A 72,089-nucleotide genomic window follows, 5' to 3' on the forward strand; every position below is an offset into this window, starting at 1 on the left:
AGGGCACCGGAAGGTAAGTAGGACTTTATTTTTTTAAGCAGCCCTCTCCCGGCCACCTTTAGTTTTTTTTCCAGAACACGGACAACCCCTTTAATATTTTGATGACCTTGTAGTGGGTTTACACAGTCAAATTTCAGTATTTGTGGATGATACTAAGCTGTGAAAAGTACTTAAGATTATTAGGGGAATGGGGGACTAAAATACAATGACAGATTACAAAATATGTTGGTATTCAGTTTAGAAAAAAGACGGCTGAGGGAGACCTCATTACAATGTACAGAAACCTGAACTGCATCCTCTACACCTAGAGTAGAGGAGTTTCTACCATCACCATAGACAGGGGGCATCCTTTACACCTAGAGGAGAGGGGGTTCTATCATCACCATAGACAAGGGGCATCCTCCACACCTAGAGGAGAAGAGGTTCTATCATCACCATAGACAGGGGGCATTCTCTGCACCTAGAGGAGAGGAGGTTCTACCATCACCATAGACAGGGGGATCCTCTACTCCTAGAGGAGAGGAGGTTCTACCATCACCATAGACAGGGGGATCCTCTACACCTAGAGGAGAGGAGGTTCTACCATCACCATAGACAGGGGGATCCTCTACTCCTAGAGGAGAGGAGGTTGTACCATCACCATAGACAGGGGGCATCCTCTACACCTAGAGGAGAGGAGGTTCTATCATCACCCTAGACAGGGAGCATCCTCTACACCTAGAGGAGAGGAGGTTCTACCATCACCATAGACAGGGGGCATCCTCTACACCTAGAGGAGAGGAGGTTCTACCATCACCATAGACAGGGGGCATCCTCTACACCTAGAGGAGAGGAGATTCTACCATCACCATAGACAGGGGACATCCTCTACTCCTAGAGGAGAGGAGGTTCTACCATCACCATAGACAGGGGGCATCCTCTACACCTAGAGGAGAGGAGGTTCTATCATCACCCTAGACAGGAGGCATCCTCTACACCTAGAGGAGACGGGGTTCTACCATCACCATAGACAGGGGGCATCCTCTACACCTAGAGGAGAGGAGCATTTATCATCACCATAGACAGGGGCATCGTCTACACCTAGAGGAGAGGAGGTTGTACCATCACCATAGACAGGGGACATCCTCTACACCTAGAGGAGAGAAGGTTCTATCATCGCCATAGACAGGGGGCATCCTCTACACCAAGAGGAGAGGAGGTTCTACCATCACCATAGACAGGGGACATCCTCTACACCTAGAGGAGAGGAGGTTCTACCATCACCATAGACAGGGGGCATCCTCTACACCTACAGGAGAGGAGGTTCTACCATCACCATAGACAGGGGGCATCCTCTACACCTAGAGGAGAGGAGGTTCTATCATCACCATAGACAGAGGGCATCCTCTACACCTAGAGGAGAGGAGGTTCTACCATCACCATAGACAGGGGGCATCCTCTACACCTAGAGGAGAGGAGGTTCTATCATCACCATAGACAGGGGGCATCCTCTACACCTAGAGGAGAGGGGGTTCTACCATCACCATAGACAGGGGGCATCCTCTACACCTAGAGGAGAGGGGGTTCTACCATCACCATAGACAGGGGGCATCCTCTACACCTAGAGGAGAGGGGGTTCTACCATCACCATAGACAGGGGGCATCCTCTACACCTAGAGGAGAGGGGGTTCTACCATCACCATAGACAGGGGGCATCCTCTACACCTAGAGGAGAGGAGGTTTTACCATCACCATAGACAGGGGGCATCCTCTACACCTAGAGGAGAGGAGGTTCTACCATCACCATAGACAGGGGGCATCCTCTACACCTAGAGGAGAGGAGGTTCTACCATCACCATAGACAGGGGGCATCCTCTACACCTAGAGGAGAGGAGGTTCTATCATCACCATAGACAGGGGGCATCCTCTACACCTAGAGGAGAGGAGGTTCTATCATCACCATAGACGGGGCATCCTCTATACCTAGAGGAGAGGGGGTTCTACCATCACCATAGACAGGGGGCATCCTCTACACCTACAGGAGAGGAGGTTCTACCATCACCATAGACAGGGGGCATCCTCTACACCTACAGGAGAGGAGGTTCTACCATCACCATAGACAGGGGGCATCCTCTACACCTAGAGGAGAGGGGGTTCTACCATCAACATAGACAGGGGGCATCCTCTACACCTAGAGGAGAGGGGGTTCTACCATCACCATAGACAGGGGGCATCCTCTACACCTAGAGGAGAGGAGGTTCTACCATCACCATAGACAGGGGGCATCCTCTACACCTAGAGGAGAGGGGGTTCTACCATCACCATAGACAGGGGGCATCCTCTACACCTAGAGGAGAGGAGGTTCTACCATCACCATAGACAGGGGGCATCCTCTACACCTAGAGGAGAGGAGGTTCTATCACCACCATAGACAGAGGACATCCTCTATACCTAGAGGAGAGGAGCATCTATCATCACCATAGACAGGGGGCATCCTCTACACCTAGAGGAGAGGAGGTTCTACCATCACTATAGACAGGGGACATCCTCTACACCCAGAGGAGAGGGGGTTCTACCATCACCATAGACAGGGGGCATCCTCTACACCTAGAGGAGAGGGGGTTCTACCATCACTATAGACAGGGGTATCCTCGACACCTAGAGGAGAGGAGGTTCTACCATCACCATAGACAGGGGGCATCCTATACACCTAGAGGAGAGGAGGTTCTACCATCACCATTGACAGGGGTCATCCTCTACACCTAGAGGAGAGGAGGTTCTACCATCACTATAGACAGGGGTATCCTCGACACCTAGAGGAGAGGAGGTTCTACCATCACCATAGACAGGGGGCATCCTCTACACCTAGAGGAGAGGAGGTTCTACCATCACCATAGACAGGGGTATCCTCTACACCTAGAGGAGAGGGGGTTCTACCATCACCATAGACAGGGGGCATCCTCTACACCTAGAAGAGAGGAGGTTCTACCATCACCATAGACAGGGGACATCCTCTACACCTAGAGGAGAGGAGGTTCTACCATCACCATAGACAGGAGGCATCCTCTACACCTAGAGGAGAGGAGGTTCTACCATCACCATAGACAGGGGCATCCTCTACACCTAGAGGAGGTTCTACCATCACCAAAGACAGGGAGAGGAGGTTCTACCATCACCATAGACAGGGGTCATCCTCTACACCTAGAGGAGAGGAGGTTCTACCATCACCATAGACAGGGGGCATCCTCTACACCTAGAGAAGAGGAGGTTCTACCATCACCATAGACAGGGGGCATTCTCTACACCTAGAGGAGGTTCTACCATCACCATAGACAGGGGGCATTCTCTACACCTAGAGGAGGTTCTACCATCACCATAGACAGGGGGCATCCTCTACACCTAGAGGAGGTTCTACCATCACCATAGACAGGGGGCATTCTCTACACCTAGAGGAGGTTCTACCATCACCATAGACAGGGGGCATCCTCTACACCTACAGGAGAGGAGGTTCTACCATCACCATTGACAGGGGTCATCCTCTACACCTAGATGAGAGGAGGTTCTACCATCACCATAGACGGGGGGCATCCTCTACACCTAGAGGAGAGGAGGTTCTACCATCACCATAGACAGGGGCATCCTCTACACCTAGAGGAGGTTCTACCATCACCATAGACAGGGAGCATCCTCTACACCTAGAGGAGAGGAGGTTATACCATCACCATAGACAGGGGACATCCTCTACACCTAGAGGAGAGGAGGTTCTACCATCACCATAGACAGGGGACATCCTCTACACCTAGAGGAGGTTCTACCATCACCATAGACAGGGGACATCCTCTACACCTAGAAGAGAGGAGGCTCTACCATCACCATAGACAGGGGGCATCCTCTACACCTAGAGGAGAGGAGGTTCTACCATCACCATAGACAGGGGGCATCCTCTACACCTAGAGGAGAGAAGGTGCTACCATCACCATAGACAGGGGGCATCCTCTACACCTAGAGGAGAGGAGGTTCTACCATCACCATAGACAGGGGGCATCCTCTACACCTAGAGGAGAGGAGGTTCTACCATCACCATAGACAGGGGACATCCTCTACACCTAGAGGAGAAGAGGTTCTACCATCACCATAGACAGGGGGCATCCTCTACACCTAGAGGAGAGGAGGTTCTACCATCACCATAGACAGGGGACATGGTCTACACCTAGAGGAGAGGAGGTTCTACCATCACCATAGACAGGGGGCATCCTCTACACCTAGAGGAGAGGGGGTTCTACCATCACCATAGACAGGGAGCATCCTCTACACCTAGAGGAGAGGCGATTTTACCATCAACATAGACAAAGGTTCTTTACTGTAAGAGCAGTGAGACTATGGAACTCTCTGCCGCAGGAGGTTGTTATGGAGGACTCTATGTACATGTGCAGGAGGTTGTTATGGAGGACTCTATGTACATGTGCAGGAGGTTGTTATGGAGGACTCTATGTACATGTGCAGGAGGTTGTTATGGAGGACTCTATGTACATGTGCAGGAGGTTGTTATGGGGACTCTATGTACATGGTCAGGAGGTTGTTATGGAGGACTCTATGTACATGTGCAGGAGGTTGTTATGGAAGGGTTTGTTTATGGGGACTCCTATGTACATGGTCAGGAGGTTGTTATGGAGGACTCCTATGTACATGTGCAGAGGTTGTTATGGAGGACTCTAATGTAATGTGCGGGAGGTTGTTATGGGGACTCTATGTACATGTGCAGGAGTGAGACTCTAGTACTGGCATGAGGTTGTTATGGGGGACTCTATGTACATGGTCAGGAGGTTGTTATGGAGGACTCTATGTACATGTGCAGGAGGTTGTTATGGAGGACTCTATGTACATGTGCAGGGAGGTTGTTATGGGGGACTCTATGTACATGTGCAGGAGGTTGTTATGGAGGACTCTATGTACATGTGCAGGAGGTTGTTATGGAGGACTCTATGTACATGTGCAGGAGGTTGTTATGGAGGACTCTATGTACATGTGCAGGAGGTTGTTATGGAGGACTCTATGTACATGTGCAGGAGGTTGTTATGGAGGACTCTATGTACATGTGCAGGAGGTTGTTATGGAGGGACTCTATGTACATGTGCAGGAGGTTGTTATGGAGGACTCTATGTACATGTGCAGGAGGTTGTTATGGGGGACTCTATGTACATGTGCAGGAGGTTGTTATGGGGACTCTATGTACATGTGCAGGAGGTTGTTATGGGGGACTCTATGTACATGTGCAGGAGGTTGTTATGGAGGACTCTATGTACATGTGCAGGAGGTTGTTATGGAGGACTCTATGTACATGTGCAGGAGGTTGTTATGGAGGACTCTATGTACATGTGCAGGAGGTTGTTATGGGGGACTCTATGTACATGGTCAGGAGTTGTTATGGGGACTCTATGTACATGTGCAGGAGGTTGTTATGGGGGACTCTATGTACATGTCAGGAGGTTGTTATGGAGGACTCTATGTACATGTGCAGGAGGTTGTTATGGGAGGACTCTATGTACATGTGCAGGAGGTTGTTATGGAGGACTCTATGTACATGTGCAGGAGGTTGTTATGGGGGACTCTATGTACATGTGCAGGAGGTTGTTATGGGGGACTCTATGTACATGTGCAGGAGGTTGTTATGGAGGACTCTATGTACATGGTCAGGAGGTTGTTATGGGGGACTCTATGTACATGGTCAGGAGGTTGTTATGGGGGACTCTATGTACATGGTCAGGAGGTTGTTATGGAGGACTCTATGTACATGGTCAGGAGGTTGTTATGAGGGACTCTATGTACATGTGCAGGAGGTTGTTATGGGGACTCTATGTACATGTGCAGGAGGTTGTTATGGAGGACTCTATGTACATGTGCAGGAGGTTGTTATGGGGGACTCTATGTACATGTGCAGGAGGTTGTTATGGAGGACTCTATGTACATGTGCAGGAGGTTGTTATGGAGGACTCTATGTACATGTGCAGGAGGTTGTTATGGGGGACTCTATGTACATGTGCAGGAGGTTGTTATGGAGGACTCTATGTACATGTGCAGGAGGTTGTTATGGAGGACTCTATGTACATGTGCAGGAGGTTGTTATGGAGGACTCTATGTACATGTGCAGGAGGTTGTTATGGAGGACTCTATGTACATGTGCAGGAGGTTGTTATGGAGGACTCTATGTACATGTGCAGGAGGTTGTTATGGAGGACTCTATGTACATGTGCAGGAGGTTGTTATGGAGGACTCTATGTACATGTGCAGGAGGTTGTTATGGGGGACTCTATGTACATGTGCAGGAGGTTGTTATGGGGGACTCTATGTACATGTGCAGGAGGATGTTATGGGGGACTCTATGTACATGTGCAGGAGGTTGTTATGGAGGACTCTATGTACATGGTCAGGAGGTTGTTATGGGGGACTCTATGTACATGGTCAGGAGGTTGTTATGGGGGACTCTATGTACATGTGCAGGAGGTTGTTATGGGGGACTCTATGTACATGTGCAGGAGGTTGTTATGGGGGACTCTATGTACATGTGCAGGAGGTTGTTATGGAGGACTCTATGTACATGGTCAGGAGGTTGTTATGGGAGGACTCTATGTACATGGTCAGGAGGTTGTTATGGAGGACTCTATGTACATGTGCGGGAGGTTGTTATGGAGGACTCTATGTACATGTGCGGGAGGTTGTTATGGAGGACTCTATGTACATGTGCGGGAGGTTGTTATGGAGGACTCTATGTACATGTGCAGGAGGTTGTTATGGAGGACTCTATGTACATGTGCAGGAGGTTGTTATGGAGGACTCTATGTACATGTGCAGGAGGATGTTATGGAGGACTCTATGTACATGTGCAGGAGGTTGTTATGGGGGACTCTATGTACATGGTCAGGAGGTTGTTATGGAGGACTCTATGTACATGTGCAGGAGGTTGTTATGGGGGACTCTATGTACATGTGCAGGAGGTTGTTATGGGGGACTCTATGTACATGTGCAGGAGGTTGTTATGGGGGACTCTATGTACATGTGCAGGAGGTTGTTATGGAGGACTCTATGTACATGTGCAGGAGGTTGTTATGGCGGACTCTATGTACATGTGCAGGAGGTTGTTATGGAGGACTCTATGTACATGTGCAGGAGGTTGTTATGGAGGACTCTATGTACATTTTCAGGAGGTTGTTATGGAGGACTCTATGTACATGTGCAGGAGGTTGTTATGGAGGACTCTATGTACATGTGCAGGAGGTTGTTATGGGGGACTCTATGTACATGTGCAGGAGGTTGTTATGGAGGACTCTATGTACATGTGCAGGAGGTTGTTATGGGGGACTCTATGTACATGTGCAGGAGGTTGTTATGGAGGACTCTATGTACATGGTCAGGAGGTTGTTATGGAGGACTCTATGTACATGTGCAGGAGGTTGTTATGGAGGACTCTATGTACATGTGCAGGAGGATGTTATGGGGGACTCTATGTACATGTGCAGGAGGTTGTTATGGAGGACTCTATGTACATGTGCAGGAGGTTGTTATGGAGGACTCTATGTACATGTGCAGGAGGTTGTTATGGAGGACTCTATGTACATGTGCAGGAGGTTGTTATGGGGGACTCTATGTACATGGTCAGGAGGTTGTTATGGGGGACTCTATGTACATGTGCAGGAGGTTGTTATGGGGGACTCTATGTACATGGTCAGGAGGTTGTTATGGAGGACTCTATGTACATGTGCAGGAGGTTGTTATGGAGGACTCTATGTACATGTGCAGGAGGTTGTTATGGAGGACTCTATGTACATGTGCAGGAGGTTGTTATGGAGGACTCTATGTACATGGTCAGGAGGTTGTTATGGCGGACTCTATGTACATGTGCAGGAGGTTGTTATGGAGGACTCTATGTACATGTGCAGGAGGTTGTTATGGAGGACTCTATGTACATGTGCAGGAGGTTGTTATGGGGGACTCTATGTACATGGTCAGGAGGTTGTTATGGGGGACTCTATGTACATGTGCAGGAGGTTGTTATGGAGGACTCTATGTACATGGTCAGGAGGTTGTTATGGAGGACTCTATGTACATGTGCAGGAGGTTGTTATGGAGGACTCTATGTACATGTGCAGGAGGTTGTTATGGGGGACTCTATGTACATGTGCAGGAGGTTGTTATGGAGGACTCTATGTACATGGTCAGGAGGTTGTTATGGAGGACTCTATGTACATGTGCAGGAGGTTGTTATGGGGGACTCTATGTACATGTGCAGGAGGTTGTTATGGAGGACTCTATGTACATGGTCAGGAGGTTGTTATGGGGGACTCTATGTACATGGTCAGGAGGTTGTTATGGAGGACTCTATGTACATGTGCAGGAGGTTGTTATGGGGGACTCTATGTACATGTGCAGGAGGTTGTTATGGGGGACTCTATGTACATGTGCAGGAGGTTGTTATGGGGGACTCTATGTACATGGTCAGGAGGATGTTATGGGGGACTCTATGTACATGTGCAGGAGGTTGTTATGGAGGACTCTATGTACATGTGCAGGAGGTTGTTATGGAGGACTCTATGTACATGCGCAGGAGGTTGTTATGGGGGACTCTATGTACATGCGCAGGAGGTTGTTATGGAGGACTCTATGTACATGTGCAGGAGGTTGTTATGGAGGACTCTATGTACATGTGCTGGAGGTTGTTATGGAGGACTCTATGTACATGGTCAGGAGGTTGTTATGGAGGACTCTATGTACATGTGCAGGAGGTTGTTATGGAGGACTCTATGTACATGTGCAGGAGGTTGTTATGGAGGACTCTATGTACATGTGCAGGAGGTTGTTATGGAGGACTCTATGTACATGGTCAGGAGGTTGTTATGGAGGACTCTATGTACATGTGCAGGAGGTTGTTATGGAGGACTCTATGTACATGTGCAGGAGGTTGTTATGGCGGACTCTATGTACATGTGCAGGAGGTTGTTATGGCGGACTCTATGTACATGTGCAGGAGGTTGTTATGGAGGACTCTATGTACATGTGCAGGAGGTTGTTATGGGGGACTCTATGTACATGTGCAGGAGGTTGTTATGGAGGACTCTATGTACATGTGCAGGAGGTTGTTATGGAGGACTCTATGTACATGTGCAGGAGGTTGTTATGGGGGACTCTATGTACATGTGCAGGAGGTTGTTATGGGGGACTCTATGTACATGTGCAGGAGGTTGTTATGGGGGACTCTATGTACATGTGCAGGAGGTTGTTATGGAGGACTCTATGTACATGGTCAGGAGGTTGTTATGGAGGACTCTATGTACATGTGCAGGAGGTTGTTATGGAGGACTCTATGTACATGTGCAGGAGGTTGTTATGGCGGACTCTATGTACATGTGCAGGAGGTTGTTATGGAGGACTCTATGTACATGTGCAGGAGGTTGTTATGGCGGACTCTATGTACATGTGCAGGAGGTTGTTATGGAGGACTCTATGTACATGGTCAGGAGGTTGTTATGGAGGACTCTATGTACATGGTCAGGAGGTTGTTATGGAGGACTCTATGTACATGTGCAGGAGGTTGTTATGGGGGACTCTATGTACATGTGCAGGAGGTTGTTATGGAGGACTCTATGTACATGTGCAGGAGGTTGTTATGGAGGACTATGTACATGTGCAGGAGGTTGTTATGGGGGACTCTATGTACATGTGCAGGAGGTTGTTATGGAGGACTCTATGTACATGTGCAGGAGGTTGTTATGGAGGACTCTATGTACATGTGCAGGAGGTTGTTATGGAGGACTCTATGTACATGTGCAGGAGGTTGTTATGGGGGACTCTATGTACATGTGCAGGAGGTTGTTATGGAGGACTCTATGTACATGTGCAGGAGGTTGTTATGGAGGACTGTATGTACATGTGCAGGAGGTTGTTATGGGGGACTCTATGTACATGTGCAGGAGGTTGTTATGGGGGACTCTATGTACATGGTCAGGAGGTTGTTATGGGGGACTCTATGTACATGTGCAGGAGGTTGTTATGGAGGACTCTATGTACATGTGCAGGAGGTTGTTATGGAGGACTCTATGTACATGTGCAGGAGGATGTTATGGAGGACTCTATATACATGTGCAGGAGGATGTTATGGAGGACTCTATGTACATGTGCAGGAGGTTGTTATGGAGGACTCTATGTACATGTGCAGGAGGTTGTTATGGAGGACTCTATGTACATGTGCAGGAGGATGTTATGGAGGACTCTATGTACATCTGCAGGAGGTTGTTATGGAGGACTCTATGTACATGTGCAGGAGGTTGTTATGGGGGACTCTATGTACATGTGCAGGAGGTTGTTATGGAGGACTCTATGTACATGTGCAGGAGGTTGTTATGGGGGACTCTATGTACATGGTCAGGAGGTTGTTATGGGGGACTCTATGTACATGTGCAGGAGGTTGTTATGGAGGACTCTATGTACATGTGCAGGAGGTTGTTATGGGGGACTCTATGTACATGTGCAGGAGGTTGTTATGGAGGACTCTATGTACATGGTCAGGAGTTTGTTATGGGGGACTCTATGTACATGTGCAGGAGGTTGTTATGGAGGACTCTATGTACATGTGCAGGAGGTTGTTATGGAGGACTCTATGTACATGGTCAGGAGGTTGTTATGGAGGACTCTATGTACATGGTCAGGAGGTTGTTATGGAGGACTCTATGTACATGTGCAGGAGGTTGTTATGGAGGACTCTATGTACATGGTCAGGAGGATGTTATGGGGGACTCTATGTACATGTGCGGGAGGTTGTTATGGAGGACTCTATGTACATGTGCAGGAGGTTGTTATGGAGGACTCTATGTACATGTGCGGGAGGTTGTTATGGAGGACTCTATGTACATGTGCAGGAGGTTGTTATGGAGGACTCTATGTACATGTGCAGGAGGTTGTTATGGAGGACTCTATGTACATGGTCAGGAGGTTGTTATGGGGGACTCTATGTACATGGTCAGGAGGTTGTTATGGGGGACTCTATGTACATGTGCAGGAGGTTGTTATGGGGGACTCTATGTACATGTGCAGGAGGTTGTTATGGGGGACTCTATGTACATGTGCAGGAGGTTGTTATGGAGGACTCTATGTACATGGTCAGGAGGTTGTTATGGAGGACTCTATGTACATGGTCAGGAGGTTGTTATGGAGGACTCTATGTACATGTGCGGGAGGTTGTTATGGAGGACTCTATGTACATGTGCGGGAGGTTGTTATGGAGGACTCTATGTACATGTGCGGGAGGTTGTTATGGAGGACTCTATGTACATGTGCAGGAGGTTGTTATGGAGGACTCTATGTACATGTGCAGGAGGTTGTTATGGAGGACTCTATGTACATGTGCAGGAGGATGTTATGGGGGACTCTATGTACATGTGCAGGAGGTTGTTATGGAGGACTCTATGTACATGTGCAGGAGGTTGTTATGGGGGACTCTATGTACATGGTCAGGAGGTTGTTATGGAGGACTCTATGTACATGTGCAGGAGGTTGTTATGGGGGACTCTATGTACATGTGCAGGAGGTTGTTATGGGGGACTCTATGTACATGTGCAGGAGGTTGTTATGGAGGACTCTATGTACATGTGCAGGAGGTTGTTATGGAGGACTCTATGTACATGTGCAGGAGGTTGTTATGGAGGACTCTATGTACATTTTCAGGAGGTTGTTATGGGGGACTCTATGTACATGTGCAGGAGGTTGTTATGGAGGACTCTATGTACATGTGCAGGAGGTTGTTATGGAGGACTCTATGTACATGCGCAGGAGGTTGTTATGGAGGACTCTATGTACATGGTCAGGAGTTTGTTATGGGGGACTCTATGTACATGTGCAGGAGGTTGTTATGGAGGACTCTATGTACATGTGCAGGAGGTTGTTATGGGGGACTCTATGTACATGTGCAGGAGGTTGTTATGGAGGACTCTATGTACATGGTCAGGAGGTTGTTATGGAGGACTCTATGTACATGGTCAGGAGGTTGTTATGGGGGACTCTATGTACATGTGCAGGAGGTTGTTATGGAGGACTCTATGTACATGTGCAGGAGGTTGTTATGGGGGACTCTATGTACATGTGCAGGAGGTTGTTATGGAGGACTCTATGTACATGTGCAGGAGGTTGTTATGGGGGACTCTATGTACATGTGCAGGAGGTTGTTATGGAGGACTCTATGTACATGGTCAGGAGGTTGTTATGGAGGACTCTATGTACATGTGCAGGAGGTTGTTATGGAGGACTCTATGTACATGTGCAGGAGGATGTTATGGGGGACTCTATGTACATGTGCAGGAGGTTGTTATGGAGGACTCTATGTACATGTGCAGGAGGTTGTTATGGAGGACTCTATGTACATGTGCAGGAGGTTGTTATGGAGGACTCTATGTACATGTGCAGGAGGTTGTTATGGGGGACTCTATGTACATGGTCAGGAGGTTGTTATGGAGGACTCTATGTACATGTGCAGGAGGTTGTTATGGAGGACTCTATGTACATGTGCAGGAGGATGTTATGGAGGACTCTATGTACATCTGCAGGAGGTTGTTATGGAGGACTCTATGTACATGTGCAGGAGGTTGTTATGGGGGACTCTATGTACATGTGCAGGAGGTTGTTATGGAGGACTCTATGTACATGTGCAGGAGGTTGTTATGGAGGACTCTATGTACATGTGCAGGAGGTTGTTATGGAGGACTCTATGTACATGTGCAGGAGGTTGTTATGGAGGACTCTATGTACATGGTCAGGAGGTTGTTATGGCGGACTCTATGTACATGTGCAGGAGGTTGTTATGGAGGACTCTATGTACATGTGCAGGAGGTTGTTATGGGGGACTCTATGTACATGGTCAGGAGGTTGTTATGGGGGACTCTATGTACATGTGCAGGAGGTTGTTATGGAGGACTCTATGTACATGGTCAGGAGGTTGTTATGGAGGACTCTATGTACATGTGCAGGAGGTTGTTATGGAGGACTCTATGTACATGTGCAGGAGGTTGTTATGGAGGACTCTATGTACATGGTCAGGAGGTTGTTATGGAGGACTCTATGTACATGTGCAGGAGGTTGTTATGGGGGACTCTATGTACATGGTCAGGAGGTTGTTATGGGGGACTCTATGTACATGGTCAGGAGGTTGTTATGGAGGACTCTATGTACATGTGCAGGAGGTTGTTATGGGGGACTCTATGTACATGTGCAGGAGGTTGTTATGGGGGACTCTATGTACATGTGCAGGAGGTTGTTATGGAGGACTCTATGTACATGTGCAGGAGGTTGTTATGGAGGACTCTATGTACATGTGCTGGAGGTTGTTATGGAGGACTCTATGTACATGGTCAGGAGGTTGTTATGGAGGACTCTATGTACATGTGCAGGAGGTTGTTATGGAGGACTCTATGTACATGGTCAGGAGGTTGTTATGGAGGACTCTATGTACATGTGCAGGAGGTTGTTATGGGGGACTCTATGTACATGTGCAGGAGGTTGTTATGGAGGACTCTATGTACATGTGCAGGAGGTTGTTATGGAGGACTATGTACATGTGCAGGAGGTTGTTATGGGGGACTCTATGTACATGTGCAGGAGGTTGTTATGGAGGACTCTATGTACATGTGCAGGAGGTTGTTATGGAGGACTCTATGTACATGTGCAGGAGGTTGTTATGGAGGACTCTATGTACATGTGCAGGAGGTTGTTATGGGGGACTCTATGTACATGTGCAGGAGGTTGTTATGGAGGACTCTATGTACATGTGCAGGAGGTTGTTATGGAGGACTGTATGTACATGTGCAGGAGGTTGTTATGGGGGACTCTATGTACATGTGCAGGAGGTTGTTATGGGGGACTCTATGTACATGGTCAGGAGGTTGTTATGGGGGACTCTATGTACATGTGCAGGAGGTTGTTATGGAGGACTCTATGTACATGTGCAGGAGGTTGTTATGGAGGACTCTATGTACATGTGCAGGAGGATGTTATGGAGGACTCTATATACATGTGCAGGAGGATGTTATGGAGGACTCTATGTACATGTGCAGGAGGTTGTTATGGAGGACTCTATGTACATGTGCAGGAGGTTGTTATGGAGGACTCTATGTACATGTGCAGGAGGATGTTATGGAGGACTCTATGTACATCTGCAGGAGGTTGTTATGGAGGACTCTATGTACATGTGCAGGAGGTTGTTATGGGGGACTCTATGTACATGTGCAGGAGGTTGTTATGGAGGACTCTATGTACATGTGCAGGAGGTTGTTATGGAGGACTCTATGTACATGTGCAGGAGGTTGTTATGGAGGACTCTATGTACATGTGCAGGAGGTTGTTATGGGGGACTCTATGTACATGGTCAGGAGGTTGTTATGGAGGACTCTATGTACATGTGCAGGAGGTTGTTATGGAGGACTCTATGTACATGTGCAGGAGGTTGTTATGGGGGACTCTATGTACATGGTCAGGAGGTTGTTATGGGGGACTCTATGTACATGTGCAGGAGGTTGTTATGGAGGACTCTATGTACATGTGCAGGAGGTTGTTATGGGGGACTCTATGTACATGTGCAGGAGGTTGTTATGGGGGACTCTATGTACATGTGCAGGAGGTTGTTATGGAGGACTCTATGTACATGTGCAGGAGGTTGTTATGGAGGACTCTATGTACATGTGCAGGAGGTTGTTATGGAGGACTCTATGTACATGGTCAGGAGGTTGTTATGGAGGACTCTATGTACATGGTCAGGAGGTTGTTATGGAGGACTCTATGTACATGTGCAGGAGGTTGTTATGGAGGACTCTATGTACATGGTCAGGAGGTTGTTATGGAGGACTCTATGTACATGTGCAGGAGGTTGTTATGGAGGACTCTATGTACATGTGCAGGAGGATGTTATGGAGGACTCTATGTACATCTGCAGGAGGTTGTTATGGAGGACTCTATGTACATGTGCAGGAGGTTGTTATGGGGGACTCTATGTACATGTGCAGGAGGTTGTTATGGAGGACTCTATGTACATGTGCAGGAGGTTGTTATGGAGGACTCTATGTACATGTGCAGGAGGTTGTTATGGAGGACTCTATGTACATGTGCAGGAGGTTGTTATGGGGGACTCTATGTACATGGTCAGGAGGTTGTTATGGGGGACTCTATGTACATGTGCAGGAGGTTGTTATGGAGGACTCTATGTACATGTGCAGGAGGTTGTTATGGGGGACTCTATGTACATGTGCAGGAGGTTGTTATGGGGGACTCTATGTACATGTGCAGGAGGTTGTTATGGAGGACTCTATGTACATGTGCAGGAGGTTGTTATGGAGGACTCTATGTACATGGTCAGGAGGTTGTTATGGAGGACTCTATGTACATGTGCAGGAGGTTGTTATGGGGGACTCTATGTACATGTGCAGGAGGTTGTTATGGGGGACTCTATGTACATGTGCAGGAGGTTGTTATGGAGGACTCTATGTACATGTGCAGGAGGTTGTTATGGGGGACTCTATGTACATGTGCAGGAGGTTGTTATGGAGGACTCTATGTACATGTGCAGGAGGTTGTTATGGAGGACTCTATGTACATGGTCAGGAGGTTGTTATGGAGGACTCTATGTACATGTGCAGGAGGTTGTTATGGGGGACTCTATGTACATGTGCAGGAGGTTGTTATGGAGGACTCTATGTACATGTGCAGGAGGTTGTTATGGAGGACTCTATGTACATGGTCAGGAGGTTGTTATGGAGGACTCTATGTACATGTGCAGGAGGTTGTTATGGGGGACTCTATGTACATGTGCAGGAGGTTGTTATGGGGGACTCTATGTACATGTGCAGGAGGTTGTTATGGAGGACTCTATGTACATGTGCAGGAGGTTGTTATGGGGGACTCTATGTACATGTGCAGGAGGTTGTTATGGAGGACTCTATGTACATGTGCAGGAGGTTGTTATGGGGGACTCTATGTACATGTGCAGGAGGTTGTTATGGGGGACTCTATGTACATGTGCAGGAGGTTGTTATGGAGGACTCTATGTACATGTGCAGGAGGTTGTTATGGAGGACTCTATGTACATGGTCAGGAGGTTGTTATGGAGGACTCTATGTACATGTGCAGGAGGTTGTTATGGGGGACTCTATGTACATGTGCAGGAGGTTGTTATGGGGGACTCTATGTACATGTGCAGGAGGTTGTTATGGAGGACTCTATGTACATGTGCAGGAGGTTGTTATGGGGGACTCTATGTACATGTGCAGGAGGTTGTTATGGAGGACTCTATGTACATGTGCAGGAGGTTGTTATGGGGGACTCTATGTACATGTGCAGGAGGTTGTTATGGAGGACTCTATGTACATGTGCAGGAGGTTGTTATGGAGGACTCTATGTACATGGTCAGGAGGTTGTTATGGAGGACTCTATGTACATGTGCGGGAGGTTGTTATGGGGGACTCTATGTACATGGTCAGGAGGTTGTTATGGAGGACTCTATGTACATGTTCAGGAGACGCCTGGATGACTTTCTGGAGAGAAAAAATATCCCGGGTTATGGGGATAAAACATTTATTTAATTCTTAAAGGTTGGACTTGATGGACTTGTGTCTTTTCCAGCCTTATATACTATGTTACTATGAACAGAGTTCTAGAAATTTCAGAGAGTGCAGATCTCTTCAGGCCGAGCTCTCAAGACAGGAGGAGCTCTGAGCACAAGCTCTGATTATAGGCCTCATCTCAAGAACTACAAACAGAGTGACACAGGACAAAGCTGCAGCTTCCAGAATTGGACACAGCTCCATCCCGGCCTGCCCCTGCATCCAGGCTAGTGACCCAACTCCTGAGGTTCCTCTCCACAATCACTCCAGTACAGCACTTGTACAGAATCGTTTGGCGTGTTGTTACCGTTGCTTGAATAAAGAAGTGTAAGTTACTTTTATGCACAACATTGCCTCCGTCTGGTCCCTGCTACGGCTGTATCACCATCCAGGGCGCCCCATCTATCTACCAGGGACTCATCCTACAGACACTCAGGGGCTGCCCCAGGTAGAACCAGTACCACAGCCTCTCCCTCTACATCATTTCTTGCACTTACCACCTGCTGGAGAGCTGCCAGGCTGTAGGACAGTCCTCCGGTCCCCATAACAACCCCCAGCCATTCCGGTATTCTGGGCCCCGGCCGCCTCCAGGCCCCAAGGAAAGGCCCCGGTGGGGGATGTTGCACAGCTATCAGGTGAGCGGAGAGACCCAGACAGGAGTCAGGAAGTCTCCAAGGAAACAAATAACATGAAAGGTGCAGACAAAGACAAGAGGCGCCAAATTAATCAGACAAACCTGTGGATGAGAGAAATGAGCGATGGTGAGACCTGGTGATAGATGATGATGGAGAGCAAGGCCATAACCTAGAACGCTACATCCTGGAATAATTCTGTGCACTGACACTATGTATATATATATACGGCCGCGTCTATGGATAGAGCAGAACCTGAGCTCTGATTGGCGGCTGAGAGGCCGATATAATCTGCAATGAGCCCCTTCTATATGAGGGTCCTGTATCCCACAGCCCAGAAGGACCTCTCCGTCATGGGACCTTCTCTCTGCAGAATGCATAGAAATGGTCCCTGCACATTACAGGAAGCAGAAGCCGCTGCAGAGGCCTCAGACTTATGGGATTCAGTCACATTCCTTGTACAATGGTCCCGGATACAAAACATAGAATTCTGCTGCGGTCACAGCCGTCATCGACATAGAGTGCGACGCTCTGCAGAGAGGGGTGATAAGAAAGTGAAACTCTCACTGCTGAGCTCCGCCCCTCCTGTACTGGTCACATGGTGGTGACATCATCACAGGTCCTGCAGCCTCCCCTCCCACTCCTGAGCTCCGCCCCTCGTGTACTGGTCACATGGTGCTGACATCATCACAGGTCCTTCAGCCTCTCCTCTCACTGCTGAGCACAGGTCCTGCTGCCTCTCCTCCCACTGCTGAGCTCCGCCCCTTGTACTGGTCACATGGTGCTAACATCATCACAGGTCCTTCAGCCTCTCCTCTCACTGCCGAGCTCCGCCCCTCGTGTACTGGTCACATGGTGCTGACATCATCACAGGTCCTTCAGCCTCTCCTCTCACTGCTGAGCTCCGCCCCTCGTGTACTGGTCACATGGTGATGACATCATCACTAGTCGTCGCTGTGATTTGCATAGTGTCACGTGTCTTTTCCTCTTGACGCTGTTATATGGTTGTTTGGCTTCTTGGGGGTTATTTTTGTGAGGCGGTTACAGGGGAGGGTCCTGCGGAGCAGCGTGTGGAGGACAGAACATGCAAGTGTAACATGGTTGAGCCGGTGAGTGCTCGCGGAGCAGCGTTAGGGACAGAACATGGAAGTGTAACACAGATGAGCCGGTGAGTGCTTGCGGAGCAGCATTAGGGACAGAACATGGAAGTGTAACACGGATGAGCCGGTGAGTGCTCGCGGAGCAGCGTGTGGAGGACAGAACATGGAAGTGTAACACGGATGAGCCGGTGAGTGCTCGCGGAGCAGCATTAGGGACAGAACATGGAAGTGTAACACAGATGAGCCGGTGAGTGCTTGCGGAGCAGCATTAGGGACAGAACATGGAAGTGTAACACGGATGAGCCGGTGAGTGCTCGCGGAGCAGCGTGTGGAGGACAGAACATGGAAGTGTAACACGGATGAGCCGGTGAGTGCTTGCGGAGCAGCATTAGGGACAGAACATGGAAGTGTAACAGGGATGAGCCGGTGAGTGCTCGCGGAGCAGCGTTAGGGACAGAACATGGAAGTGTAACACGGATGAGCCGGTGAGTGCTCGCGGAGCAGCATTAGGGACAGCACATGGAAGTATAACATGGATGAGCCGGTGAGTGCTTGCGGAGCAGCATTAGGGACAGAACATGGAAGTGTAACAGGGATGAGCCGGTGAGTGCTTGCGGAGCAGCGTTAGGGACAGCACATGGAAGTGTAACACGGTTGAGCCGGTGAGTGCTCGCGGAGCAGCGTTAGGGGCAGAACATGGAAGTGTAACACGGATGAGCCGGTGAGTGCTCGCGGAGCAGCATTAGGGGCAGAACATGGAAGTGTAACACGGATGAGCCGGTGAGTGCTCGCGGAGCAGCGTTAGGGACAGAACATGGAAGTGTAACACGGATGAGCCGGTGAGTGCTCGCGGAGCAGCGTTAGGGACAGAACATGGAAGTGTAACACGGATGAGCCGGTGAGTGCTCGCGGAGCAGCGTTAGGGACAGAACATGGAAGTGTAACAGGGATGAGCCGGTGAGTGCTCGCGGAGCAGCGTTAGGGACAGAACATGGAAGTGTAACACGGATGAGCCGGTGAGTGCTCGCGGAGCAGCATTAGGGACAGAACATGGAAGCGTAACACGGATGAGCCGGTGAGTGCTCACGGAGCAGCATTTGGGACAGAACATGGAAGCGTAACACGGATGAGCCGGTGAGTGCTCGCGGAGCAGCGTTAGGGACAGAACATGGAAGTGTAACACGGATGAGCCGGTGAGTGCTCGCGGTGCAGCGTTAGGGACAGATCATGGAAGTGTAACACGGATGAGCCGGTGAGTGCTCGCGGAGCAGCGTTGGGGACAGAACATGGAAGTGTAACACGGATGAGCCGGTGAGTGCTGGCGGAGCAGCATTAGGGACAGAACATGGAAGTGTAACACGGATGAGCCGGTGAGTGCTCGCGGAGCAGCGTTAGGGACAGAACATGGAAGTGTAACACGGATGAGCCGGTGAGTGCTCGCGGAGCAGCATTTGGGACAGCACAGATGGTAATACTTATTAGATTCAGTCACATTCCTTGTACAATGGTCCCGGATACAAAACATAGAATTCTGCTCAGGTCAGAGCCGCCATCGACATAGAGTGCGACGCTCTGCAGAGAGGGGTGATAAGAAAGTGAAACTCTCACTGCTGAGCTCTGCCCCTCCTGTACTGGTCACATGGTGCTGACATCATCACAGGTCCTTCAGCCTCTCCTTTCACTGCTGAGCTCCGCCCCTCGTGTACTGGTCACATGGTGATGACATCATCACCAGTCGTCGCTGTGATTTGCATAGTGTCACGTGTCTCTTCCTCTTGACGCTGTTATATGGTTGTTTGGCTTCTTGGGGGTTATTTTTCTGAGGCGGTTACAGGGGAGGGTCCTGCGGAGCAGCGTGTGGAGGACAGAACATGCAAGTGTAACACGGTTGAGCCGGTGAGTGCTCGCGGAGCAGCATTAGGGACAGAACATGGAAGTGTAACACAGATGAGCCGGTGAGTGCTTGCGGAGCAGCATTAGGGACAGCACATGGAAGTGTAACACGGATGAGCCGGTGAGTGCTCGCGGAGCAGCATTAGGGACAGCACATGGAAGTATAACATGGATGAGCCGGTGAGTGGTCGTGGAGCAGCATTAGGGACAGAACATGGAAGTGTAACACAGATGAGCCGGTGAGTGCTTGCGGAGCAGCATTAGGGACAGCACATGGAAGTGTAACACGGATGAGCCGGTGAGTGCTCGCGGAGCAGCATTAGGGACAGCACATGGAAGTATAACATGGATGAGCCGGTGAGTGGTCGTGGAGCAGCATTAGGGACAGAACATGGAAGTGTAACACAGATGAGCCGGTGAGTGCTTGCGGAGCAGCATTAGGGACAGCACATGGAAGTGTAACACGGATGAGCCGGTGAGTGCTCGCGGAGCAGCATTAGGGACAGCACATGAAGGTATAACATGGATGAGCCGGTGAGTGCTCGCGGAGCAGCATTAGGGACAGCACAGATGGTAATACTAAGAGATTATCAGAACTCACAAATTGTACTGATGGGATCAGGTTTCAGGCTTCTTGCTGGATAACCACACCCAAAGCTGCCTGTGATTGACAGCTCCCTTTCTGATCCTTGGGAAAGCTGAGTGTGTCTCTGTACTCGTTTTGCCTGCAGCTGCGGTTTGATTGATGGACGGCTGAGCCAGTCAGTGCTGGGGGGGGGTGTCCATTACTGCCTTATATTCTGCTCAGCCCCTTCATTTGGTGCTGGTTATTCAGTCTCCTGTGTATCTATTGCTCTCGCTATCTTGTTTGCTGTTCTGTGTAGTGACTTCTGCTTTGCCTACTGACCATTCTATTTGCTATACGATTCTGGACCTTTGCCGCCATCTTGGTTTTGGCCCGCTTTGTTTGACTCCGCTTGTATGTCTGTATCTGTGACAGCACATGTGTGTATCTTTGACAGCTAGCGCCAAGCCTGGTTGTGGTTGCGCGGTTGCTGGATAGGTATTGACAGAGATCCGTCCTATCACTACTACACCCAACATCCTCCCATTAGTGTGTTCCCATATTGTGTGTTTGATCTCTCGCCAGCTGATCGCACTCGTCATGGAAATATTAATCCTGAATGTGCAGATTTGTTGAACAATACAATTATATGACAATTAGTATCTCTTGAAGTGTCCGGCAGCTCTTTATGACAAAGAAATGGTGTGAATATTTCTGGACCCTCCCCCTCATTACCACTTTGTCCAATCCTGAAAGACTCTGTGGGGGGGGGGGGGTTGGGGGCTGCCGGACAGGCTCGGGGGTCACTCTATGGAGGCTGCCGGACAGGCTCGGGGGTCACTCTATGGAGGCTGCCGGACAGGCTGGGGGGTCACTCTATGGAGGCTGCCGGACAGGCTGGGGGGTCACTCTATGGAGGGTGGGGGGGTCACTCTATGGGGGCGGCCGGACAAGCTGGAGGGGGGTCACTCTATGGGGGCTGCCGGACAAGCTGGGGGTCACTCTATGGGGGCTGCCGGACAAGCTGGGGGAGGGTCACTCTATGGAGGCTGCCGGACAAGCTGGGGGGGGTCACTCTATGGGGGTGGCCGGACAAGCTGGGGTGGGGTCACTCTATGGGGGTGGCCGGACAAGAGGGGGGGTCACTCTATGGGGGTGGCTGGACAAGCGGGGGGGGGGGTCACTCTATGGGGGAGGCCGGACAAGCGGGGGGGGGTCACTCTATGGGGGTGGCCGGACAAGCGGGGGGGGTCACTCTATGGGGGTGGCTGGACAAGCTAGGGGGGGTCACTCTATGGGGGCGGCCGGACAAGCAGGGGGGTCACTCTATGGGGGTGGCTGGACAAGCTAGGGGGGGTCACTCTATGGGGGCGGCCGGACAAGCAGGGGGGTCACTCTATGGGGGCGGCCGGTTAAGCTGGGGGGGGTCACTCTATGGAAGCTGCCGGACAAGCTGGGGGGGGGTCACTCTATGGGGGTGGCCGGACAAGCTGGGGGGGGGGGGTCACTCTATGGGGGCGGCCCGACAAGCTGGGGGGGTCACTCTATGGGGGCGGCTGGACAAGCTGGCGGGGGTCACTCTATGGGGGCGGCCGGACAAGCTTGGGGGGGTCACTCTATGGGGGAGGCCGGACAAGCTGGGGGGGGGGATAATCTATGGGGGTGGCCGGACAAGCTGAACACCTTTTATTTTGTATTAAAGACTTCATTTTGGTCCCTGTAAGCGAACTGTGATTAGCTGTGTGACTGCTAGAGAGCTGAGTGTGCATGTCGAGTGGTGGGACGAGGTGACTGCTAGAGAGCTGAGCGTGCATGTCTAGTGGTGTGACGAGGTGACTGCTAGAGAGCTGAGCGTGCATGTCTAGTGGTGTGACGAGGTGACTGCTAGAGAGCTGAGCGTGCATGTCTAGTGGTGTGACAAGGTGACTGCTAGAGAGCTGAGCGTGCATGTCTAGTGGTGTGACAAGGTGACTGCTAGAGAGCTGCGCGTGCATGTCTAGTGGTGTGACAAGGTGACTGCTAGAGAACTGAGTGTGCATGTCTAGTGGTGTGACTGCTAGAGAGCTGAGTGTGCATGTCTAGTGGTGTGACAAGGTGACCGCTAGAGAGCTGAGCGTGCATGTCTAGTTGTGTGACAAGGTGACTGCTTGAGAAGTAAGAGTGGATGTACCGTCATGGCCAAAAGTTTTGAGAATTATACAAATGTTAGTTTTTACAAAGTCTCCTGCATCAGGTGTTATAATGGTAATTTGCATATTCTCCAGAATGTTATACAGAGCGATCAGCTTAACAGCAATTAATTGCAAAGTCAATATTTGCCTAGGAAAAGAACTTTTTCCCCCAAAACACAAATGCAGACCCTTAAAAGGAGTAGCTGCCATGGTGTCAGTGATGTCTCCAGTAACACAGGTGTGGGGGCTGATGAGGACAGGGCTGGAGATCAATCTGTCAGGATTAAGTAAGAATCTCACCCCTGGACACTTTACAAGGAGGCTGGTGCTTGGCATCATTGTTTCTCTTCTGTTAACCATGGTTATCTCTAAAGAAACACATGCAGTCATCATTGCACTGCACAAAACTGTCCTAACAGGGAAGAGTATCGCAGCTAGAAAAATTGCACCTCAGTCACTGATCTATTGCATCATCAAGGAATCCAAGGAGAGAGGCTCCATTGTTACCAAAAACGCTCCAGGCGCCCAAGAAGGACCAGCAAGCACCAGGAGTGTCTCTTACAAGTGTCTCAGCTTGGGGATGGGGCTCCCAGCATCGCAGAGCTCAGGAATGGCAGCAGGCAGGTGTGAGGCATCTGCACGCACTGTGACATTGCAGAGACTCCTGGAGCAAGGCCTGGTGTCCAGGAGGGCAGCAAAGAAGCCGCTTCTCTCCAGACATCAGGGACAGACTGACATTCTGCAGGAGGTGCAGGGAGTGGACGCTGAGGACTGGGGGAAAGGCATTGTCTCTGATGAATCCCCTTTCCGATTGTTGGGAGAAGACAAGGTGAGCAATGCCACCAGTCTTGTCTCCTGCACCTGTAAAGCCTCCGGCAGCCATTCATGTGTGTGTGTGGGGGGGGGGGGGCGGCTTCTCAGCCAAGGGAATCAGCCTAAAAACACCTCCATGAATAAAGAATGGGACCAGAATGTCCTCCAAGAGCCACTTCTCCCAACCCTCCAGGAGCAGATGGTGATGAGCAATGCCTTCTCCAGCATGATGGAGCACCTGCCATAAAGCAAAGGGGAGAACTAAATGGCTCCGGGAACAGAACACAGAGATTCTGGGTCCATGGCCTGGAAACTCTCCAGATCTTATCCCATTGAGAACTTGTGGATTTGGTGCAGAAGGTGAGTGAGAGCTGCCAGGGAGAATTGCAGAGGTCCTGAAGAAGGAGAGGTCCTGCAGATACTGACTCGCTGCAGTAACTCCTCCTACCTGACAATAAAAGCTTCTGTTCCCCATAATATGATTGCACTTTTATCTCTGTGTGTGATAAAAACATCTGACAGGGGCGTGTCCTAGCACCGCAAGGATATGGACGCTTGAAAGCCAGCTCCCGCTCCCGGTTGCCACCTAAAGCGATATAAGCGCTCCAAACCCCGACCTTCCCACACCAGACGGCCCTCAGCGAGACCCGGTTACCGTCAGGACTGACACCCGGCGATGGATCGCTTCCTGGCAGCGCCTGCGGGCAAGGGGTCCGCAGGCCATGCACATGTCTCCCCGCCTCAGACACGCAGTACCGCAGCTCCGAAGGAGCAGAAGCAGAGCGCGCGCTCCAAAGCGCTGGGTCCGGCATCCGAGCACAAGCTGCCGCCGCCGAGACATCACCAACGGAGGAGGCACAAGTAAGTGCAGCGCAGCGGGATCCGCCGTTAACCCCCTCCCGCCAAAAAAGAGGCCCGGCTTCCCCCTTGCCGCCATTACAAGAACAGGAGGGGACAGCAGGCGCTTCCTCCCAGCATCATGACACACAGGGAGATATGGGGGACTTACAGAGAGCAGATAGCAGGGAGCCTAGGCAGCAATCCACAGCTTCAGCCACTACCTCCATAGGATCCTACTCCTCGGCTGTGACAGCCAACAAGGGGAAAAGCCCCCTCCAGGGGCCTACCTCTCTACCACAGAGGTCATACAAACAACCTCCTGCTGCAACAGGGGCACATGTCACCCTCAGTGGCCCTTCCGGGGCCTGGCCTGATCCTTCGGGTGAAGACCTGAGTGCAACTCCTTCCCTCACAAATTTAGTCCCAGTACAGGACCCCTGGGCCTCACCGGGCAGCTCTATCTCATCTGATGATCCGCCGCTTGCTACTTCAATACCCCTCTCTGCAGATATACAAGTACTGCTTCAGAGTCTACCTACTAAAAAGGACTTTAGAGAATTAGTGGAGGAGGTTAAAGATACATTCCGCACAGAGCTCAACTCGGTTAGAAATGATCTGCATTCTCTGGTGAACAGAGTGGAGGGGCTAGAGATGGCCCATGATGACACAAGATCCTACGTGGCCCAACTACGAGAGTCAGTGGCTGACCAAACTTATGCTATGCAAGATATGAGTCGCCATATTGAAGATCTCGATAACCGTGGAAGGCGAAATAATATTAGAGAGAGGAGGGGTCCCAGAACCCAAGGGACCTGAGGATGTCAAAGGACTCTTAGAAACAATCTTTAACAGCATACTGAATGAGCCGGAGTCACATAAAATTAAGTTCGACAGGGCCCACCGAGCTTTAGGGGCGAGGGGCTCCTCCACCAGACCTAGGGACATAATCTGTTGTGTCACAGACTATGCTGAATGAAAGAATAATGCTGAATGCCAGGAAAAAGGACTCGCTGTCATACAAGGGAGCCTCTATCCAGATATTTGCGGACTTATCGTGGATCACCCTTCACAAGAGGCGCCAATTGAAACCGCTTCTGACCCAGCTTAGAGACTGCGGTTTCCCCTTCGCCCTGCTGGTTCTACATAACGGACAGACATTCCAGCTAGCTTCCTATGTGGACATGCTAGGCTTCTGCAAAGCCTTGGACCTTTCAGTTCCGGATATCGCGGATTGGGAAATAACCCCCCCACCGCCGGCACCTCCCCCCAAGTGGACTCCGGTGCAGAAGAAGAGACGCCGTTCGTCACCAAGAGGACCAGGGAAGAACCCACCAGCCTAACATCCAACTCCGAGGCGGTATAGGAGACTCTATATTTACCTTACTAAGACATTATGGACACTTTCTATCACCATAGCTGGTCAAGGGAGAGGAATCCCAACAGGCTTTTTGTAGGTGGCAATCCGGGGCGAACCCTCGGTGACTCGACTCCACCCCTCTTTTCTTTCTTTCCTTCCATCTCTCATCTCTCACCCGCGAATTTTCTCGCATATATTTCCTTTTCCTTTTTTCTATTCTTGACCCTTCTCCTTAGGCATTTTTTTTTTTGTCTTTCTTGTTTTTCTCTCTCTCTTGAGTATTCTGGACTGGGCTTGACAACTGGGGTGGCAATAAGCCTTCCTTGGTCTCAACTCAAGTCTAAAGGATGCTTCCACCGATCACTGTATGTAGACACATATTGGTTATGATTTAATGTAGTCTTGTGTACCCTACCCCACCCCTCCTTGTGTGTCTTCCTCAGGTATCACAACGTAAGAGTGATGATCCAGCCTCTCTACCCCAGCAATGGACAGCCATTAGAACTGATTCTTGATCAATACAGGTATCAAAATGGGATTGTGAGTGGGCCCTCTTATAGCGAGTCAGGTATTTCTATATACAACCATGGTTAAGTTTCTCACCCTAAATGTAAAGGGGCTTAACTCCCCAGTCAAGAGGCGTTTAGCCCTGACGGAAATGCGAAACCAGAAAGCGGATATTGTTCTCCTGCAAGAGACGCACTTTGATGCAACAGGTACCTGTGCATTCGCAAAGGTGTTATATCCTACTTCCTTGCGTCTGGGGAGAGGAAAAAAAGGGGGGGGTGGCAATTCTAATTGCTGCATCCTGTCCTCTTCAGACGTCCAATGTAATCTCAGACCCTGGGGGGGAGGTATCTCATCATACAGGGTACACTACAAGGAACTCCGATTATATTGTGCAATATTTACGCCCCGAATAAAGGGCAAATTCACTTTCTAAGACGAATATTTACACGACTCTCAAAACTACCACGGGCGGCATTATTAATGGGAGGAGACTTTAATCTTCCGTTCTCAGCACAGCACAGCACACCCCACCCTCGACCCTATTATCCACAACAAAGGAATTTATGAAGCTTTTACGCCTCCATGGACTGTATGATCTGTGGAGGATTGATAACCCAAGAGATCGATCGTTCTCCTTCTACTCTCTACCCCACGGTACACATACAAGAATAGACTATTTTTTTGGAACCATACAATTTCTCCGTCTTATGAGTAAATCTACCTTGGGCCCCCTTACATGGTCGAATCATGCCCCATTAACACTAGAAACCGAAGATAACTTCTCTACATCAAGGGCATGTCATTGGCGATTAAACAAGTCACTCCTAAAGACACCCACGCAGAGAGATGCATTGTCTCTGACCAGCAAAGAATTCTTCCAATCAAACGTCAACGACGTTACCCTCCCGGCCTTATGGGAAGCACACAAAATGATGGTACGGAGACAGTGCATTTCCCTAGCCACCGCAACGAAGGCTGACAGGGTGCATCAAGAAGCTCAGCTGACCTCCAAACTTAGGACTTTAGAGACGGCACTGTCGGCTGCTCCCACTAAATCTACCCTCAAACAGGTAGTGGAGACAAGGGCCAAACTAAAAGAGTTAGCTCTGTTTCGCACGGAAAAACTACTTCTATATTCAAAACAGAAGTATTACGAAAGGGAGAACAAAGCACACTCTATCTTAGCACGCCAGCTGAGAGAGGAGTCCTCTAAAACTCAGGCAAACTCACTAAAACGCCCCGATGGAACATTGACCTATGACCCCAGAGAATTAGTGAAAATCTTCCATGACTACTATTCTAAACTTTACACCTAACCCAACACACTTCCATTGGACCAAACGGCTAGGGATGCCCGCTTAGACGCTTTTCTGCAGGAATGTAATCTTCCACACCTACCTGACAGGGCCCTGACTGTTTTAAATGCCCCTATAGAAGCCGAAGAGTTAGCTGATACTCTGAAAGAGCTCCCTGGAGGCAAGTCCCCTGGCCCTGACGGATTAACATATTTGTACTACCAGACCTACCCGTCCATCCTGACCCCGTACTTACTCCCTCTATTCAACAAATTCCTAGATGGCTCCCCAATCCCAGGAAACATGACACACTGGTACGTAACGCTAATCCCCAAACCTAACAAAGATCACACGGATTGCTCGAACTATAGACCCATAGCACTACTGAACGCAGACTATAAAATATTCACTAAAATATTAGCTAACAGGTTACTTCAATAGCTCCCACAACTAATACATAAGGACCAGGTGGGCTTTGTTCCATGCAGACAGGGAGGGGATAACACCAGACGAACTATTGATCTAATCAATGTGGTTAATAAAACTAACGGGGAAGCGCTGCTTTTAAGTTTAGATGCTGAAAAAGCGTTCGACCGGTTGGGTTGGCCGTCCTTGTTCCGGACCCTTTGCACATTTGGACTGAGGGGTCCCTTTCTGAATGCAATTACAAGTCTTTATACTAACCCCTCCGCTACAATAAAACTGCCCCACTCGATCTCGCCTCGCTTCCACATCCACAATGGGACCAGGCAAGGGTGCCCCTTATCCCCCCCTGCTGTTTGTTCTATGTATAGAACCCATGGCAGCTGCTATCAGATGGTCGGAGAACATTAGGGGAGTCATGGTCAGGGATAGGGAATTTAAATTATCTCTGTTCGCTGATGACGTACTACTAACGCTCACACAGCCTCACATTTCACTCCCTAATCTCCATGACTTACTTGAAAAACACGGGAAACTATCTGGATACAAAGTAAATGTAACCAAGACAGAATCCCTCCCAATAAAAGGCTCACCTGACGAGACTCCAATCCAATTTAAAATTCCAATGGAAATACCAATCCTTGACATATCTGGGGATTCAGATCACCTTCGCCTTCATCACTAAAGCAGTTAATGATTAGGTGGCACAAGTTGCCTCTCTCCTTCTTTGGTAGAATTAACGCAGTTAAGATGACTATCCTTCCAAAATTAATGTACTACTTTGAGATGTTACCAGTACCAGTTCCTCTAGGAGGCTTGAGGGCGCTGCAGGCTTTTATACTTCAATTTATCTGGGCACATAAAAGACAGACTAGGACAAAAGATCCTGATGCAGCCGAGAGAAAGGGGAGGTCTGGCCGTACCGGATCTGATTAAATATTATTGGGCTGCTCACTTACCCAGAATTCCAGCTTGGTCACCGCTCCTAGCCTACTCAAGGTGGATGGAGATCGAGAAGTTATGGAGCGCCCCAATACATCCTAATGCCTTCCTGTAGGCAACGTCCTATATACCACCCCCATCCCCTCTACTAGGCCCTATGGGCCATACCAGAGCAATCTGGTTGCGATGCGTTAAAAAATTCCCACTGAGTTCAGAGCGCTCACCCATGAAGTCTTTCCTATACAACCCATCCCTACCCTCTAGTCTAACGGGACAAATGGCTAGACCCTGGAACACAGCAGGCCTTTTTAGATTTGCTGATGTAGCTGACTACAGGAGTAGGGAATTGATTAGTTTTTCAGACTTACGGAATAAATTCTCACTCCCAACTACTGCTCAATATGGCTATTTACAGATCAACTCCTATCTACTCTCACTTTACAACTCCCCGACAGTATCGCTGCCAACACCTTGAGATGCTATGTAAGGAAGGGACGGGTACAAGGGGCCTAATATCAGCTATATATACCTTTCTAAGCAACCCTCACCCCACCCAGCATGACTACATGCTAAAGTGGGAATCATTTTTGGGTAAAAAACTCCCGCCCACGGTGTGGAAAACAATATGGGATAGAGCAGCTAAGACGTCACAATGCGTGCAGTACAAAGAGAACCAGTATAAGCTGCTGATGTGGTGGTATCATACCCCGGCCCTGCTGCATAGAATTTACCCCACCACAAGGGATGCATGCTGGCGTTGTGACTCCCAAGGTGCCAATATACCCCACATTTTCTGGACATGCCCTCACATCATCAGCTTCTGGAAGATGGTGGGTTCAGTGATAGAAGCCGCCCTGGGACGAGCGATACCCCCAGATCCCAGCGTATATCTCTTGAACATTTTCCCCGTTAAACTAGGCAAACATCCAACTAGGTTACTTACTGCCACAAAATGCCTAATCTCTACCAAATGGAAGCAAGCGGCTCCCCCGTCCCGAACGGAATACTGTGCTAGGGTACATGACGTTTGCACAATGGAGTATTTGACAGCTTTGATAAACAACAAAATGGAGAGCTTTAATTTAGTGTGGGCCCCTTGGGATGACTTCTGGAGAAGTAGAGAGGATCACTAACACATTGATGCTCTGCCATTGGGTAAGAAACCTCTGAGTAGGTCATATCACGGATACCTGTCCTGTCCCTTGTCACCCCCTCTGTGTCGTTTCCTTGTGCTAAGTCAATATAATGTTTAGATGACTCTGTTTTACTGTTTTATTGTTTTTTGGTTTAAAGTTGTAACTCTTTATCCCTGAATAGTAATGGTCTGAGGTAAATTTCTTTTTACCCTGACTGCGATCAGGGCTGTTCTTATCACTATATTATGCTAGACTGATGTACTGGATATGTATATGCTTCGTTATTTGTTTTATTTGGAAAACCAATAAAATACAGTTAAAAAAAAAACATCTGACAAACCAGAGGGCAATAGAATATTTGTGTAATTCTCAAACCTTTTGGCCATGACTGTAGAGTGAATACTTATTGGTCCTGGTATAGATGTAATAAGTGGGGGCAGCGGATCTGGGGGTGCTGGAGATGTATGAGGTGCGATTTATGCTCAATTTGTATCCTGAGTGTAAGGTGAGCGCAAGTTGGAGTGGGTTAAATTAACCTGCACATTCGCAGCCCAAGGCACGTGACGAGATAGCACTCTGTAATATTAGAAGGGAGAGTAGGAGAAGTGTGAGCTGTGGTTGGAGGAGGTAGAAGTTGCCCGTAACCCTGTACTATGCCTAACCAATGCCAAAAATATAGCCCTCCACTGGATAGGGTTTGGTTAACTTGTAAACTCGGTCATACCCTATGAAAAAGTTCTATGCAAGCATAGATTGCGGCTGGAGAAATTCGATAAAATATGGCGTAATTGGTGGGACTCTCCCCCTAACCCCATGTCCAGTTGGGAAATCACCTGTTCTGTAAAATTTTCTCCTTGTGACCCAGCTTTATTTGTACTGTATGATGCAAAATAGAAACCCCCCTCATAGGACGAGACATGGTTTGATCTGTTACGGTACTTTATTTCACGAAGGTTTGCACTCGTAACGCTGTATCTTGACCATTGTAATATATTATGCTGTAATACATGATGTTGCTCTTTTATGTGTTTAACCCTAGAATGCATGACCTTAGAAATCTACACTTTTACATCCCTGGGGCCTTTTAGGCCCGTATGCAAATAACATGGAATAACTCAAATAAAAATACTTTTCAAAGTTTATTTGAAAAATGCAAAGTAAGGATGCATTCCTACTAGTGCTGGTGTCTGCCGGGAGGGGATCTGTAATGGATCTGACCTCCTGGTGTCCCCAGCTAAGGGTGGTAGAGTCCGGGCATCCCGGCAGCCTCAACTGGTGTTACCAAGAGATCATATCGATTACGGATCACCTCCTGGCAGACACCAGCGCTAGTGAGAATGCATCCTAATATGTGAATAATTGAAAACATTTTGTGCACAAAACAACAATAAAGTAACTGAACGGGCTTAAAACGCCCAATATACTCATTCGATATAACTCTTTATAATAACATTTGTCTAAAAGTTTTTTTAATATAAAAGTTGCAGTAAACATGCTCCAGGAATATCCCTTTTCAAAGTTTCCTTTTTGAATTTACTAATGACCGCAACATCTTTCACACATTATCTGTCCTTTCTGGATGAGTCTCACTATAAACAATATAGGTATTGAGGGCTGACACATCTAGCGTATAATAAAAAAGAACTATAGGCCAACGTTTTGTCTGCCTCTTGCACATAATGGGACAGATTTATCAAGTGTCTGAAAGTCAGAAAATTTCCAGTTGCCCACGGCAACCAATCACACCTCAGCTTTCATTTTACCAGTGCTCATGAATATTTTAAAGGGGAGCTGTGATTGGTTGCCATGGGCAACTGGAAATATTCTAACTTTCAGACACTTGATAAATCTGCCCCATACTCTCCAATCATTTCATCCATCTTGTCAACTCCTCCTTTGTTTTTATTATAATGCATGATTATTTTGGGTTTCCGTTTCCTATTATTGGTGTCTATACTTCCATCATGGTGCATTGTACTCAGTAATATCACCAATTTATTTTTCTTAGCTTTATAAGAGACCATTGTCGCTTGCTGAAGCCAATCATAAAGTTGTCGATGTTGATTGTGCTTCATGATTGGAGGAATTTCTCTGTGGTTTTGCTTTATTCTACCAAGAATTGTAATTTGTTTCTGAAGCAAAAAATTGGCCAGTTCTACATTAGTAAAGTAGTTGTCCATTGTTATATTTTTTCCAGAATGGAAAATTGGTTTAGCAAGTGTTTTTACTACATCAGAACATAGGTCCTTCTGGACTGGAGCATCAAAATCTTTGCCACAGTAAATCAGACCATTCATCCCATAATAGCTTGCAGCATCACACATCCAGAAAATTTTAATACCATATTTAGAAGGTTTTCTGGACATATACTGAATGAATTTGCAATGTCCCCTAAATGCAAGAAGCTGCTCATCCACTGTCACATTTTCTCTAGAATGGTAATGCTTAGTACAGTTCTTGATAAAAAGATTCCAGATGTAGCTAATAGGGGCTAATTTATCTGTTTCCAACCTCTGCACAGCAATAGCAGAGTCATAAAGACTAAGTCAGTAAAGACAAAAAACTTAGGATCACATGTAAGCCTAGTACGGGCCTAAAAGGCCCCAGGTATGTAAATATGGGGTATTCACAAAAAAGAGTTATTATACCGAAATGCCTGTAACATAAAAATATATGAACACCTGGAAATGACTAACAACTATATAACTGAGGAATACCTAGAGTTTCAGAATTCTAACTAAAGTAATCTTGCAGTAAAAAGAAAACAATTAACAGAGCGGGCCTGCGAGGCCCCAGGTATGCATTCTAAGGTTAAAAAAAACATTGTGTAACTAAACACATTCGCTAATGCAGTGTTAACATAATATTAACAATGTATTTGTTACTGCGGTGTTAATATATGGTAACATGATATGGTTAACACGTGTTACCACCGCATTAACACATGCATTTAGCTATGTAGTCGGGCAAATCTCTTCTGAGCTGTTCTGATGGGTTTGAAAATGCATGTAGCCACTCACCCCACATGGATGACCCCAGTACTTTTGCCCCTCAGGTCCCTAATTTTACAGCCAGTCCTGGATTACACAGAGACACGACAGGGCTCCGACCAGTGGATTTTTTTCAAGATTTTTTTTTAGTGAGGTCCTAATTGGTCTAATAGTATCCCTGACCAATCTCTATTCTGCACAATATATTGTCCAAAACCCCACATCTTTTTACGCACAACCCCACAGGTGGACCCTGTCACTGCAGCAGAGATTGAAAAATATTGGAGCATAATACTTCTTATGGGGCTGGTAAGAAAGCCCAAAATTAGGGACTCCAGGAGCACAGACATTCTGTACCACACCCTGATGTTCTGCGCGGCCATGAGCAGGATGCGCTTTGAAGCCATCCATAAACGTATACGTTTTGTTGATAATACACAGTGCCCCGCCTTTTGACGAGCTCCTGGTACTTTTTAAAGATTTTGAGATTTCAGTTCCGCCAGTACCTGCCCAATAAGAGGGCAATGTATGGCGTGAAGATGTATAAGCTGTGTGACACTGCATCAGGGTACACTTCTAGGTTCAGAGTGCATGAAGGGAAGGATTCCAGAATTGAGCCCTCAAAATGTCCCCCCTCCCCTTCCTGGGAACTGCTGAAAAAGTAGTTTGGGAGTAGGTGCACCCTTTACTGGACCAAGGCTACCACCTGTACCTGGACAATTTCTACAGCAGCACTACACTATTCAATAGCCTCGCTTCCAGAAATACTGCAGCATGCGGCACTGTAAGAAGAAATCGGAGAGGTCTCCCGAAGCCTCTGCTGGGGGAAAAGCTTAGAAGGCACGAGAGCCGGGCACTATTCAGCGCCTCTGTACAGGAGAGCCGGGCACTATTCAGCGCCTCTGTACGGGAGAGCCGGGCACTATTCAGCGCCTCTGTACGGGAGAGCCGGGCACTATTCAGCGCCTCTGTACGGGAGAGCCGGGCACTGTGCAGCACCTCTGTACGGGAGAGCCGGGCACTATTCAGCGCCTCTGTACGGGAGAGCCGGGCACTATTCAGCACCTCTGTACGGGAGAGACGGCACTATTCAGCGCCTCTGTACAGGAGAGACGGCACTATTCAGCGCCTCTGTACAGGAGAGAAGGCCACTATGCGGCGCCCCTGTACAGGAGAGAAGGCCACTATGCGGCGCCCCTGTACAGGAGAGAAGGCCACTATGCGGCGCCCCTGTACAGGAGAGAAGGCCACTATGCGGCGCCCCTGTACAGGAGAGAAGGCCACTATGCGGCGCCCCTGTACAGGAGAGAAGGCCACTATGCGGCGCCCCTGTACAGGAGAGAAGGCCACTATGCGGCGCCCCTGTACAGGAGAGAAGGCCACTATGCGGCGCCCCTGTACAGGAGAGAAGGCCACTATGCGGCGCCCCTGTACAGGAGAGAAGGCCACTATGCGGCGCCCCTGTACAGGAGAGAAGGCCACTATGCGGCGCCCCTGTACAGGAGAGAAGGCCACTATGCGGCGCCCCTGTACAGGAGAGAAGGCCACTATGCGGCGCCCCTGTACAGGAGAGAAGGCCACTATGCGGCGCCCCTGTACAGGAGAGAAGGCCACTATGCGGCGCCCCTGTACAGGAGAGAAGGCCACTATGCGGCGCCCCTGTACAGGAGAGAAGGCCACTATGCGGCGCCCCTGTACAGGAGAGAAGGCCACTATGCGGCGCCCCTGTACAGGAGAGAAGGCCACTATGCGGCGCCCCTGTACAGGAGAGAAGGCCACTATGCGGCGCCCCTGTACAGGAGAGAAGGCCACTATGCGGCGCCCCTGTACAGGAGAGAAGGCCACTATGCGGCGCCCCTGTACAGGAGAGAAGGCCACTATGCGGCGCCCCTGTACAGGAGAGAAGGCCACTATGCGGCGCCCCTGTACAGGAGAGAAGGCCACTATGCGGCGCCCCTGTACAGGAGAGAAGGCCACTATGCGGCGCCCCTGTACAGGAGAGAAGGCCACTATGCGGCGCCCCTGTACAGGAGAGAAGGCCACTATGCGGCGCCCCTGTACAGGAGAGAAGGCCACTATGCGGCGCCCCTGTACAGGAGAGAAGGCCACTATGCGGCGCCCCTGTACAGGAGAGAAGGCCACTATGCGGCGCCCCTGTACAGGAGAGAAGGCCACTATGCGGCGCCCCTGTACAGGAGAGAAGGCCACTATGCGGCGCCCCTGTACAGGAGAGAAGGCCACTATGCGGCGCCCCTGTACAGGAGAGAAGGCCACTATGCGGCGCCCCTGTACAGGAGAGAAGGCCACTATGCGGCGCCCCTGTACAGGAGAGAAGGCCACTATGCGGCGCCCCTGTACAGGAGAGAAGGCCACTATGCGGCGCCCCTGTACAGGAGAGAAGGCCACTATGCGGCGCCCCTGTACAGGAGAGAAGGCCACTATGCGGCGCCCCTGTACAGGAGAGAAGGCCACTATGCGGCGCCCCTGTACAGGAGAGAAGGCCACTATGCGGCGCCCCTGTACAGGAGAGAAGGCCACTATGCGGCGCCCCTGTACAGGAGAGAAGGCCACTATGCGGCGCCCCTGTACAGGAGAGAAGGCCACTATGCGGCGCCCCTGTACAGGAGAGAAGGCCACTATGCGGCGCCCCTGTACAGGAGAGAAGGCCACTATGCGGCGCCCCTGTACAGGAGAGAAGGCCACTATGCGGCGCCCCTGTACAGGAGAGAAGGCCACTATGCGGCGCCCCTGTACAGGAGAGAAGGCCACTATGCGGCGCCCCTGTACAGGAGAGAAGGCCACTATGCGGCGCCCCTGTACAGGAGAGAAGGCCACTATGCGGCGCCCCTGTACAGGAGAGAAGGCCACTATGCGGCGCCCCTGTACAGGAGAGAAGGCCACTATGCGGCGCCCCTGTACAGGAGAGAAGGCCACTATGCGGCGCCCCTGTACAGGAGAGAAGGCCACTATGCGGCGCCCCTGTACAGGAGAGAAGGCCACTATGCGGCGCCCCTGTACAGGAGAGAAGGCCACTATGCGGCGCCCCTGTACAGGAGAGAAGGCCACTATGCGGCGCCCCTGTACAGGAGAGAAGGCCACTATGCGGCGCCCCTGTACAGGAGAGAAGGCCACTATGCGGCGCCCCTGTACAGGAGAGAAGGCCACTATGCGGCGCCCCTGTACAGGAGAGAAGGCCACTATGCGGCGCCCCTGTACAGGAGAGAGGGTCACTATGCGGCGCCCCTGTACAGGAGAGAGGGTCACTATGCGGCGCCCCTGTACAGGAGAGAGGGTCACTATGCGGCGCCCCTGTACAGGAGAGAAGGCCACTATGCGGCGCCCCTGTACAGGAGAGAAGGCCACTATGCGGCGCCCCTGTACAGGAGAGAGGGTCACTATGCGGCGCCCCTGTACAGGAGAGATGGCCACTATGCAGCCATCCTGTAGGTTATTTCCACATACCGTATATACCCGACTATAAAATGTACAAAAAATGTGCTGAAAAACCCAAACTTTAATACTCAAGTCTATGAAAAAAACAACAACTTGTACTTACCAGTCTGACTATATAAATCAATTGAAAACAAGATCAGCATTTTAACCCCTCAGGTGAAACACTGTCTGAAATCTTTATGGGGTATTGGAGGCAGCATAGACATTTATTCTCCTCCTGTTAATAATAAGAAGTTATTCAAGTGATCCTGTCTCCTGGCCTGCAAATGAGGGAACTTCTATGGTGCTTCTAGGAGTCTGGTAAAAGCTAAATTATCCTCTTTCTAAATTGGACATAATTGATTCCTATGGTTGGGCCTGCCGAACCCTAAAAATATCACACCATAGCCCTAATACAGTGACTACTAGATTGGCATTACCATGCTGAACAAAACAGTGGGTTCAGCTAGAAATTTACCTAGTCCACCCCACTTTAAGCTCCATACCATAGCTCCTACCAGCCCACAGACTGCCAGAGCTCTCACACTCTCTGTTCTCCTCATACCTCTCCCAAGCTTGGGATACAGTAGTCTCGCAGGGAACACTGGCAAGACCCAGTCTTTTCCCCCAAGGATAGGTAGACACAGGTTCCTTTGTTGGGAAGCAGGCAGTGACATAAGGATGGGGCGTATAGTTGTTGATGCACAGCTCCAACCCTTGGACTCACTAAGGGCCTTGAATCGTGTTATTACTCTGTATGGAGTAACAGCAATTGGCTTCCTTTGTAAGGACCCATCCCCACCGGAACATGATTTCTCCGGACTGTATAGCATCCTACTGGAGGACTCGTCCCAGGGAAGCCAGGGTTCGTCGAAACATGGGAATCTGACCTATCTATTACCCCGACAGATGACAACTGGGTCAAAAAAGATCTGCTACATAAGGTGAACTGTGTACTCTATGGCTCTTTTAATTACGTTCTGCGTGACCGATACGTTGGGTGAATATGCTTGTTTTGTTTGTCTTTGTACTACTAAAGAAATCTTAATGATACATAATGGATTCCTAGTTTTGTGCCTTAATCTTTAGATTTTCTGTTCTATGCATCTTTATCATGCACATTTACTCATGCACATTTTTTACGTGGTTTTTAACAAGTTACGACTGATAATTTCAGTTTCAGAACAAAGTAACTCCTACCTTATCCAGAACCGCTGACCATGGCTACTGCTCACCCACAGGTGACAACTGGACAATAGTTCCTACTCTAGGTACATGCCCCGAACAGATGACAGACAAAAGCGAGGTACAGAATTGTGAGGCAAAGAAAGGGCCAGAATACACAACAAAAAGCACAATGGATGCAGGTACAAAGAGACATAGAGTAGAACACCGACCCTGCAGCTGATTGGTTTGGTCGTCCATCACCCAGCAGAAAGATGTAGAAGGATGAAAGCTCTTTGCTCTGCAGAGCAACATATCTGGGTGTGTTACAGCTAAGAGCACTTCATGATCAGTGATTTCCTGCAAGTCACACATAATGTGGCCCCTGTATGGGTGAGGGGCCCGCAGTACTAGACCCTCCAGCTCATCCAGTTTCCTCATCTTCTCCTCCAGACGCTCCTTCTCCTGAGTGACCACCAAGGATGGACAAGGATGAGATCTCCAGAAGAATATTCAGCCTCGCCCTGGAGATCATCTCCCTGCTGAGCGGAGAGGTAATGGCGTCCACATTTCTATCATCTTTATGACCAGTCAGACATCGGGGGAGGCTCCATAATAGGAAGAGAGCGGAAGAAGCCCACATCCTCTAGAACAGCTTCCAGACCTTCCAAGTAATTGGAAAGACTGGGAGAGCAGAAAGCGGCACATGGAAACCCACCACCAATATCATGTTATAGGGGCAATATGATTTATTATGGTAAGTAGAAATACTACAACCAGGAGAAAAGGGCCGGTAACATGAGGGTCCGATAGCGGAACGTGGCCTCTGTCTCTAGTGTGACCTTAATATTACACCGTATACATTTTTTATACTGTTGCCAAAGGATGGAATCAGAGTCCAGAAGAGCCCTGGATGTCCGGAGTATAAAATATTACAGGTTACAGTCACTAGAATACTGGAGATGGCACTGATCTTATCATATTGTCTCTCTATACACAGGCTTATATATTGTTGAAGAAAACATTTGAAGACTGTGTGGCCACCAGCAACCATCTCCAGGAGCCAGAAGGAGGATGTGACCGAAGTCCCATCACAGAGCCAGGCGGAGGAGGGAGCAGGAGCCGGGGGCCCATCACAGAGCCAGGAGGAGGATGGAGCCGGGGCCCCATCACAGAGCCAAGAGGAGGAGGGAGCAGGAGCCAAGGCCCCATCACAGAGCCAGGAGGAGGAGGATGGAGCCGGGGCCCCATCACAGAGCCTCCCCCTCTCTCCCTGATCCATGAGCAGAGGATCCTAGAACTGACCATGAAGATGACTGCGCTGCTGTCTGGAGAGGTGACACTGCTGGGGATGCTGGGAAATGATCCGGCACTGGAGGGGTCTGGGTGATGACTGTGTCATTGTGTGTGTCAGGTTCCTATAAGGTGTCAGGATGTGGCTGTGTATTTCTCCATGGAGGAGCGGGAGTACATAGAGGGACACAAGGACCGGTACCAGGACGTCATGATGGAGGACCCCCGGCCCCGCACATCACATGGTAAGTCCTCCCTTGACTATAGTGTATAGACCCACTTTAAGGATCACTTGGTTTTCTTCCAATCTCTCTGATCTCATTTTCAGAGTCTCCTTCTCGTGATCTCTCTCATCTCCTATTACTGTCGGGCTCCTCAGGGCTCAGTCCTAGGCCCTCGACTCTTTTCCGTCTATACTGCCCCTATAATAATAATCTGTGACATCATATTCTGTAGCTTTACAAAACCTAGGGGACATATATACAGAAAATAAAAGGAGTAAGGGCCCTGCTCACAAGAGCTTACAGTCTATGAGGATGAGGGGGTGACACAAGAGCTTACAGTCTATGAGGATGAGGGGGTGACACAAGAGCTTACAGTCTATGAGGATGAGGGGGTGACACAAGAGCTTACAGTCTATGAGGATGAGGCGGTGACACAAGAGCTTACAGTCTATGAGGATGAGGGGGTGACACAAGAGCTTACAGTCTATGAGGATGAGGGGTGACACAAGAGCTTACAGTCTATGAGGATGAGGGGGTGACACAAGAGCTTACAGCCTATGAGGATGAGGGGTGACACAAGAGCTTACAGTCTATGAGGATGAGAGGGACACAAGAGCTTACAGTCTATGAGGATGAGGGGAGGACACAAGAGCTTACAGTCTATGAGGATGAGGGGGTGACACAAGAGCTTACAGTCTATGAGGATGAGGGGGTGACACAAGAGCTTACAGTCTATAAGGATGAGGGGGTGACACAAGAGCTTACAGTCTATGACAGTGGTGGCGAACCTATGGCACGGGTGCCAGAGGCGGCACTCCGAGCCCTTTCTGTGGGCACTCGGGCCACCACCCCAGCAGGACCTTCTGCTGGCCCCACTATTCTCTGAGTACAGAGGGACACTGGAAAGAAGCTAAAATGATGCAAATTTTCCATCTTGTCCTCAGGAGGCTAATATGATCGAACGTTGTTGAGGAACAGGGAGCAATAAGTTACTGCTTTAATTTTTGGTTGGCACCTTGCAATAAAAAAGGGGGTTTTGGGTTGCCGTTTGGGCACTCGGCCGCTAAAAGGTTCGCCATCACTGGTCTATGAGGATGAGAGGGACACAAGAGCTTACAGTCTATGACGGGTGACACAAGAGCTTACAGTCTATGACGGGTGACACAAGAGCTTACAGTCTATGAGGATGAGGGAGACACAAGAGCTTACAGTCTATGAGGATGAGGGGGACACAAGAGCTTACAGTCTATGAGGGGGGGGCACAAGAGCTTACAGTCTATGAGGATGAGGGGATGACACAAGAGCTTACAGTCTATGAGGATGAGGGGGACACAAGAGCTTACAGTCTATGACGGGTGACACAAGAGCTTACAGTCTATGAGGATGAGGGAGACACAAGAGCTTACAGTCTATAAGGATGAGGAGGTGACACACAAGCTTACAGTCTATGAGGATGAAGGGGACACAAGAGCTTACAGTCTATGAGGATGAGGGGGGGGGCACAAGAGCTTACAGTCTATGAGGATGAGGGGGGGCACAAGAGCTTACAGTCTGAGGATGAGGAGGTGACACGCAAGCTTACAGTCTATGAGGAAGAGGGGGAGGACACAAGAGCTTACAGTCTATGAGGATGAGGAGGTGACACACAAGCTTACAGTCTATGAGGATGAGGAGGTGACACACAAGCTTACAGTCTATGAGGATGAGGAGGTGACACAAGAGCTTACAATCTATGAGGATGAGGGGAGGACACAAGAGCTTACAGTCTATGAGGATGAGGGGGGACATAAGAGCTTACAATCTATGACAGCGATGGCTAACCTTTTAGAGCCTGAGTGTCCAAACTTCAACTAAAAGCCACTTATTTATTGCAAAGTGCCAGCACAGCAATTTAAGCAGTAATTTATTTCTCCTTTTTCTTTGACAATTTTCAATGGTTCAGCCTCCTAAGGACACCAACACAGTTGAAAGGAGGAGGGCAAATTCGTCTAATATTGTAGGGAGATTCTCCAGGAAGATTCTTTGAGTCCTGTCTGGTGAACTTCATTCTGGGGTGATGACCTGGGTGCCCACACAGATGGCTCCGAGTGCCGCCTATGGCACCAGTGCCATAGGTTCACCACCACTGGTCTATGAGGATGAGGGGGGGCACAAGAGCTTACATGACATGTCTACTTTATTCTTTGGATCGGTGCGATCACGGGGATAACAAATTTGTACAGGTTTTCTAATGTTTTTATACATTTACAAAAATTAAAATCTCCTTTACTTTTTTTTTTTTTTTCATGTTGCCATCTTCTGGCGCTAATAACTTTTTCATACTTTGGTGCATGGAGCTGTGGTTTTTTTTGTGACTTTTGATGATGTTTTCAATGGCACCCTAGGCAAAACAACGACGGGCACTACCTAATCAGTAAAGTCCCCGCATCCAAGATGCACCACAAAAGACGGCAGATGATGCGTAAAATATGTTTATTAGAATACATGTAACACCAATAGACATACAGGACAATGATAAAAACACATAAAATTACACCGTAAGGTGTATGCAACCATCTAGGGCTAAGAGGCATGCATGGGCCCCATACACCTACCAAACTGCCTGAAAAAATAGACGCAACATGATAATAATGTCAGTGTAGCAAAAAGTACAGCAATGATAATAAATACAGTCAATACAGACAAATGCCCAACTGATGCCTGCAAGCAGATCAAAAAAATGTCAAGGATGTCATACCCATAGTATAAAGTGGAGGGAATGGGCAGAAGGAAGGGAAGGCAAGCAGACCCCTCGCATATCTTCACATGCTTGTGACTTCTTCAGGGGCAAGTGAAGTAATAGTGAACGTGGCCCATAGATAAATACCAACCCAGGAGGGACCCACCCACTACAAAGAGCACCTGTAGCTGCGGGAGCATGTTCAACATTTGGCGCTAATGTAAACATCCGGGTAGTGTTGACCCAATGTGCGCTACTCCCAATCCGGAGGTGTGTGCGCTACTCCCAATCCGGAGGTGTTAACTGTTGACTAAATATATATACAGATGAGTAAAAGAATATTTTTATATATACATATGAAGATATCAGGGCAAAGGGGGGGGGGGGGGCGTGCATTAAAGTCGGAAATGGTAAGAAAAAGAGCTGGAAAAGAATTAAGAAAAAAGTGCCAAAGAAAGCACAAGTGTGAAAAAAGGAGTGATGGCTGAGATAGGAAAAACAAGTGAATAAAGGCGGTGAAGAAGAAAGTGTGACCAAACATCAATTAAGGAGGACCAATAATAGAAAATAGAGGCACAAATATGCACATATAGGGGTCCCCAATGAAACCACATAAAAGCATACCAGAGATGGGCGAATTTGTTAAAATTCGGTTCGTCCCGATTTGCTGAATTTTTTAAAAAAAATTGATTTGGATCGAATCATGACAAATCACGTTAAAAACCAGGTACTTCCTGGCTGCAGAGAGCCTGTAGGGTGTTGTAGAACGTTGTGCCATGCTTAAATATGCATAGGGAGCGCGGTTTGGTCTGTGTTTTAGTATGACATGCACATGACAGCAGCCACTCTTAGAATCGCTTCACTCTTCACTTCCATGTGCACTTACATAGGCCAACTTCCCCAAATAAGTGAAGCGGGAACACAGCCTGACAAGGTAACGTCTGTGCCAGCTTGAAAGGCCTGAGCTGAGGGCCAAGATCCCACTATAACATCAAAGAGTGCACTCTTTTTACACTGACATCAGATGATTCCATAGATTACGACAGAACCTGTTCTGTTACACGCGGATACGTGGAGAAACCCCCCTAAAGAGTGGAGAGGGTGTCGGCAGTAATTCTGCATTAACGTCACTGATCATTTTGCTCTTCTTTTCACGCGTCAGTGTCCTCTTTCAATTGGCCATTATACATTACAGTTTTCCTGAAAAAATCAGGCTTTTCACAATAAAGAACTCCAAAGGTGGCACCAGCAGCATAAGGTCAGAGGTGTGGAGGTGGCGGCACCATGGTAGGCCACAGAGTGGCACAATGATATAGTGTAGAGGTGGCATCAGTAGCAGCAGGTGCCCGCAGGGTGGCACAATGACAGAGTCTGGAGGTGGTAGCAGCAGGAGCCCATATAGCCAACAGCAGAGGAGGCCACATTGTGGCACAATGACGAAGTTTGAAATGCATTAGAAGTTGAAATTTTCTATTTTAATTTGTAGATTAGAGACGCTGCATCCATAACACATTACAGTTTTCCTGAAACTATTTGGCCTTTGACAAAAAAGAACTCCAAAGGTGGCACCAGCAGCAGCAGCATGAGGTCAGAGGTGTGGAAGTGGTGGCAACATGGTAGGCCACAGGGTGGCACGATGATATAGTGTGAAGGTGGCATCAGTAGCAGCAGCAGGAGCCCGCAGAGTGGCACAATTATAGAGTCTGGAGGTGGCATCAGTAGCAGCAGCAGGAGCATGCAGAGTGGCACAATGATATAGTGTGGAGGTGGCGTCAGCAGCAGCAGGAGCACGCAGAGTGGCACAATGATATAGTGTGGAGGTGGCGTCAGCAGGAGCATGCAGAGTGGCACAATGATATAATGTGGAGGTGACGTCAGCAGCAGCAGGAGCACGCAGGGTGGCACAATGCTATACTCTGGAGGTGGCATCAGTAGCACGAGCACGCAGGGTGGCACAATGATATAATGTGGAAGTGGCAGCAGCAGCAGGAGCACGCAGGGTGGTACAATGATATAGTGTGGAGGTGGCAGACAATTCCAGTCCCTGGTAAAGACGGTAGGAGGCAGATGGTGCAACTGGCAGCAGATGTGCGGCATCAGGCGGGTGGCAGTATCAGAATAGTGGCTGAGGCAGGTAGTTAGAACCCAGACTAATTTCTCAACGTTTGGAGGAGGCGTCATGGCTGATCTAATCTGATGCATAAGGCATTGGTGAGTTGAAATCCTGGCCGATACAAGCCTGATTCATCTTGACAAAGGTTAGTCTCTCCACATTACGGGTGGACAAGCGGGTTCTGCTGGGGTAACGATGGCCCCCGACGCACTGAACACCTGCTCTGATGCCACACTACTGGCCGGGCAGGACAGGTTCTCTACTGCAAACTCCGCAAGTTGTGGCCACACATCAAGTTTGGCTGAGGTGGTAAACTGGTGTCCAAGTAGGCCACCACCTGCTGGTGCAGGATCTGCTCCATGTCCTGCTGCTGCTGGTGGCTGCTACCCTCCTCACTAGGCGGGTGAAGGAAGTTGCTGAATAAGGAATCCAGACTTAAGCTGCTGCTCATGGAGCTGCTACTGCTCCTCCCCCCATCTCCCCACAGCAGCCGTGGCAGTAGTACGCGAGCGATGTGCAACATCCCCCACCGGGGCCTAGCCTATTCTAGGGGCCAGGAGACAGCCGGGGCCCGCAGTACTTGAGTGGCTGGCGGTTGCGGCCTGGGTACGCTATTGTCACGGTGCTTGGTATGGGGAACCGGAGGGCTGTCCTACAGCCTGGCAGGTCTCCAGCACGGTGGTGTTGGCAAGAAATGATGAGGGAGAGGCTGCTATAGCGGTTCTCCCTGGGGCAACCCTTTGGGGTCTAGAGTATGAGTCTCTGTGTGGTGACAGCCGTAGTAGCAGGGACCAGATGGAGGCAGACGTTGAACAAAAGTAACTTACAGTTCCTTATTGGAACCGACAGGAACAGTAGCAACGTGCCTGGACAAATGGTTGAATGCTGGAGATGTAGTTGGAGGGAGCCACAAGATGGATCATCAGCCTGGATGCAATGGCAGGCTGGGAGATAGCTGTGTCCTGGAAGGATGCTTCAGCTTTTCCTGGGTTGCTTCAGGTATCAGCCTTGAAGGTAGGATGATACCCCTTTCCTCACTGACTAACACACTACACTCAGGCAGGGAGCTGGGATCACACTCACAGGCTGCAAGCTACATGATGGGACGTATTCGCAACCACCTCTCTGCCTTGCATCGGCGAGGGTGTGGCATACCCCCGGGGCATAACCAAATACTTGGAGCAGAAAGGAGGCAACACCCTCAGGGTATATTACAAATCGTATACTTTATTAAAGACATAAAGAACAATGATCAAAAAGCAATAATGGACAGACTACAATGTTAAAATTAAAATGCATGTGTCCAAGAATAACCGCCTTCAAGGGCATAAAGGTAGGCAAAGCAAAGTCACTACACAGTAATGTTATTCCATATAAATATGGAGATGCAGAGTGATGAGTAACACTTAGTAGACATACAAATAGTAAGACTGAGCTAAAAAAACCATACCAAACAGAAAGGACCACATGCAGCTGACCCCTGGGGCAGTTGAAAGAGCCGCCCTTGGCTCGACTATGGACTGGTTGGGGCGCAAAGGACCAACCGCTGGCCAGCAGCGGGGAACCTCTGGGGGGGGTCCGTGCAAGTGATGGCCGGTAGAGGTAGATACAAAAGGGGCACTTCTGTGAAGTTTAGGCTACATGATCTGTAGGGACAAACTGCCCATGTTCCTGGAGACAGGCACCTGGGTTGGTGTCAGACTAAGACAAGGACATGTGAATGTGAAGTGTGACAGTTGGTCGCTAACGCCATTAAACCAAACTGTACAGTAGGAAAGGTGTGATGTCATGTACTGTAATCCACTCCTTGCACCAGGGCCTGTATATTTGTTATATAAACACTTCTTCCCTGGTGACAAATATGTAGTGTAGATATGCATTACATTGGCATATGTGACACAATAAGACATTATACAAATGTATAAGTACCTGCCGACTGACATTCTTACCCTTGTATGAGTGGCATCCAGGTGCTACATCTTTAACACCCCCAGTTCCCTTAGGACCCGCAGTTTACGGACTACCCCCACTTACGAAGCTTCGGTTTGAGGCATAAGATTGCGGTCAGGGTTTACATAGAGACAGTCCGACACAGCCACACTACAATCTGAAAAGCCTATGAAAGGTTAGTGCAAACTACTGGCATAAATTGACAGTGTGCAAACATTTTGGTAAACTCACATTGGCTTAGGAGCTCAATGGGTACACATCTTAAACATAACGTTGCAAACGTTACAGAGGTAGGCTACTCAGGGTAGCAGAATAGTAAATGTCTCTTTACCCTAAAAGGAAAAGGCATAATAGTGCATGCAGAATGTTCATACCTAAAAGGAAGGCATTAAGTGTAATACAAGAGCAATAAAGTAGCAACTTTTCCTTTGAATTGGCAAAAGTCTCTCAGAAGGTCTTTAATTGCAAAGTCCATCTTCTGGGTACAGCCCTTGATGTGGGGAAAAGTGCAATAAAGAAAGCAAAGGGTCTCCTCTATGTGTAGAGGGACAGAGTCCTTTGTAGGAATCTCTGCTGTGCAGAGGAAAGGGTGCTATCAAGGTATGTCTCTTGACTGAGATAAGTAAATAGGGGTAGAGTCTCAGGACAGTTTCTGGCTCTATGGGATAGGTGGCTATTCAGCCCAACTGGGATAGTAGAAGAAATAAATCATATGTACAATAGGCACAGTACCTGAAGAGGGCTACAGCCCATCAGGGGTTAATCAGTATCTTCTTCGGTGGTGAGTACTTCAGTGTCAGAAAAGCGTACCTGCCTCCTCCTTCTGTGTGACACCAGTTGATACTCCTGCACTTACGCAGGAGCTTTACCTTTTGTCTCCCTTTGAGACCTCCGAAGTTCCAGTTGGGAGAAGATAACAACCTCCTCATCATCCTCCTCTGAGTCAGGTGCTGGAGTCAGAGTCTCAGCTGCCTCTGATGCCTCAGGGGTTGCAGACTCTGGAGCCGGATCATCCTTCACAGGTAGCAGTATTGGAGACTGCGGTGGGGATGATGGTCTCTCCGGGGTACCTCTTACTGGAGTGGAAACAACAACACAGAGTTGAGGCACAGTCACAAGTTCTAAGAAACTGGGGGTAGGTGAACACAAGGAGGTCTGTAAGTTGGGGGTCGAGGTGAGAGGTGTGGACATAGGGGCAAAAGGACGAAGACATTTCTTCAGCCGGTTCCTATGTACCCGGAGTAGTGGACGGCCTCCTCTTGAAATCTCGTAGACTTCAGGGGAGAGACTGTCCCTAACTAGGTATGGCTTACGCTCCCAACGCCCATCTAGCTTACTGGTGGGATGGTTGTTGCGCAGCCACACTCCATCTCCTGGGGCAAAAGGCTCAGCACAGGCATTACGATCAAAGTCGTTTTTTTGTTTCTCTCGGCCCTCTTCCAACCGCAGATCTACAACTTCTCTGGCATCCGCCAGGCGCCTCTGCTGTTCGTGAACCCAGTCAGTCTGGGGGAGTAAAGACTGGGAATTAGGGGACTCCATGTCCCAGGTCATATCAGCAGGGAGATGGCCGTGTCTCCCGAACATCAGATAATACGGGGTGTATCCTGTGGAGCAATGAGTGGTGTTGTTGTACAGGTACACTAATTCGGCCAGTCAGCCCTTTTTGCAGGGATCAGAGTCCTCAGCATGTTGATTAGAGTCTGATTCATTTTTTGCAAAGCCCGTTGCCTTGGGGATGATAGGCTGTGGTCCTTAGCTTTTTACAGCCATATAGAATGCACAGCTCTTGGAAGACTTGGGACTCAAACGCTTGGTCCGTAAGGAGCTGGTCCGGACAGCCATAGGGGAGGATGAAGCTCTTCCACAGGGCTGCTGCGGTGGTCCTTGCAGATAGGTCTCTGACGGGTACTGCAACCACAAAATACAGTGGTCGATGATCGTGAGAGCATAAGTGTGACCGGATCTGCTGGGCTCCAACTTCACATGATCCAATGCCAGGATCTCTAAGGGCCGTTGGCTCACAATGGGATGTAGAGGGGCCCTTTGATTGTGTCGCTCTCCTCGAGCGATGGCGCAGGCTGGGCATTCTCGACACCAGGCTTCGATGTCGGGCTTCATGTTGACCCAGTAGAAGCGCCTTCGGAGGGTGGCTTCAGTCTTCTGAGCGCCGGAGTGTCTGGACTGGTTATGGTACATATCCAGTACTATCTTGGCGTCCCTCCTGGGAATCACAATTTGATACAGCCGGTCATAAGTGATCCAGAGTTCTTCTCTTTAGCAGACCCTGATGCATGTTCAGAGTCTTTCTCTGGCGCCACAATTGAGACAGTTCTCCATCAGCTCTTCTCCGGTGGATTCTTTCAGGCACTCGTCCACTAGAGAGATAGTCCATCACTTCTCCTATGGCGTGGCTATCAGCCTGAAGACTCATCCAGAGGTCCTTTTCCGCAGGGGGCTCTGACTCTTCTTGAGGAGTAGCTGGCGCTGCGTCTGACGGTAAGGAGTAAACCCTCTGGGCATCTTGACGCACAAACCGGGCATAGAACGCTGGCATCTCCACATCTTCCCACTGAGCATCCGTGGAGCGTCCCTCCCACTGGTCAGGGAGACGGGACAGAGCGTCGACGTTGTCATTGGCCTTACCAGTCCGGTACTTGATGGTAAAGTTGAAGTTGGCAAGTCTGGAGGCCCACCGTTGTTCCAGTGCTCCAAGACGAGCGGTGTTCAGATGCGCCAAGGGATTATTTTCTGTGAAGACAGTAAAGAAGGATGCAGCCAGGTAGTCCTTGAACTTTTCGGTCACAGCCCAGACTAACGCCAGAAACTCCAACTTGAAGGAACTGTAGTTCTGGTCGTTTTGCTCTGGTTCTCGGAGGGAATGGCTGGCGTAGGCTATAACCCTTTCAGTTCTGTTCTGGAGCTGGGATAGTACAGCCCCTAGGCCTTGCTTGCTGGCATCGGTGTATAGGGTGAAAGGCAGATTGTAGTCTGGATATCCCAACACCGGAGGCTCAGTCAACCATTGCTTGAGCATCTGGAAGGCAGCTTCTCATTCGGCTGTCCACTCAACGGATACTCGGGAACGTTGGCTCTCTTTTGGCAGGCCCCTTAGGAGTTCTTGCAGGGGAGCCGCCAGCTGGGCAAACTTCGGGATAAAACGCCTGTAATAACTGGCAAATCCCAGGAAGCTTTTGATGTCCCGTATGGTTGATGGGGTAGGCCAGTCGTGGACAGCTGCAATCTTCTCTGGATCTGGCTCAATTCCATGAGCGCTCACCACATGTCCCAGGTACTTGACGCTAGGTTGTAGCAGGTGGCACTTGGATGGCTTGACCTTCAACCCATGTTGGGTCAGGATTTGGAAGACTTCAGCCAGATGGTGGAGGTGGTCTTCATAAGTCTTGGAGTAGATGATGTCGTCCAAGTATAGCAGGACGGTCTCGAAGTTTCGATGACCAAAACATCTCTCCATCAGCCGTTGAAAGGTGCCTGGGGCGTTGCATAGCCCGAACGGCATGTTGTTGAACTCGAACAGGCCCATTGGGGTGGTGAAAGCCGTCTTCTCTCTGTCTTCCAGCGCCATGGCCACTTGCCAGTAGCCACTGGTTAGATCCAGGGTACAGAAGTAGGCAGCTGACCCTAGAGCTGCGAGGGATTCCTCAATTCGAGGCAGCGGATAGGCATCCTTGTGGGTGATATTGTTGATCTTCCTATAGTCAACACAGAATCAAAGGGTTCCATCCTTCTTTTTCACAAGGACCAACGGGGCAGCCCATGGGCTGTGACTCTCCCGGATAACGTTGGCTGTTTTCATCTCTTGTACCAGCTTTTTCACATCTTGGTAGCGGGCTGGAGGTATAGGACGGTATCGCTCTTTGATAGGAGGATGATAGCCGGTAGGGATGGTATGTTGGATCAGGGTAGTCTGCCCAAAATCCAGTGGGTGTTTGCTAAAGGCCTGGTGGTGCTTCATAACGACATCCAGGACACCTTGTACTTGGTCTGCAGGAGTAAAATCGTTGTCTGCAATATTGAGCTCAAGCCACCAGGATTGCTCGGCAGGTTCACCTTCAGCACTTTGCTTTACTTCCAACTGTTGGGAAGCAGACAGAGAGGTTTCCACTAAGTCTTCAGGATGGACGCTGAAGAGAGTGGCTACAGCTTGATATTTTCTCAGATCTACAGGGGAGTCTCCCACATTTAGTAGTCGAATGGGTACTTGTCCTTGTGATACAGTGACTAGGCGCCTGGTGACTAGGATGGGTAGGTCTTCATCAACTGGTAGAGGTTCTACCATAGCCTGGTAGTCTTGACCTTGGACGCCCATGCAGGCTCGGCACCATACTAACATCTCAGTCCCAGGTTGAAGGCAGACAGGTTGTGGATCCTTGATCCGGGCTCTGCAGATTTCTCCATTAGGGCCAGCAAATTTCTGTTGCGCCGCTAGAACCTGCATAGTCTCTTGAATTACCTTCCGGGAACCGTTGGGCACGGTTGGCAGGGAGTCGTGGAGAGCCTTCAGCACTTCAGGATAGCAGTTGCGGAGGACATTGGTACCCAGTACCAGGGAGAAGTTACCATTTTCGGGCACTTGTGTCACCACTACGCCCTGTCTGGTTAACTCAGTGTCTCCAATGGTTAGTGTAGGCTCCCAGTAGCCGCGGATGGGTACGGGTTTTCCGTTTGTAGCAATAATGTTCAAGTAAGCCTTGGGAGGCTGGACTAAGGATGCTCCTCCACGGCATTTCTCAAAGGTAGCACTCCGGAGGCTGGTCACTTGAGAGCCGGTATCGATTAAGGCTGGTAGGGTAACTCCGTTGATGGTTACATGACACAGGATGTGTCACAGGATGTCACAGGAACTCCGTTGATGGTTACATGACACAGGATGTGTCACAGGATGTGTCCTTGGGAGGCTGGTCACTTGAGAGCCGGTATCGATTAAGGCTGGTAGGGTAACTCCGTTGATGGTTACATGACACAGGATGTGTCACAGGATGTCACAGGAACTCCGTTGATGGTTACATGACACAGGATGTGTCCTTGGGAGGCTGGACTAAGGATGCTCCTCCACGGCATTTCTCAAAGGTAGCACTCCGGAGGCTGGTCACTTGAGAGCCGGTATCGATTAAGGCTGGTAGGGTAACTCCGTTGATGGTTACATGAACCATGGGGCGAGTCCCCACGAACCTGGGCATCCAGTTGGGATCTCGGGGACTTACAGGTTCTTCCCTTGGAGGTCGTCCCTTAGCTCCAAGGGTTTGTCGTTTAACTGACGACATCCATCCTCTTCATGCCCATATTTATGGCAGTAGCTGCACCGCTGGCGGGGTTCCTTGTGACTCCAGGTGCTTAACGACTTCACTTCTCTTGGGCGCTGTTTAGCCGGGGAGTCACGAGGGGTAGCTGACCGTACAGAGTTCTCTGGAGGTTTCTTCCTCATAGCAGAGACAGTCACTTCCAACTGGGTCAACCGATCGAGTATTTTATGCGGGTGTCTGCCAGATTAGGGACCTGTCCTGCTAAGCCAGCTGCTTCCGTAGTCACAGGAGTAGGTGATGTCGGCTGCGTTGGATGGCAAGCTAGAGCAGAGTCTTCTATTTCCGCGGATTCAGTAGGCGGTCGGTCCCCTAATATGTCAATGGCAATTTCCTTAAACTCAAGAAAAGAGGCCTGGGCATGTTGAGAAGAGATGATCTTTAGTTGACACCTTTGATTTCTATCAACAAGTCCATTAATAAATTGCTCCCTCAGGGTTTGGTCAGAGGTTTCAGCCTCTTTGGGATCAAGACGGGTTATGGCCTTCCATGTCTCCTGTAGGGAGAGGGCAAAGTCTCTAAGGGACTCTTGAGGCTCCTGTCTTTTCCCAAAGAATTTCTGTCAAAGGTGTTGCGCAGCCTATTGAGAATTTGGACCACATTTTGAAGCTGTTCTCGGGGCCAAAATTTGACTTCCTGGAGAGCCGGTCCTTTCCACTGCCCGGTTAGGATGCCCACTTTCTGTTCCTCTGTGAGCGGGTACAGGGCGAAGGTGGCTAACAATTTGTCTCTGAATTCAGGGAGCGTGTGTGATTCTCCCTCGTAGTGGGGTAACCAGGGGGCCCCCAGATAGTAGGGCATAGTCAGAGGCATCATGGTGGGGGTCCCAGGGACCCTGGCTGTAGCAGGGGTGAAAGGACTCTCTGGAGGGCTTAACATGCTCCGGTACCCTGAGGAGGGACCAGGGGACGGGACCTGCTCCAGTCCCGTATCTTCGTCCTGGGCGGACATGACTGGCCTAGCTGAGGGAAGTCTGCAGGGTTACACAATGTCCGTTGCTATGGGCGATGGCCAGAATGGGACGTGGGCACTTTAAGACACAGTCACTGTTCCCTGGGAGGTGAGCCAATAACCTAGCGTCGGAAACAATCTCTACCCCTCTTTAACTTCCCCAGCGGTACTCACTTAGGATCAGCCGCGGTGACAGGACAGCTCTGGTACATGAAGGACTCGGTTCCCGATGTTCGGCAGGCAGCAGGGGCTTGGTGATGCTCAGCGGTGTTCTCCTCCAGTCCCAGTCCCTGCTGCTGGCAGGCTTCAGGCGCGGCCTGCACCAAGATCCAAGATGGCCGACTAACCCTCTTCGTTGCTGGCCGCACACGCTCCAGCTCCTCCTCTACTGTCCTTCGTGCCTCACGTGCAAGGGGTGGAGCCTGGTGACGACTCTGGAGTTCCCGCCAGTGAGGATTTGGTGGGCTGGAATTCCATGCTGCGCCACACGCCTCTGAGGTAAATGTTTGAGGCGCGGCAGCATCGGATGTAGCAGAGCTGACAAAGTTCTTTGCAGGGTTTAACCTCTTGAGTGCTGGAGCGGTGCTCGACAGCACGTGGCAGCAGTATAACACAGTTCAAAGTAGTAATGCACACAATCACTTGGGCCTAAACCCGGATGGCAGCAGGGTTAGGCAGCACAGTCTTTGTAATAAAGTACAGTCTATAGTGCCAGAATAAGGCACAGAAGTATATATCCTGTTCATGACGCCACTTGCAACATCCCCCACCGGGGCCTAGCCTCTTCTAGGGCTTGGAGTCAGCCGGGGCCCGCAGTACCTGAGTGGCTGGAGATTGCGGCCTAGGCACGCTAGTGTCACGGTGCTTGGTATGGGGAACCGGAGGGCTGTCCTACAGCATGGCAGGTCTCCAGCAGGGTGGTGTTGGCAGGAAATGATGAGGGAGAGGCTGCTATAGCGGTTCTCCCTGGGGCAACCCTTTGGGGTCTAGAGTATGAGTCTCTGTGTGGTGGATAGGGTGCCCGTGATGGTGACAGCCATAGTAGCACGGACCAGACGGAGGCAGAGGTTGAACAAAAACAACTTACAGTTCTTTATTGGAACCAACAGGAACCGTAGCAACGTGCCTTGACAGAATGTTGGAATGCTGGAGATGTAGTTGGAGGGAGCCACAGGATGGATCATCAGCCTGGATGCAATGGCAGGCTGGGAGGTAGCTGTGTCCTAGTAGGATGCTTCAGCTTATCCTAGGTTGCTTCAGGTATCCCCCTTGAAGGTAGGATGATACCCCTTTCCTCACTCCCTAACTCACTACAGTCAGGCAGGGAGCTGGGCTCACCTGCTCTTGTCTGGTGTGCTGGCTGCACAGACTTGCTTAGCTGAACTGAGCTGTGTCAGCTCTAGCCTAAGACTGACTTCACTGGATTAACTCCAGTCTTCTTCTGCTTCTAGAAGTTTTTTGACCAGGGGTTTTGTTACTCCCACTGGTCAGGTGGTGGCTACTCCTCCAATTACATCTCAGCTCACAGAAACAGAGTGTAACACATGTGATTGGCTGACACATATGACATCACACAAAACAATTAACTCCTGCCTTGTAGTGACATGTAGTGACATGTTGTGGAGCTGATCAGACCCTACACAGGCTGCAAGCTACATGGTGGGATGTATTCGCAACCACTCCTCTGCCTTGCATCGGTGAGGGTGTTGCACTAATATATATCTGAGCCTCCCTGGCTGGACACTTATGGGGAATATACTGTACATTGTCAGTAATCAGTGGACACGTTACACATAGAATCTAGAAAGTTTGTTCAGCGATGTCTACACTCTGATAAAACTCTTGGTATTCAGTGAAGTTATTACTGGTTCAGCCATGACAATGACTACCCCCGCTGCCCCGTCCCTTCCCCAGATGTGGGGTGACAAGTCCACAGGTGCCCCAGGCCATGGTGGATCGGTGCAGCGTCTTCAGGGGATTCTGACAGATCTTGTGGGGTCCCTTAGGCCAACATTGGAATCTGATACAAGTTATTGTAAATCTCAAGCCCCACCCACCTCATCCATGTCCTTTTAGCTTTATTCTTCTCTACACAGAAAATCTTTTTTTTATTTTTTGATCTCCAAGATCCTTCATCTCCTTTCTCCCAGGGTTAGTGATGGATGCCTGAACTCTCACTCAGATCATCCATGTCCTACCTGGAATGGGTCATGGTCCTTCCAATGTAACTCTCCTGTCGATTTGGTCAGAGTGTGGTGACCTGCACCTGCGTCGTTGGTGGTAGATGTGATCATCCATACGTACCGTGACAATACATTCTGGGTAGGGTTACTGGGGTCTTGGCGAGCAGGTGAGTCTCTCCAATGATGTAGGAGAGTTCTGGGATAATAGTGGCCCCGGAGTCCTAATGTGTCAGGGCCACAGAAAAGAGAGGAGCCAGATGAATGGGAAATATATGGAAGGGCATCGGCTTCTCCGTCCTGATGGACCCTCTTCTGACTTTGGCTTTTTGTGTGTATTGAGTGAAATATGAATGTTGAAAGTTTTTTCTCTTCCTTATGACACAAGCAAAACAATTTCCCAATGTATTTTATTTTTACAGAAGATCCAGGTATGAAATCTGGGGGAAGAGTCACGTTATCAGTAAAAGATGTCACTGAGCACTGTACAGGAGAAGACCTCAGTAATGATCCTCCAGGAGATCCATCATCTAATCCTCCTCATCCTGACCCGTCACACGTGGTCACCACCGATACAGGACACACAGCGGCTAAGAAGTTCCAATGTGGGGAATGTGGAAAACAGTTTTTATATAGCTCAGGTCTTTTTACACACAAAAGAATTCACACGGGAGAGAAGCCATATTCATGTTTACTCTGTGGAAAAGGCTTTACAAACAGATCAGCCCTGATCATACATGAGAGAAGTCACACAGGAGAGAAGCCATTTTCATGTTCTGTATGCGGTAAATGCTTTAGTACGAAATCCAAAGTCACGGATCATAAGAAAGTTCATACCGGAGAGAAGCCGTATTCATGTTCAGAATGTGGAAAATGTTTTATCAAAAAATCCCATCTTATTATACACAAGAGAAGTCACACAGGGGAGAAGCCCTATTCGTGTCCTGAATGTGGGAAAGGTTTTACAGCAAAAGCAAAACTCAAAAATCATCTGAGAATTCACACAGGAGAGAAACCATTTACATGCTCCATGTGTGGGAAAAGCTATTTTAATAAATCCGATCTTGTGAGACATGATAGAAGTCACACAGGGGAGAAGCCCTATCTATGTGTGGAGTGTGGGAAATCTTTTACAAATAAATCAGATCTTGCTAGACATAAAAGAAGTCACACGGGAGAGAGACCGTATTCATGTCCAGTGTGCGGGAAATGTTTTGTGAATAAATCCAACCTAATTACACACAAGAGAATTCACACGGGAGAGAAGCCGTATCCGTGCTCCGTATGTGGAAAATGTTTTGGGACGAAATTTAGTCTAGTTTTGCATGAGAGAATTCACACGGGAGAGAAGCCATTTACATGCTCTGAGTGCGGGAAAGGCTTTGTAAATAAATCCGATCTTGTTACACATCTGAGAAGTCACACAGGAGAGAAGCCCTATCCATGTCCAGAATGTGGCAAATGTTTTACACTTAAATCAAGTCTTGTTACACATGAGAGAATTCACACTGGAGAAAAGCCATTCACATGTTCAGAATGTGGGAAATGTTTTATAGACAAATCCAGTCTTGTGCTACACAAGAGAGTTCACACGGGAGAGAAGCCATATCCATGTCCAGAATGTGGGAGATGCTTCATAAATAAGTCAAGCCTTGTTACGCACGAGCGAAGCCACACAGGGGAGAAGCCCTATTCCTGTTCTCTATGTGGGAAATGTTTTACAAGAAAATCAAATCTTGTTCTACATGAGAGAATTCACACAGGATAAACCAGTTCACGTCCATTTTTGTCATGAAACACAGAAAACAAACAAAAGATGATGAATCATGTGGAATAAATTGTCGTCACAGCGAGTTGCGGTTTCTGGCACGTGACCACCCGCTGATTACGGGTGGGGACTGCCCTATAATGGATGCTTGTTACCTCTAGGGGATGATGCGCTCAGGTGACATGGCTCATGGCTCCTCCCCTCCTTTATTATGCATGCGCCCACATGCCATCCGGCTGTCTGGAAATCTTGCGCATGCGTGAAAACTTCTCTCTTGCCTGGCCAAGCAAACGGAGGGGGGCATGAATAATTAAGGAGCGGAGGAGCCGTGAGGTGCTCAGGTGACCCTAATTTACATATTTCTTTACTTAATTTACTTATTTTTTTAGACTACGGGCACCGTGGATTACGCTGGAGACCGGGCAGCAGCCAAAAGAACTTAAATTAACTGTATAGTCACGTCTGACGCTCCACTTCTCCCCGAGGCGCATCTATGTGCACACAGTATGACGTAATCAGCCACGTATTGGTGCGCACCACGCATAGACGTGCCTCTGGAAGAGAGAGAAGAGCAGTGTCAGAGGGGAGTTTACAGTTTTTTACTTGGATATTACTATGGGGGGCTGCAATGGGGACATTACGAGGAGGTTGCGATGGAGACATTTATATGGAGGCTGCAATGGGGACATCACTATGGGGGGCTGCAGTGGGGACATTATGAGGAGGTTGCGATGGGGATATTACTATGGGGGCTACAATGGGGACAATACTATGGGGTTGCGATGGAGAAATTTATATGGAGGCTGCAATGGGGACATCACTATGGGGGGCTGCAGTGGGGACATTATGAGGAGGTTGCGATGGGGACATTACTATGGGGGCTACAATGGGGACAATACTATGGGGTTGCGATGGAGACATTTATATGGAGGCTGCAATGGGGACATCACTATGGGAGGCTGCAGTGAGGACATTATGAGGAGGTTGCGATGGGGACATTACTATGGGGGCTACAATGGGGACAATACTATGGGGTTGCGATGGAGACATTTTTATGGGGGGCTGCAATGGGGACAATACTATGGGGTTGCGATGGAGACATTTTTATGGAGGCTGCAATGGGGACATCACTATGGGGGGGCTGTAACGCAGATATTACTATTAGGTTATAAAAAGGAGGCTACAGAAAAGGGAGAATTTTAGATTGGCGGATGCAGGGAATGGCACATTATATGGATTGGAGTTAGATATGGGGTATTTGCTGGGCACACAATCTTATTGATCTGTCGAAAAAAAATTTGGGGCTAAGCTGATCCCTGAATACAAAAAGGTTGGGGACCATTGCCCTAGAGCAGTGATGGCGAACCTTTGAGAGACCGAGTGCCCAAACTGCAAACCAAAGCCAACGTTTCTATCGCGAGGTGCCAACACAGAAATTTAGCCCAATGGGGCCACAATACCACCTAACAATAAGACAAATAATACTGCCATATGATGCTGCCACCTTTACAACCACATAAATAGCATCAAATAATAAAGACTATAGAAAGGCCAATGTTACCCATAGTACTGCTATACTATGCTATACAAATATAGCAATGAATATCATATTACCGCCATATACTGAGTAACATTACCCCCATACAGTGACAGCAGTCCTGAGTAGATGCAGGGACTAGGGGAGTGTGATAAGTTAGCTGCTCATGGACCAAATGTTGCCATCTTTACCCCCTTTTTGTTTTTGCGTTTCCATTTTTACTCCCCACCCTGAAAGAGCTCTGCGTAAAAAATTGCACTTCATAGTGATGGTATTTAGTATCCAATACCCTGTACTGGGAAGTGGTAAAAAATTCCAAATGCAGTAAAATTGGTTAAAAAAAATGCCTTTGTGACATATTCTTGTGGGCTTGGATTTTACAGTTTCCACTGTGCACCCCAAACGACATGTTCTGTGGGTCGGTATGATCACAGGGGTAATATATTTACATGGGTTTAATAATGTTTGTATACATTTACAAAAATTTAAACCGCTCATACTTTGGTGTACGGAGCTGTTTGTGGTGTAATTTTTTGTGATATGAGATGCGCTTTCAGTGCTACCATTTTGAGGACTGTACACCCATTTGACCACTTTTCATAACATTTTATTACATGTTGCAAAATGGCAAAAAAGTAGCATTTTGGGAGATGGTTTGTAGGACAAAGTGGTTGTTGTGGGGTGGAGGCACAGGTGGATTTGGGATCACCCATATGAGAGCTGTCTGTGGCCACATATACACTTGCCTCTGTCCGCAGCGCTCATCACCTGCACGACCCGGCCAGTGATGCAGCATAGCACCCACTTACATTGTACATAGGGTGCTTACTGTGGGGTTGTCCTGGCTTCACTGGCCGCCATCTGCAGGTGATGAGCACTTCAGATACAGGCAATGTGGCCACAGACTGTCACACAGGGGGATATGGGACACTAAAGCACAAGTATTTATAGTTGGTTTAGTGTCACCTGCCAGGACCTCTGTATCTCTGTGTGTGAGCAGCCCCAGCAGCTCCTGACCTTGTATCTCTGCTCTGCTGCTGTCAGCTCCGTTCTGTGAGCTGCCTCACTCTGTTCTCTTCCCACTTCCCGGGCTGAAGAGGAGGAGGGGCGGGCACTGATCAGGACAGAGCCGGAGCTCCGACTTTGATGAGAATGGGGAGATGGTACGCGTGCCTGCAAAGAGGGCTCTGCGTGCCCTCTCTGGCACGCGTGCCATAGGTTCGCCACCGCTGCCCTAGAGGTAACAAGCATCCGTTATAGGGCCGATGAGCAGGTGGTAGATGTCCTTCAAGACCCATAAGGCATTAATGGGTGGGCGCTACGCCCCTGCCGCTGCCCATTAAAAATTACCACAATGTAAATCTCGGCACAAATAGGATCTGATGTATAAATTGCAGCAGGGCTGCTCAGCGCATGCACTGTACTGCGCCGCGCACCCTGTAATAGAAGGCGATAGAGGGCACATGGTCATGTACAACAAGCCTCCACGACACGTGGGACTGGTCACGATGCTGTGGACAGGACTCTGAGCATCCATGTGTCCAGCGAGGAGGCGACCGCAGCAGCCAATTATCATACAGCTACCCCGAGTCTCTTTACTTCATCGTTCATTGTACAAGTTGTGCCGATTTCTGAGAATTATTTATGTCTCCAGTGTGAAACTGAACTGAAAATTAAAGGGAAAAAACTTGTATTGAGGCTGTTTTATTTTTCCAAATTCTGCCCATTTCCCATTCGATAACTAGTGGCCCTCTGCCTCGTGGCCCTCTACTTTGTGTGCCTCAGCCTCATGGCCCTCCGCCTCACGTGCTTCTGCCTTGCGTGTCTCTGCCTCGTGTGCCTCTGCCTCGTGGCCCTCTACTTTGTGTGCTTCTGCCTCGTGTGCCTCTGCCTAGTGTGCCTCTGCCTTGTGGCCCTCTGCCTCGTGGCCCTCTGCCTCGTGGCCCTCTGCCTCGTGTGGGATTCTCACTCATTCCATACTGTTACACAGTCCCCCTGACACAATATGGATACAGACAATGTGACCACAACACATGATATTGTTTAAAAAAACTCTTTATAAAATAGATGATAGAAGTTGCTATTGGGGGGTCAGTATTAATAAATCTGTACATAATGTTCACATGTAGATGAGACATCGCACCTACATACACAGATAGTACACTACACAAAAACATCACAAACACTACATATACATACACAGATAGTACACTACACAAAAACACATAAACATCTACACACTACATATACATACATTTCACAGTGTTTCTGATGTAGATGAGGGCTGAGCAGGGGCGGACTGGGAATTTAAAATGGCCCTGGAAAAAACTGTAAAAGCGGCCCCATTTTATGGGCGGAGTCAAGACAAGTGGGTGTGGTCAGACAATATGGGTGGGGTCATAACCAACAAATTGTTGGTATATATAGAATAACACATTTAATCCTGCCTTCTTTATACAAAATAAAACTACTAAAATACGTTTTCCCATATACAAGCTAACTATCTATAATCCTGCCCCCTATGTACAAAAATAGAACTACAGTACTATAATACTGTCCCCTATGTACAAAAATAGAACTACTGTACTATAATACTGCCCACTATGTACAGGAATAGAACTACTATAATACTGCCCCCTATGTACAGGTATATAACTACTATAATACTGCCCCCTATGTACAGGAATATGACTACTATAATACTGCCCCCTATGTACAAGAATATAACTACTATAATACTGCCCCCTATGTACAGGAATATAACTACTATAATACTGCCCCCTATGTACAGGAATATAACTACTATAATACTACCCCCTATGTACAGGAATATAACTACTATAATACTGCCCCCTATGTACAAGAATATAACTACTATAATACTGCCCCCTATGTACAGGAATATAACTACTATAATACTGCTCCCTATGTACAGGAATATAACTACTATAATACTGCCCCCTATGTACAGGAATATAACTACTATAATACTGCCCCCTATGTACAAGAATATAACTACTATAATACTGCCCCCTATGTACAGGAATATAACTACTATAATACTGCCCCCTATGTACAGGAATATAACTACTATAATACTGCCCCTATGTACAGGAATATATCTACTATAATACTGCCCCCTATGTACAAGAATATAACTACTATAATACTGCTCCCTATGTACAAGAATAGAACTACTATAATACTGTCCCCTATGTACAAGAATATAACTACTATAATACTGTCCCCTATGTACAAGAATATAACTACTATAATACTGCCCCCTATGTACAGGAATATAACTACTATAATACTGCCCCCTATGTACAAGAATATAACTACTATAATACTGCCCCCTATGTACAAGAATATAACTACTATAATACTGCTCCCTATGTACAAAAATATAACTACTATAATACTGCCCCCTATGTACAAGAATATAACTACTATAATACTGCCCCTATGTACAAGAATAGAACTACTATAATACTGCCCCCTATGTACAGGAATAGAACTACTATAATACTGCCCCCTATGTACAAGAATATAACTACTATAATACTGCCCCCTATGTACAGGAATATAACTACTATAATACTGCTCCCTATGTACAAGAATATAACTACTATAATACTGCTCCTATGTACAAGAGTATAACTACTATAATACTGCCCCCTATGTACAGGAATATAACTACTATAATACTGCCCCTATGTACAAGAATATAACTACTATAATACTGCCCCCTATGTACAGGGATATAACTACTATAATACTGCCCCCCATGTACAGGGATATAACTACTATAATACTGCCCCCTATGTACAGGAATATAACTACTATAATACTGCCCCCTATGTACAGGAATATAACTACTATAATACTGCCCCGTATGTACAAGAATAGAACTACTATAATACTGCCCCGTATGTACAAGAATATAACTACTATAATACTGCCCCCTATGTACAGGAATATAACTACTATAATACTGCCCCCTATGTACAGGAATATAACTACTATAATACTGCCCCCTATGTACAAGGATATAACTACTATAATACTGCCCCCTATGTACAAGAATATAACTACTATAATACTGCCCCCTATGTACAGGAATATAACTACTATAATACTGCCCCTATGTACAAGAATATAACTACTATAATACTACCCCCTATGTACAGGAATATAACTACTATACTACTGCCCCCTATGTACAGGAATATAACTACTATAATACTGCCTCCTATGTACAGGAATATAACTACTATAATACTGCCCCCTATGTACAAGAATATAACTACTATAATACTGCCCCCTATGTACAAGAATATAACTACTATAATACTGCCCCCTATGTACAGGGATATAACTACTATAATACTGCCCCCCATGTACAGGGATATAACTACTATAATACTGCCCCCTATGTACAGGAATATAACTACTATAATACTGCCCCCTATGTACAGGAATATAACTACTATAATACTGCCCCGTATGTACAAGAATAGAACTACTATAATACTGCCCCGTATGTACAAGAATAGAACTACTATAATACTGCCCCCTATGTACAGGAATATAACTACTATAATACTGCCCCCTATGTACAAGGATATAACTACTATAATACTGCCCCCTATGTACAAGAATATAACTACTATAATACTGCCCCCTATGTACAGGAATATAACTACTATAATACTGCCCCTATGTACAAGAATATAACTACTATAATACTACCCCCTATGTACAGGAATATAACTACTATAATACTGCCCCCTATGTACAGGAATATAACTACTATAATACTGCCCCCTATGTACAGGAATATAACTACTATAATACTGCCCTCTATGTACAGGAATATAACTACTATAATACTGCCTCCTATGTACAGGAATATAACTACTATAATACTGCCTCCTATGTACAGGAATATAACTACTATAATACTGCCCCCTATGTACAAGAATATAACTACTATAATACTGGCCCCTATGTACAGGAATATAACTACTATAATACTGCCCCCTATGTACAAGAATATAACTACTATAATACTGTCCCCTATGTACAAGAATATAACTACTATAATACTGCCCCTCTATGTACAGGAATATAACTACTATAATACTGCCCCTCTATGTACAGGAATATAACTACTATAATACTGCCCCCTATGTACAGGAATATAACTACTATAATACTACCCCCTATGTACAAGAATATAACTACTATAATACTGCCCCCTATGTACAGGAATATAGCTACTATAGAACTGCCCCCAATGTACAGGAATATAACTACTATAATACTGCCCCCTATGTACAGGAATATAACTACTATAATACTGCCCCCTATGTACAGGAATATAACTACTATAATACTGCCCCCTATGTACAAGAATATAACTACTATAATACTGCCCCCTATGTACAGGAATATAACTACTATAATACTGCCCCCTATGTACAGGAATATAACTACTATAATACTGCCTCCTATGTACAGGAATATAACTACTATAATACTGCCCCCTATGTACAGGAATATAACTACTATAATACTGCCCCCTATGTACAGGGATATAACTACTATAATACTGCCCCCTGTGTACAAGAATATAACTACTATAATACTGCCCCTATGTACAGGAATATAACTACTATAATACTGCCCCCTATGTACAGGGATATAACTACTATAATACTGCCCCCTGTGTACAAGAATATAACTACTATAATACTGCCCCTATGTACAGGAATATAACTACTATAATACTGCCCCCTATGTACAGGAATATAACTACTATAATACTGCCCCCTATGTACAGGAATATAACTACTATAATACTGCCCCCTATGTACAGGAATATAACTACTATAATACTGCCCCCTATGTACAGGAATATAACTACTATAATACTGCCCCCTATGTACAGGAATATAACTACTATAATACTGCCCCCTATGTACAAGAATATAACTACTATAATACTGCCCCCTATGTACAGGAATATAACTACTATAATACTGCCCCCTATGTACAAGGATATAACTACTATAATACTGCCCCCTATGTACAGGAATATAACTACTATAATACTGCCCCTCTATGTACAGGAATATAACTACTATAATACTGCCCCCTATGTACAGGAATATAACTACTATAATACTGCCCCCTATGTACAGGACTATAACTACTATAATACTGCCCCCTATGTACAGGAATATAACTACTATAATACTGCCCCCTATGTACAGTAATATAACTACTATAATACTGCCTCCTATGTACAGGAATATAACTACTATAATACTGCCCCCTATGTACAAGAATATAACTACTATAATACTGCCCCCTATGTACAAGAATATAACTACTATAATACTGCCCCCTATGTACAGGAATATAACTACTATAATACTGCCCCCTATGTACAGGAATATAACTACTATAATACTGCCCCCTATGTACAGGGATATAACTGCTATAATACTGCCCCCTATGTACAGGAATATAACTACTATAATACTGCCCCCTATGTACAAGAATATAACTACTATAATACTGCCCCCTATGTACAGGAATATAATTGCAAAAAACTGCCTCCTATGTACATGAGCACTTTACATAGAGGGGATGGTGCAGTCCTGTGTAAGAAAACAAAGGTGGTCAGGCTGCAGCAGGCCATCGTAAAATATGGACCTATGGGGTGCAGCAGATCTGGGTAATTTATCCACATGGCTGCTGCACCCCATGGCAGCATATTATATGCAGGAATGCTGCGCCAGGCCTCCATATCTTTCCTTCCACAGGACTTCTGTTTCCTCGTGTAAAGCAGAAAGTGTCACACTTTGTACAGGATTGTCAGGAGTGACATTTAGCTACTCACAGGTGATGATCATCTCCATCGGGTATAAAAGTGCACTGATTCTCCAGGCCTTCACTTGTCGATAAAGAATTCACGCTAATGTTTAGTTGCTTCCTTGCAGCTCCTCTGTGAGCCTAAAGACACTACAGTCACTTACACTATAGTGTCACCTGAATAACACTGTGCTCCTAAGTAATATAATATATACCCCTCACACCACAACTGACCACACTATACCCCACATATATCATATATACCCCTCACACCACAACTGACCACACTATACCCCACATATATCATATATACCTCACACCACAGCTGACCACACTATACCCCACATATATCATATATGCCCCTCACACCTCAACTGACCACACTGTGCCCCCACATATATCATATATACCCCTCACACCACAACTGACCACACTGTACCCCACATATATCATATATACCCCTCACACCACAACTGACCACACTATACCCCACATATATCATATATACCTCACACCACAGCTGACCACACTATACCCCACATATATCATATATGCCCCTCACACCTCAACTGACCACACTGTGCCCCCACATATATCATATATACCCCTCACACCACAACTGACCACACTGTACCTCCACATATATCATATATACCCCTCACACCACAACTGACCACACTGTACCTCCACATATATCATATATACCCCTCACACCACAACTGACCACACTGTACCCTCACATATATCATATATACCCCTCACACCACAACTGACCACACTATACCCCACATATATCATATATACCCCTCACACCACAACTGTCCACACTGTACCCCACATATATCATATATACCCCTCACACCACAACTGACCACACTGTACCCTCACATATATCATATATACCCCTCACACCACAACTGACCACACTATACCCCACATATATCATATATACCCCTCACACCACAACTGACCACACTATACCCCACATATATCATATATACCCCTCACACCACAACTGTACACACTGTACCCCACATATATCATATATACCCCTCACACCACAACTGTACACACTGTACCCCACATATATCATATATACCCCTCACACCACAACTGTACACACTGTACCCTCACATATATCATATATACCCCTCACACCACAACTGACCACACTATACCCCACATATATCATATATACCCCTCACACCACAACTGACCACACTGTACCCCCACATATATCATATATACCAATCACACCACAACTGACCACACTGTGCCTCCACATATATCATATATACTCCTCACACCACAACTGTCCACACTGTACCTCCACATATATCATATATACTCCTCACACCACAACTGTACACACTGTACCCCCACATATATCATATATACCCCTCACACCACAACTGTCCACACTGTGCCCCCACATATATCATATATACCCCTCACACCACAACTGACCACACTGTGCCCCCACATATATCATATACACCACTCACACCACAACTGACCACACTGTGCCCCCACATATATCATATACACCACTCACACCGCAACTAACCACACTGTGCCCCCACATATATCATATATACCCCTCACACCACAACTGACCACACTGTGCCCCCACATATATCATATACACCACTCACACCACAACTGACCACACTGTGCCCCCACATATATCATATATACCTCACACTACAACTGTACACACTGTGCCCCCACATATATCATATATACCCCTCACACCACAACTGTCCACACTGTACCTCCACATATATCATATATACTCCTCACACCACAACTGTACACACTGTGCCCCCACATATATCATATACACTCCTCACACCACAACTGACCACACTGTGCCCCCACATATATCATATATACCCCTCACACCGCAACTAACCACACTGTGCCCCCACATATATCATATATACCCCTCACACCACAACTGTACACACTGTGTCCCCACATATATCATATATACCCCTCATATCACAACTGACCACACTGTGCCCCCACATTTATCATATATACCCTCACACCACAACTGACCACACTGTGCCCCCACATATATCATATATACCCCTCACACCACAACTGACCACACTGTACCCCCACATATATCATATATACCTCACACCACAGCTGACCACACTGTGCGCCCACATATATCATATATACCTCACACCACAACTGACCACACTGTGCCCCCACATATATCATATATACCCCTCACACCACAACTGACCACACTGTGCCCCACATATATCATATATATCCCTCACACCACAACTGACCACACTGTACCCCCACATATATCATATATACCCCTCACACCACAACTGACCACACTGTACCCCCACATATATCATATATACCCCTCACACCACAACTGACCACACTGTGCCCCCACATATATCATATATACCCCTCACACCACAACTGACCACACTGTACCCCCACATATATCATATATACCTCACACCACAGCTGACCACACTGTGCGCCCACATATATCATATATACCTCACACCACAACTGACCACACTGTGCCCCCACATATATCATATATACCCCTCACACCACAACTGTACACACTGTGCCCCCACATATATCATATATACCAATCACACCACAACTGACCACACTGTACCCCCACATATATCATATATACACCTCACAACACAACTGACCACACTGTGCCCTCACATATATCATATATACCCCTCACACCACAACTGACCACACTCTGCCCCCCACATATATCATACCACAACTGACCACACTGTGCCCCCACATGTATCATATATACCCCTCACACCACAACTGTACACACTGTGCCCCACATATATCATACCACAACTGTACACACTGTGCCCCCACATGTATCATATATACCCCTCACACCACAACTGTACACACTGTGCCCCCACATATATCATATATACCCCTCACACCACAACTGTCCACACTGTACCTCCACATATATCATATATACTCCTCACACCACAACTGACCACACTGTGCCCCCACATATATCATATACACTCCTCACACCACAACTGACCACACTGTGCCCCCACATATATCATATATACCCCTCACACCGCAACTAACCACACTGTGCCCCCACATATATCATATATACCCCTCACACCACAACTGTACACACTGTGTCCCCACATATATCATATATACCCCTCATATCACAACTGACCACACTGTACCCCCACATATATCATATATACCCCTCACACCACAACTGACCACAGTGTACCCCCACATATATCATATATACCTCACACCACAGCTGACCACACTGTGCGCCCACATATATCATATATACCTCACACCACAACTGACCACACTGTGCCCCCACATATATCATATATACCCCTCACACCACAACTGTACACACTGTGCCCCCACATATATCATATATACCAATCACACCACAACTGACCACACTGTACCCCCACATATATCATATATACACCTCACAACACAACTGACCACACTGTGCCCTCACATATATCATATATACCCCTCACACCACAACTGACCACACTCTGCCCCCCACATATATCATACCACAACTGACCACACTGTGCCCCCACATATATCATATACACTCCTCACACCACAACTGACCGCACTGTGCCCCCACATATATCATATACACTCCTCACACCACAACTGACCACACTGTGCCCCCACATATATCATATATACCCCTCACACCGCAACTAACCACACTGTGCCCCCACATATATCATATATACCCCTCACACCACAACTGTACACACTGTGTCCCCACATATATCATATATACCCCTCATATCACAACTGACCACACTGTACCCCCACATATATCATATATACCCCTCACACCACAACTGACCACACTGTACCCCCACATATATCATATATACCCCTCACACCGCAACTAACCACACTGTGCCCCCACATATATCATATATACCCCTCACACCACAACTGTACACACTGTGCCCCCACATATATCATATATACCAATCACACCACAACTGACCACACTGTACCCCCACATATATCATATATACACCTCACAACACAACTGACCACACTGTGCCCTCACATATATCATATATACCCCTCACACCGCAACTAACCACACTGTGCCCCCACATATATCATATATACCCCTCACACCACAACTGTACACACTGTGTCCCCACATATATCATATATACCCCTCACACCACAACTGACCACACTCTGACCCACATATATCATATATACCCCTCACACCACAACTGACCACACTGTACCCCCACATATATCATATATACCCCTCACACCACAACTGACCACACTCTGCCCCACATATATCATATATACCCCTCACACCACAACTGACCACACTGTGCCCCCCACATATATCATATATACCCCTCACACCACAACTGACCACACTGTGCCCCCACATATATCATATATACCCCTCACACCACAACTGACCACAATGTGCCCCCACATATATCATATATACCACTCACACCACAACTGACCACACTGTGCCCCCCACATATATCATATATACCCCTCACACCACAGCTGACCACACTGTGCGCCCACATATATCATATATACCTCACACCACAACTGACCACACTGTGCCCCCACATATATCATATATACCCCTCACACCACAACTGTACACACTGTGTCCCCACATATATCATATATACCCCTCATATCACAACTGACCACACTGTACCCCCACATATATCATATATACCCCTCACACCACAACTGACCACAGTGTACCCCCACATATATCATATATACCTCACACCACAGCTGACCACACTGTGCGCCCACATATATCATATATACCTCACACCACAACTGACCACACTGTGCCCCCACATATATCATATATACCCCTCACACCACAACTGTACACACTGTGCCCCCACATATATCATATATACCAATCACACCACAACTGACCACACTGTACCCCCACATATATCATATATACACCTCACAACACAACTGACCACACTGTGCCCTCACATATATCATATATACCCCTCACACCACAACTGACCACACTCTGCCCCCCACATATATCATACCACAACTGACCACACTGTGCCCCCACATGTATCATATATACCCCTCACACCACAACTGTACACACTGTGCCCCACATATATCATACCACAACTGTACACACTGTGCCCCCACATGTATCATATATACCCCTCACACCACAACTGTACACACTGTGCCCCCACATATATCATATATACCCCTCACACCACAACTGTCCACACTGTACCTCCACATATATCATATATACTCCTCACACCACAACTGACCACACTGTGCCCCCACATATATCATATACACTCCTCACACCACAACTGACCACACTGTGCCCCCCACATATATCATATATACCCCTCACACCACAGCTGACCACACTGTGCGCCCACATATATCAAATATACCTCACACCACAACTGACCACACTGTGCCCCCACATATATCATATATACCCCTCACACCACAACTGACCACACTGTGCCCCCCACATATATCATATATACCCCTCACACCACAGCTGACCACACTGTGCGCCCACATATATCATATATACCTCACACCACAACTGACCACACTGTGCCCCCACATATATCATATATACCCCTCACACCACAACTGACCACACTGTGCCCCCACATATATCATATATACCCCTCACACCACAGCTGACCACACTGTGCGCCCACATATATCATATATACCTCACACCACAACTGACCACACTGTGCCCCCACATATATCATATATACCCCTCACACCACAACTGACCACACTGTGCCCCCACATATATCATATATACCCCTCACACCACAACTGACCACACTGTGCCCCCACATATATCATATATACCACAACTGACCACACTGTGCCCCCACATATATCATATATACCCCTCACACCACAACTGACCACACTGTGCCCTAGGATAAATTATGTGTGTACTAAAATAATAATATTTACATTGCCACTTATAATTTACTATAAAACATACAGCTCCCCAATACATTAGAATAACTACAAATATATACTGTGAATACAGAAGTATATTCTGTTATATTTCCAAGACCTGTTACAATGTGCCAATGGTACATTGTAATAGATCATGTGTTAAATCCACATATACTGCTGTACTGTAGCATTGCAGTATATGGTAGGACCAATCCAGGGGTATAAAAAAGTAAAAAAAAAAAATTATAAAAAAGTTAAATATTTAAATCACCCACTTTCCCAAGAACTGATCTAAAAATAAACAGTAAAAATCATAAACATGTAAGGTATCCCCGCAAAATGTCCTTTCTATCAAAATATAATAACGGTTAGCAAAGAAAACATCGGCTCATCCCGCAAAAATTCACATCTTTACACAGTCCCGTACACCCAGAGGTCGCACTAAGATATTTCCAGAAGGGTAATATTACTCCTCTTACTACTTTTGAGGAGTACCGTATATACTAGAGTATAAGCTGACCCGAGTATAAGCTGAGGCCCCTAATTTTACCACAAAAACCTGGCAAAACCTATATATTTTTTACTCGAGTATAAGCCGAGTTTGGGTTTTCAGCCCATTTTTTTGTGCTGAAAAACTAGGCTTATACTCGAGTATATACGGTATATTTGGCCGGGGAGGAGTATGAAATTTTCAGTAATACAAGTATATAACTCATGGCGGTATAGAATGTTGATAGATGCTATTTATATAATCATGTGTCAGTGTCTTCTGTGTTTAAATGGAGGCAGTTGTAGTGATGTTACATTATGCATTGCCCAGACTGGAGCTGACGCCACCAACCCCTCCCAACCACACTGCGACTGCAGCCACCGAAACCTCCCACCACCAACGTGTGGCTGCAGCCACCGAAACCTCCCACCACCAACCTGTGGCTGCAGCCACCGAAACCTCCCACCACCAACCTGTGGCTGCAGCCACCGAAACCTCCCACCACCAACCTGTGGCTGCAGCCACCGAAACCTCCCACCACCAACCTGTGGCTAACACCACTGACACCAAACACCAAGACTGCAGCCGACGCCGCCGAACCCCAGTGGCCAGACTGCACCTGATACTGCACATCCATGATGGTTGCTTTGTAAAAAGCTTTTTTTTTTTTTAAAGAAATTTTATTTCATTTTTTTGGTTGTGTGTGTGTGGGGGGGGGGGGGCGGTTTTTTCAT

General features: G+C 47.9%; 1 protein-coding gene across 9 annotated transcripts; it reads left to right on the top strand.

Annotated features, from left to right (window-relative positions):
* The first annotated feature begins 18,655 nt into the window (after window positions 1–18,655).
* LOC140122804 (uncharacterized) lies at window positions 18,656–56,436 on the top strand. 9 transcript variants are annotated; one of them, XM_072144014.1, is made up of 7 exons: window positions 18,656–18,687; window positions 20,748–20,766; window positions 38,324–38,424; window positions 38,871–39,206; window positions 39,285–39,408; window positions 45,069–45,233; window positions 55,044–56,436. In XM_072144014.1, exons 3-7 carry the CDS (start codon window positions 38,353–38,355, stop codon window positions 56,387–56,389), a joined length of 2,043 nt encoding a protein of 680 aa, XP_072000115.1. In that variant the 5' UTR covers window positions 18,656–18,687; window positions 20,748–20,766; window positions 38,324–38,352; the 3' UTR covers window positions 56,390–56,436. The 9 variants fall into 9 exon arrangements, with proteins under 9 accessions (XP_072000115.1, XP_072000116.1, XP_072000117.1 ...); XM_072144010.1 differs by lacking the exon at window positions 18,656–18,687 and adding an exon at window positions 20,072–20,216; XM_072144015.1 differs by lacking the exon at window positions 20,748–20,766 and having other exon boundaries at window positions 18,656–18,706.
* The last annotated feature ends 15,653 nt before the right edge of the window (window positions 56,437–72,089 follow it).

Source organism: Engystomops pustulosus, chromosome 3 (assembly GCF_040894005.1).
Source record: "Engystomops pustulosus chromosome 3, aEngPut4.maternal, whole genome shotgun sequence".
Taxonomy (NCBI): Eukaryota; Metazoa; Chordata; class Amphibia; order Anura; family Leptodactylidae; genus Engystomops; species Engystomops pustulosus.

Excerpts from the sequence above, each read along its gene's own strand:
- LOC140122804 (XM_072144015.1), top strand. The coding sequence starts at position 38,353 with ATGGACAAGGATGAGATCTCCAGAAGAATATTCAGCCTCGCCCTGGAG. Across the intron at positions 39,207-39,284 it reads CTGCGCTGCTGTCTGGAGAG|GTTCCTATAAGGTGTCAGGA; the intron begins GTGACACTGCTG and ends TGTGTGTGTCAG. Across the intron at positions 45,234-55,043 it reads TTCAGGTATCAGCCTTGAAG|AAGATCCAGGTATGAAATCT; the intron begins GTAGGATGATAC and ends TTATTTTTACAG.